Consider the following 72,089-nt stretch of genomic DNA (forward strand, 5'->3'; position numbering starts at 1 on the left):
TGACAAAACCATATGTGCCAGTGCACCTGCTGCACTATTCAAATCGTGGGCCTCTAATGCCTACATGGTAACTGCACTTGTGACTGCTTGCTTAGTGGTAACATATAACAATAGTCAATATTTGGTGGCTTTCCTAGAGCTTTTGGCCCCTGTGCTGCTGCACCATTCAAATTGTGCACCCCGAATGCCTGCAATGTAACTGCGTTTGTGACTGCTTGTTTAGTGGTAACATATAGCTATAATCACGGCTCTGTGGATTTCCTGGAGCTTTTTGACCCTGTGCCCTGCACCTGAGGCACCATCCATATCATGGCCCTAGTGCCTGCAAGATAACTGTGCTTGGGAAAGCTTGTTCAGTGGCAAGATATAGCAAGAATTATTGCTTGGTTGGTTTACTAGAGCTCTTGTCCCCTGTGCCACTGCACGTACTGCACCATCCAGATCATAGCCCTTGTGCCTGCAAGGTAACTGCACTTGGGACTGCTTGTTCAGTGGCAAGATAAAGCAAGAATTGGTACTTGATGGGTTTCCTAGAGCTTTTGGCCCGTGCCACTGCACCTGCTGAACCATCCAAATCATATGCTTAGGAATGCTTAATCAGTGGTAACATTTAGCAATAATTGGGGCTCTCGGTTCCCTGGAGCTTTTGGCCTGTGCCACTGTACCTGCTGCACTATCCAAATCATGGCCCTAGTGCCTGCAAGGTAACTTCGCCTGTGGCAGCTCGCCTAGTGGTAACATATGCAATTATCAGTGCTCGGTGGGTTGCCTAGAGCTTTTTGTCCCTGTGCCACTGTACCTGCTGCACCATCCAGATAACGGCTCTAGTGCCTGCAAGGTAACATGAGGAAATAATTTATATCCAGTAATGTATGTGTTCTGAAAAAGGCACACTTGCAGACGGAATACATAATTATTTTGTAGATAAACAAACACAAAAACTTTCAGAAAAAGTGCCTTTAAACTTATCCAACTCTCCCAAATGAGTTGCCACATATGTCTTAAATAAAGGATTTTCTTTACACATCAAAGTGAAAACCAATCATTGTTAAATTTTGTTACAATGTGGCTGGCTCTTTTCTGTGAAAAGATTGTATCCTGCGCTTGACAGTCAATGGACCATAAACAGTGTCAATTGTCCAAGATAACCATATGTTAGGCTGATGCTCAGACTGAAATGCAGTTTTGTACTTTGTTCCTAAAACAGCAGTTTAACAAATTAAATGGACTCAGAGAAAAATGTTGCAAAATTTTGTTTTGTGCAGATGAAGAACAAGATAGCTTCTGAGATGCTATGCCTAAAATAAAATTTAAAAAAAGGCACAAGCAGGTTCCATGGAGAAAGCCTCCATGCCTCTTTCCTACAAAGGCTGTCACTTTGAAGTCACCAGAAAGCAAAACAATATAACCAGGCTCCCAGGAAAACACAGTTTGACGTTTGACCCCAGTCTGAATACCCAGCAAACGTGACAGATAAGAACAAGGTTTAAAGGCCTGTTGACAGAAAAGGAGTTCATCAGCTTTCTCATCTGTCAAGACAAACTGAACCTGGACAGCCTAACGCAAATAAAGCCAGCAAATGGGAAGCAAGAAAATGTGAATTACAAACTGCAAAGCCAATGGCAAGCGATGGGCAGATTGCATCCCATGTCAACTTTCTGAAACTCCCCACGATGTTGTTAGCATACCTAGACAGCTGCGGTGTCTGGTTGGCTGTGACCTAAAAATGACAGAACCGTACCACCGAAAAACACCAGAGAACACATTATTGACATAGCGCATGAAGGGCATATTGAAAGAAATGTAACCAAAAATAAAATAAGAGCAGAATACTGATTTCCTAAAATGGACAAAATGGTGGAGAACAAAGTAAAAGACTGCTATACATACAGCAGAAGTGACAACAGGTGGCAGGTGAGCAAAAAAACAATGGATTAAATATTCAATATGCAAATGTATGCAAGTGAGGCTGATTGTCCTGTGTTTGGGGTGTGTCTGAGAGAATGCACAAGGGAGCTGTCAACTAAACCTAGCCAGATGTGGATTGGAAGGCACAGAAGTATTTAAGTGTAGAGAAATGCTCCCTTTCTAAAAGTAGCATTTCTAAAATAGTAATATAAAATCCAACTTCACCATTAAGCAGGATTTTGTATCACCATTCTGGCCATACTAAATATGACCTGGCTACTCTTTTCAGATCAGGATCTACCACTCAACAGTATACGAGGGTAGCCCCAATGCTATCCTATAGAGTTTTACACTACCAGGACATATAGAACACACATGTTCATGTCCTGCCTTTTACCTACATAGCACCCTGCCCTATGGGCTACCTAGGGCCTACCTGAGGGGTGACTTATATGTGGACAAAGGGGAGTTTAAGGCTTGGCAAGTACTTTTAAAGGCCAAGTCAAAGTGGCTGTGAAACTGCACACATAGGCACTGCAAAGGCAGGCCTGAGACATGGTTAGGGGGCTACTTATGTGGGTGGCACAACCAGTGCTGCAGCCCACTATTAGCATTTAGTTTACAGGCCCAGGGCAAATGTAGTGCACTTAACTAGGGACTTACAAGTAAATTAAATACGCCAAATGGGTATGAGCCAATGTCACCATGTTTTAAGGAGAGAGCATATGCACTTTAGCACTGGTTAGCAGTGGTAAAGTGTGCAGAGTCCTAAAGCCAGAACAAATGAGGTCAGAAAAAGAGAAGGAGGAAGGCAAATTGTCTGGGGGTGACCCTGCAGAAAGGCCATTTCAACAACATCCAATATCTACTTTTTGTGTCTTTGTATATTTCTCATCTCTTTAGCCATTTCACTGCCTTTATTCTTTACAGGCGTCAGCGTATCACTCCCTAGTCCTCCCTCAGCCCTCACCTTTATGTGCTATAGTTAGCCCCATTAACTCCCAGCATGTGTATATTGTTTAGTCATCACTCATTGTGTCTGGTGGAATATCTGGCACCCTAAGGCCCTGCACCATCTGTGCCCAAGCCATTACATCTGCTAATTTGGCATCTGTGTGAACATGTTTAATCCGAACTTCTTCCGCTACAGCCCATTCGGTGAAGTCTCAATACCAGTCTCCGTATTTCGGGGGGATGGGGTTTAGCCATTTAATCGCTATGCAACGCTTTGCCAACAAGAGTCCCAACACCATAAATTTGCAGCTTGAGTGTTGCCCCCTACGAGTAGGAAGCAGTCCCAGAAGTATCACCCTGGGAGCACGCACCAATTTCCATGCAGCAGCCCCCTCCAAAGCTGTTATTATATACTCCCAGTATGAGTTCAGAGCACTACATTGCCAAATCATGTAGAAGAAGTCTGCCGAAGCTGCAGCTCAGCACGGGCAGCAAGGGGATTGAGCAAGGTATATACGTTGAATAATGTTCAAGGCCAGGTATGTTTGATGATTATAGTTATATTGTATGAGTTTGAACCTGCCATTTGAACTGCTAGTCTTAGCCCTTTCATACACGCGTTTCCATTCTGCGGCTGAAATCTCCTCCTCCAGCACTGCCCCCCATTTATGCTGCACCACTGGATTAATACTTGGAACATCCTCCCTCAGAGCTTTATAAATGTGTGAAATCAGTCTCCGCTCCCCTCCCAGGGACAATAATGCGTCCAGGGTAGCAGAGGACGGGGGTTCGTCAGGAAATCCAGGCCACAAACCACATGCTGTTGCCGCTATCTTTCCATATGGTAGGAAGTGACCTCTCCCTACCTGAAAAGCATCCACTGCATCCTGTTGGGTAATGAATTTCCACCAAGATAGAGATCTCCCACTTCCTCACATCCCTCATCTTTCCATGGCTTTCTAAAGATGTCCAAAGCGACTACCGCAAAAGCCTGCATATCCCAGATGGGTACGTCCCTAGAGTAAGGGTAGCAACACAACACAGAGGACACCACTCGAGTCCACACATTACAGACCTGTTTCACTATGTAGGGGGCTCCTTCCCTCACCACCCAGTTCCCCAGGAGTAGGGCTGACCAGGTATGGTTTTCGCACACATCCTGCAGTAGCCTCTTCTCCCAGTTATTATCAGGGTAAAACCAGTGTACCACAAGTTCCATATAAGGGAGCTCAATGCCCCCGCATTCCCATGTTTGTCGCAGCATAGACATCCCCAATCTGTACCTCCTACTTGCCCACAACAATTCTTGAACTAGCCTCTATCAAAGTGAGATCTAGGCACTTCGTATAGGGTATTCTGCAAGCCATACAGGCAGCGTGGCAGGATAACCATCTTAGTAATGGCCCCCCCTACCCATCAGGGAAAGTGGTAATTCCTTCTAGATTCTGACCAAAGTCCTCAGCCCCTCTAGCACTGTGCCATGGTTGAGGTCATAATATTCATCAGCCGTATGTGTAAATCGTATCCCAAGGTACTGAAGGCCCTCCGCTCCCATTGGTAATCCAACCGTCCGGAGAGCATCAATCCGGTCCCCGGCTAGAGCGGGAACAGGTAGGACTTACGAAGACTTACGCAGAGTCCAGAACACTCCCCAAATTCCTCCAATGCATTCAGAAGAACAGGAATCGATGATTCTGGATGCCGCACGTAGACTAGTACATCATCTGCATATAGGGAAACCACATGTCTAGTCTCCCCAATATGCAGGCCCCAGGGGTTCAGCAGCTTACGCAAGCGCGCTGCCAATGGCGCCATAGTAAACAGGAGAGGGGACTTCGGGCATCCCTGTCCCATCTCTCTCCTCAACTGGACACTCTCTGAGACCACCTACCCAGTCTGCATGTGAGCAATTGGGCTCTGGTCAAGAGTTGGACACAAGCAATATACTTCCGGCCGATACCCAACTTGGCCATAACCTGCCAAAGATACCCCAAATTCAGAGTCAAAGGCCTGTTCTATATCTAGGAGTGCAAACGCTACCGGCTCATGCCACTGTAGATATGTGTGATATATGTGGGTAAGGCGCTGAATATTAAACATAGTGCTGCGGTGGGGTATAAAACCACCCAAATCCTCATGCATAAGGGAGGTCAAGTGCGGGAGCAGGCGTGCTGCCAGAATGCTACTTAGTATTTTAATATGCACATTCAGAAGGGACAGTGGTCTATATGCAGCAGGGTCCATTGGATCTCTATCCGGCTAGGGGATAAAGGCTACCCAGGCCTCCCTCATCGCGTCTGGCAGGCTACTAGGGGCAGACGCCTCCTGGTACACGGCCAGCAGCTTCTCAGGAAGGATATCAACATACCTTTGGTAGAACTCTGCTTGAAGGCCATCAGAACCATGTGTTTTTGATGTTTTTAACTGTTTTATGGCCCCTTGTATTTCTTCCCGATCGAGAGGGGCCTCCAACAGGGCTCTGGCGGTCTGCATCAGTTGAGGGAGTGTGACCCCATCTAGGAAGGACGTCCTGCCGCAGGTGAGTTACCCCCGAGCAGAGCATAAAGTCTGTACAGATGGTCTCGGAAAACTGTATTAATTGATACCTGCGTACATACTCTTCTGCCTGCAACGTCTACCAGTGCAATGACAGGTGTACGGTCAGCATGCTGCTTGAGCAGACGCACCAAAAGCGCGCCCGCTTTGTCGCCCTCCGCATGTAGGCGCTGGCAGTATGCCTTATAGACATATCTTTCCAGTCGTCACCAATCCTCCAGTACCTCCCGTCTAGCCTGCCACCATTCTTCCATTCTCTGAGGCTGCATCAGAAGGCACCTCTCAAAGTCACGGAGCTTGGCTTCATGATTGAGAACGTCTTTTTCGAGCTGGCGCCTAACACCATAGGTAGTCTGCAAACAAAGACCCCTGATCACAACCTCCATCGCTTAGCCCTAGCCGTGGACGTTCCCCAGTTTGCGTCAAAGTATTGCGCCAGTCCGTCCCGGACTGCCTTCTCAAACGGGGCATCCGTCAATGCCTCTGGCCGCAGCCGCCATGTCAGAACCACAGGTCATTTATAACCTTTATTCAAATGTACTAGGAGCAGGGAATGACCCTTTATGCAGCAGGCCAAATATGCAATAGCCTGTATCTACGGGGATAGGGTCTCAAACACTAAGCAATAGTCCAGCCTATTGTGTTTGCTGTGGGGGTGTAATTGGAGAACTCCCTGATAGCAGGGTTCCTATGTCGCCAGAGGTCCTGTAACTGAAGCTCTCACATAGTATCTATCAACTATCCAGTTCGGTGGGGTTTTGTGCGCTGTCGTGGAGGGTCCCAATCCAGCGTACCATCCAAGACACAGTTACAGTCCCCTGCCAATATATTCTCTGCTGTAAAATATGGGGAGGCACTACCCCCTCCCAAGTAGGTTCCACTATCTAAATTTGGGGCACATACATTTATCAAGCATATTTCCCGGCTGTCCAGGGTTCCAAACAACACCACTTATCTTCCATTTGGATCTAGTACATGACTTGTGTGTTGGAATGGGACCCCGGGGGCTATCCAAATCAGCACCCCCCTCGCAAAGCCAGAATAAGAAGTTGCATATAACTGGCCCCTCCAGCGTTTTTTGGAGTCTAGGGATATAGCTCCCCCATGTATGCGTCTCCTGTAGCATTGCTATCGAGACACTATAGCGTTGGAGGTAGGCATGTACCCGGCGCCGCTCAGCTAGCTGAGTCAAACCGTGTACATTCCATGATAATAATGTGTAAGCGTCTGCCATGAGTGCAACCTAGGGCATATTTGAAAAACAACTATTCTGTACATCAGGACCATGAGGTATACTTTTCCAATAACCATCCCAAGCAGTAAAGCCCACCAATGAAGAACTTACCCCCTCCCATAGGCAGTGACCCAACCCCATCCTGCGTGAACCAGAATGGGTTAGAGGCCGTCAGGCCCCGCCTCATGTCCCAATTAGGCAATAGAAACAGCCTAGTAACTTACTGACAAATTACGTATAGCATTATGTTTCGTCAGAGGTTATCACCATCAGAACTTCGCATGCACCCCTGTGGGGTATAGAGCCAACCGGGCCCGCACAATGATATAGGACATCTCACATTTCTTAGTAGTATATAAATCACTGTATAAGGCTAAAATAAGTTCAGCCAGCAGTAATTGTTCTCAGAAGCTGCATTGCTCTCAGTCATCCATGAAATAAGTGCAGTTTCCCCCTTCACTCCCCAGGACCACATTGCCATAGGCAGTTCATTCAGTCAGCAGTGTCAAGGCTGACCATCCCCTGTAGCATCTGTAACTGAGTTGGGATGTCTTTGCTGTTCTTCAAGTGCGCTTTGCCCATACAATTCATCTTCTTCAGCGGCAAGATTGCCATCCGGTTGCATAGTAATTCTGCCCACTGGAGCCAGTGATGAGGCTCCGCTTTGCAATGGTTTCTGGATGCGTCTCCTTGCACATCGGCCTTCACAAGCTTCCCATCTGTCCGTCCCTGTGAGCTGACGGAGTCCTACTCACGGAGACACCATGTCTACCCATTTGCTCACCTCCTGCGGGTCTGTAAAAAAATTTACCTTTTTGTTATGAATGACTCTAAGTTAAGCCAGGAACACCAAGCTCTAGCGTAAATGTAAAGTGCACATCTTTTGCTTGACGTCCATAAAGGGTTTCCTAAGGTTCTGCACCTTCTGGGTGTAGTCCAGGAACACCAACATTTTGTGTCCGTTTTAGAGTGGCTGTCCATTATTCCACACCTGCTGTAGGATCATGTTGCGATCTTTGTAGTAGAAGAAACAAGCAATAATAGCACATGGCGGCGCCCCCGGGCGAGAGGAAAGAATCAAGGCCTTGCGGACATGCTCAACATTGAAGAAGGGGGAACATTCCTCCGGGGGGGCTACTGCTACCAGCCAGTGTTCCAGGAATTGTTCCATGTTGCGCCCTTCTGCCCCCTCCAGGAAACCCATGAAGCGTATATTGTTCCAGCAGGATCTACCCTCCGCGTCCTCAGCCCGCTCCTCCAGTCACACTGTTAGCTTATGGAGGGAGGAGACAGTATCTTTCAGGGCATTCACCTCTCGGTTAAGCACTCCAATGGTGTCCTCCGCTTCTGTCACTCTGTCCACCACTTCAGTGTGTGTGCCCTTGATTTCATTTAGGATATCAGACATGGATGGCTCTTGGGGTTTGCAGCTCTCTGTGGAGCCCCGAATGTCTTGTAGGGTGTTCGTTCCCATCCTGTCTTTGCCATGGGTGACTTGTGCAGTTAACAATCTTATTGACCTGGGACTGTCGTCCTCCTTTGTCTTTGCCGATGTCTCCCAACTGTGCCAATGTCTTTTACTCAGGGTGAGGACTTGTACAATAGAGCTTCACAGGTCTTTCTAATAATTCTAATAAGTCACCAGGTCACCAGGTAGCCTCTGGTAGCCTTGTCCACCCGTCTCACAGCTCAGATACCCCCCTCCCAATTAGCACACCAGTCAGGCAGCCACGGAGATGTGTTGCGCCATGCCCTCACTTGTCCCCAGCCAGCTGCACCACATGTGGGCATTCACTGTTCTCTGTCTACTCCCCAGCTGGCGCCACGGTTTCGGGGCCTCTTTTAATGTCCATACATTTGGTTTAAGCTGCACAGGTTGAAACCAGGGGCCTCCGTCATACTGTATTCCGGGCTCAGCACAATTTATTGGGGGTGTGGTACAGCCAGGACCCAGCTTGCTCCTCACCTGCCCCCATCCACCATGTGTGTTTCCTCCGGGCCAATGATCAGCTTCCCTCCACACCTGGTTCTCTGTCCGCGGGCTGGCTGTTCAATGCAGTTTAGGCACCATCATACGGCATTTCAGCCTTCTCCGCTTCCCGCCTCTCCTCACCAGTGAGGACACATCTCTCGTCAGCACCAAGAATTTCCTCGGCTCGCAGACTCTTCACAGCTGCCTCTTACTGCCACCAGCTCTCTCCTTTTGGCTGACTTCCCACCACTTCTTTTTTCTGCCGCCATGCCTTCACTGGGGGCCCAGGGCGCCGCCATGCATGCCCGTCCGACTTCATCTTTGGGAGCACATCGCCCTGGCCGGGCCACAGGCTCAGCCCAGCTTGGCCTGCCTGACCAGGTAATGCTGCTCCACTGCGCTCGTCCTGGTTGGGGAAAGGCTGCTACTCAAGCCTCCGTCTGGAGTGCCACGGCGAGCCGCACCCCAGGGCTCACTCGTCCTAATACAGGCCTCGTTGCGCTTTGGCAGAGGATCGTCCTGGCACCCTACGTACTACGCTTTGTCCCCAGGTACCGTTTCACCACTGTTGTCAGGATTGTGTTACAGGATAGTTAGGATTATTTACGGGGCCAGCTGGAGCTCATCAAAACACGTCTAGTACGCCATCTTGTTGGCTCCACCCCTGTGCACTTTCAGATTACCCTGCATGGTGAGTCTGGAGACACTTACTGAATTTTTACTTGTTACTTTGACTTAATAAATCAGTTCTTTATCTTCTGGACTTAGGGCCAGATGTAGCAAACAGTTTGCGAGTCGCAAACTGTGAAAATCGCCGTTTGCGAGTCGCAAACGTGTGTTTGCTATGCAGAAATGCATTTTGCGAGTCGGAACCGACTCGCAAAATGCATTTCCGACTCGCAAATAGGAAGGGGTGTTCCCTTCCTATTTGCGACTCGCAGTGGTATGCAATTCCATTTGCGACCGAGTACGCGGTCACAAATGGAGTCGCAGTTACCATCCACTTAAAGTGGATGGTAACCCACTCGCAAACTGGAAGGGGTCCACATGGGACCCCTTTGTGAGTGGACCCAAAAATAATTTTTCAGAGCAGGCAGTGGTCCAAGGGACCACTACCTGCCCTGAAAAAATCCGAAACTAAAGGTTTTTTTTTTTTTTCTAAGTGCAGCTCGTTTTCCTTTAAGGAAAACGGGCTACACTTGGAAAAAAAAATCTGCTTTATTTAAAAGCAGTCACGGACATGGAGGTCTGCTTTTCCCAGCAGGCCTCCATCCCCGTGAGTGCCCATAGTCGCTCTGGGGGCGCAAATTGCGACCCACCTCATTAATATTAATGAGGTGGGTCTTTGCGACCCCATAGCGACTCGCAGACGGTGTCTGAGACACCGTTCTGCATAGCAAATTGCGAGTTGCAATTTGCGAGTCGCTCGGACTCGCAAATTGCAAGTCGCAATTTGCCGTCTTCCTACATCTGGCCCTTAGTTATTTCAAAAAATTGAAATTATAAGGCACATTTTGGAATAGTATTATTTCATTCTTAGGTTGAGCGTAAGCGTATGACCTCTTGTATACTTTTAGTATAACTTTGTGGGCTTAAAGCCATTTCATTTGTTTGGTTCAGTGTCATTTAAAAATCCTTGCTTGCTAGTGATCAGTCATTCCTCATTGTCCCTCCTTTTTCTCTTTGGGAGCAGGTGCTAACTACTGTATAATTACGCTTTGTCGCGTTTATCTGTTCTTTGGGAGACTTTTTTTTCGTGATTTCCTGCTAGAGTTTCGGCGAAGCTTCCCTTTTCATTTGAGGGCATGCTTGCTCTCAGCTAACACAACCATGTTGTTCCTGCTTACATTTCACAGGCTTTACTTAATCTTGCATTCTCTATGAGTGCTTGCGTTTTCCAGGATGTTGTTATTGTTTTTTTCAGCCAGCATATTACTCTTGTCTCTCCTCCCTCATAACCTAAATGCACAGCGTAAAACTTTTCTCAAAACGGGTGTGGTGCTTTATTTTTCAGCGCGGCACCCAAAAGTCATTGTGGATGAGTTGAATTCAAAATTGCAGGATGCAGTACCTTATGTGGCCAAAGAGGTCCCAAGGGACACCTAGGGACAGGGTGTGGTACTGCACCCTTTCCCTGCTTTGTGCACACTAGAACAGTAAATGTTGCAGTTTTTTATCAGCCAGCATATTATAAGTGTAAAAGCGTTAATGTGCACCCATGTTAGTCCTGCACACATTTCACAGCCTTTACTTAAGCTTGCATTCTCTATGAATGTTTGCTTTTTCAAGGACATTATTTTTTTCTCAGCCAGCATACTACTTGTCTCACCTTCTTCATGACCTATTTACAATTTTCTGGTTCTCCGGTACCGCAAGGTCATATGAATGGCAATAGCGCTATGCAAATATCATCACTCCACTGCATACCAAAAATAAGTTTAAAAAATGCAATTTTCAATGCCAAGAGCTCTTTCACAAATGCGAGACTGATTGCATTGCAAATGCTTGTTAAACTTGATAAAACTACCTGGCCATTGGTTGCACCTCATTAGTAGCATTTTAATACCCAAATACAGCAATAGGCAATAAAAGGTTGACAGTCCAGCTTTCCAAATGGCTTTTCACTGTGCCGCAACACGTTGCTGCAGTTTTAGTAACATTTGAACCGTTTAGCTAGAAATAATTTTTTGTGTTAAAATCTGCAAGTTATGCAGCAGATGATGGATTGTCTGGCAAATTATGGAATTATGATATTGTGTGGCAGCAGTGATTTTTGCAATATTAATTTGTTGCATGCTAATCTATAATATTGCGAAAATCGATGTGGTCTCACATTGCTTAATTCCAGAGGCCCAGGTCACTCATGAGCATACATGCCAACCATCCAGATTGGAGACTACGGATTTCAAGGCTAGCTTCCCGATGCCTCCAGGGTGAGGTTAAGGGGGCACTTTAGCTGACAGGGCCTGGTCTTGTGTAACTCGGAGTATGTCATGCAAGTAACCTGCTTATGCAGGCCAGCGCACAGCACTTGCGTCACACGCTCTCTGCCAGCCCTGCCATAGCACTTTCTCTGTGCTCCTGACAGGTAAGGTAATAAAAAGGTACTATTGTATATCTAATATCCGACCTTGCAGCAGCAGACTTTCAAATCCCATAAATAACAGTAACCCGATTCACGCCCAATATAGGTAAATGGGGGAAATACATTCTCTCGATTTTGTTTCTAGAAATATCCCACTTTTCTCTTCTAAAATGTTATCATGTATGCATGAGGGGGTCCCGGGCAAGCGCCCGTGAAAGGTTATGCAGCACTGAGAGGAACACTCAGACGGTACGGGAACAGTGACAATACGCCCTCTACCCTCGGGTCCGTGCGGAGCAGGGGATGCTGCTGCGGCAGCATCAACCCACCACGCCCCCCAGGAACAGTTGTTAATGTTGTGGTTATAGGGCGGCCAACCCACGCTCTGCCGCGTAACAGTGGGTGCGAAGCTAGATGAGGCAGCACTACAGTCACTAAAAATCGTCATGGCGGTGGTGGCACACAGGAAAGGGGACCGTGGTAGGCCACAAAAGCCGTCGCGTTCATAACGCGGGACAGGCCGGGTGGCTCTCGTCTGCAGAGGAATATTCAACAGCGATATCACTGAAAGGAAGAATTGCTGGAAAGAGAAACCGGAAGTGACGAGTTGTGACGCAGAACTACAACGAGCGGTTTCGCCGGCGGAAGTCTGTTTGGCAAAGAGTGCAGGAGAGAGGGACAGGCTAGCCTACTAACCATCAGCGGCGCCTTTCCCTTGTTAAGGTACCAGGAAATCTTAGTAGCTTCTGACCGAGACGCACCTGAGAGCTACGGGCGGACGGAGAGAAGCTTAGCAGGTACTATTGTATGGGCAAGAGATGCGATCTGTACTCTTTGTGATGCGGAGAAGCGTCAGGGGGAGGGACTTGGCGGCCCGAGACCAGTAAGGGAAACTACATCTCCCCTTTCCCAAACACCCTGTGGCATCCTCGCTTAGACAAACTGAAGTGATGTGCCGGATATCTCTGTCCGGACACTTTCGCCTGCTGAGGAAGAGACGCGATGTTCAGTGCCATGTTGGGTCAGAACAGGCTAGGGAACACGACCTGAATAAGTTACAGTGTGCAAACGCGTCATTTCCAGTGATACCCGTCATAAAAAAGGACGCATATATGAGTGCCCGAGTTGATATATAGACTTTTGCACGCGCTCGCTCACTACACCCACACCTACATCATGCTTCAAGTGAGTCTACATTTAGAGCATAGCCATGGATTTATAAACATATCACCATGTGCTTAGTATTGCATGATAACCTATATCTACCTATAATATTGATATACAATTAATATAACATTTATTGATACAGCCTTTGAGAACATTTCTTCTTCTAAACTCTGGACTCCCATTCGTGACTGATAAATGCAGTGTTCTAGAGGTCACTGGTTAGAATCTGGCAAAGAGCAGACTTAGAATTCCTTCCCTCTAATAGGGCTAAATTAATTACCATAAAATAGTAACATCTTTTATTTAATCAGTTTAGAAATGGCATAAGTGTGATATTAACACTAGAGGAAAAATAAGCTATTATTTGGTGCTCGTATTCTGGCTCCAAACTCTGAAGGTTCAAGTATTTTCTTTTCATTCATAGCAATGCTTTGATGTACTTTTGATTTCCACTAATTTTATAGTGTTCATTTTAATCAGTATCAAACCATAGTTAAAAGGTCTTTTATAAGTTTCGTGATGTAATAATTAACAAAGCGCTAATATAAGGGTGGCCTTTTCGTGTTGCGCTTAATACCAGCACTTAGCCCCGGAATGTCAAGTCAGACACATGCCATATTTTCAGTATAGCCACGGGTGAAATAAATAATATTTAAATTCACTCTCTATACACCTATGCTGTCTCACCATCATGAAAATCTGCCATGTATTTGGCTCATGTGGACTAAAGCTGGACACTGCTGAGTTAGCCCATAACAAGCTACTCCATCTTTTGCATGATAATGGAAACCCACGCATGCACCTTTATGAAGTGAATTGTCCAGGATCACACAATCTACTTTCGCAGGGGGCCATGTTTGGAATGTACCTCTGTGGACTTGACACTCAACAGTTAAGCAGATTAGCTACCTATACCCGTAACTGCCAGGGCAGTGTATTTACTTATCATTGTTGTCAATAGAATTAATGAAGCTGGTATCACGGGTGCCAAATGGAGTTAAAACCAACTTGTGATACATTTGGTGCATGGGGTTTGTGGTTTGAAATGTTGTACTGACTGCATGTGCATTTTGCAAAACAACAAATTAATGCAGTCACACAATATGTGAAAAGAAAATGTGTCATCTACATTTTACTTCTTATCAGTCACGTATATCATTTCAATTTGTCAATGTTTAATTGGACTTATAGCTTAAAAGATGACTGTGTAGAATTTAGTCATTACGTTTTAAACAGGCTGTACACAGTAAATGAAATGTTCTGGTTGTGCTCTGCGTTATCGCCTTGTTATGCCTTGAACTAATTAATTGTGTACAGTTTGTCATTAGACCTACTATCTTCTACCGGGCCATTCTCAAAGACAGACGAAACTGCCAGTGGGATGGAGGGTTGAAAATACTTTGAGGTTACATTTCAAGTGCATGGGATGTCATACACTGTTACAATAAGCAAGCAGCCGTAGTTTGGGGTGGGGGTGGGATCAGAAGGTGAGATCGCAAGTTCCTCTTAACCGTCCTTGGCCTCAGACAAGGCCCCCCCTCTAGAATTAGTTGAAGACTGCTTCCATCTTCGACTTGGGCTCTGGAACAGACAAAAGGAGTTCATTGTCCTAGATAGTCGACTTTCTCATAGTGACATCCCAATTAATCAATCAATCAGTATTTGTAAAACACGGCTACTCACCCGTGAGGGTCTCAAGGTGCTTATAGTTATTTGCGGTATTCTCACTCTTGACATCTGCGCTCTTTTTTTAGACATTTGTCAAAAGTGTAATTGTTGTGATATTTTTGAGGTGCGATAAATGCCACCAAATTACGAGTTTTCTGAGAATAACCTGCAGGTTTTCGTGCTTGCTGCACCAAACTCTGCACGTTCTAGTAAATACCGGGCAGCACCCACCTCCCCCAGTAAATATCTACAAGTTTGCTTATATTTATCACCGAAATCCTCATAGTGACATGTGCCTGGTAACAAGATTACAGCACATATTGCAGTTAACTGGGCAATTCGTAATAAGGGCCTAAGGCAGTGTTTCTGTGCAAAATCACGATTCAGTCCCATTGTTACAAAGCACACAGCAAAAAGATTTAAGGGGTTGCATCAACAGTTATTAACTTAAAGTAATCTTAAGTTTATTTTGGTCTGTGGCTGGCTTTCAGTCAAAAACCCTGCCCTTTTAACCAAAACCTCGCATCTTCAATGCTTAAACAGTAGAGTGGTTTTCATGAGTTTAAATATGTGATGTGTACCATATTTTTTTAAATATGAATATCTGAAGAGGAACGTCATCTTGCTGGTAGTTCCAGCTGTGAGGACACGAAATAGAATTAAAATGGGATTTGAACTCGATTTCACCTTCTTGAGTTGCTGTACTGCAGACAGTTTAGAAGGCAGGAATCTACATGCTTTCTCATAATGACTCCTATTCTTTCACTGGGACAGTTACAAAACCACAGCCATGGTTACTCATCTTTGCTGCTGTACCTTAAAGTGGGCATTTCAGAAGTAGGATTACAATACCTGAAAACAAATAGAGATAGTACTTCTCTTCCGAGATGCTAGATGTATAGATCACTAGGATCCATGACTGTCATGTTTCAATTTGTAAAGTAGGGGTACCTCTTAGGAGGGCTGATATATTTTTGATTGCCCCTTCTAAGAAAGGGCACAGTGTAGGCACTTCACATTAGTGCTCCCATCCCTTCAGTGCCCTTCTCTTCCCAGCATAAATTATTCAGAGAAATGTCCTGTTTTATTTGGGACAGTTTCAGAATGCATGAGCAGGACTGCTGTATTTTTAATGGAGGTTACCAACCACCATCACAAGGGTTGCTCTAACTTCAGTACAGTACTACTGGCACTTTCCAAAAGTAGTAAAGGGGCAATAGCAGAACTTGTTTTTTTTTTGTAAACAGAATTTATTGAAAAAAAAAGCTGAATAGAATAAGTCTTTGTCATACATACAGAAATGGGAAGGTTAGCACCAGCAGATCTATGTTACACAGCATGAAGTACAGCAGCCAGTTAGGTCGCAATTCCACATCTATTACCGCTTGCTATGGTTCATACAGTCAATGTTGCTATTCCTACCATTGATGTTTATTCTGAGCCAACCTCTCCCTTCTCCAGTTTGATAGTAGATATGCACATGTAGTACGGGGAAGAGATCTTAATATGGCTAAACATGATCACTGTGCCCTTGTAAATTAAGAGTCGTGAAACTTGATATATGTTTAACTACCACCCCTCTCCCCCTTCAAACTTGCTTCATGTAGGAGTGATATATAGTGTCCGTGTGTATGAGGTCAAGTGAGCCATGTAAGGTATCTTAGTCTTGTGTCTCAGGGTTCCGCTCTGTTTGTTCCGACTCCAATCCTGCAGCTGTGTGGATGTCAGCCATTAGATGTGTCAATCTGTATGACTCCCCTCCTGCTAGGGGCTAGCTGTTCCCCTTGCAGTGCTATAGTGATCTGTTCCCAGGCCTCCTTCAACTCGGGGGATCCCATTCCCCTTTTCAGTTCGGTATGCAGTGCTGATCCATCACTATCAGCCCATTTTTTGAGTTCCCTTCTACAGTCCCGGGGGTTGGGGCCACCAGGGCTTTTCCAATTCCTTGTCATCTCTCTCTTAGCTATAACAAATGCAAGGTCTGGGAAGCTGCTAGTGGTCTTATTTTTGGGGGTGCAGGGAAACCAATGCAGCAAGCATCGAGCAGGTGTGCGTGCAATCTCAATTTCCGTGATGTTCGCCACCTCTGCCACCACCGTGTTCCAATAGGACTCCAGTCGGGGGCAGGACCACAGCATGTGGAGAATGTCCGCGGCCTCTGTACTGCATCGGGGGCCGCTCGCATCTCTTGCCCCGAAATGGTCTAGCATTCTCCATGGGGTAAGGTAGGCCCAATGGGGTACGTAAAATTGGATGAGCTGGAATCTGGCATTCCTGGATATTTTGGGCGTTCTCTCCAGGATACGATCCCAGTCCATTTCCGCTATCTGATTCCCCAGATCCAGTTCCCACTTTCGTTTCACGTCATCTAGGGGGGGGTCATCACTCCAGCTCTAATGTTCTTGTAGAGTCTGGTGACTGCTTTGTGTGTGCTCCCTGTAGATAGCAAGTAGGTGCTGAGACTGTGAGGGGGGCCTTCAATTGACCCGACCCCCAGAAGTTCCCAATGGAGCGGGCGAGTGCTTGGTGTAGTAAGAAGTGGCCCTGTGGAAGATCATATTCCTGTCGATAGTCCTCGAATGGTAATAAGCTGCCCGCCTTATACAGGTCCCCCATCAGTGCGGCCCCAGCATCTATCCATGCAAGCTGCCATCTCCACTCTCCTGCTGTGGGCAACCAGCGGAGCCAGGACATTGGAATATCGGGGAGTATGGCACAGCCAGTCCCGCCTTCTGACGGCAGCAGCATCTCCAGCACCGTTGAATAACATCAGCCTCAGTGGTTAGGGCCGTTCCCACTCCCATAATATTAAAGAAGATTCCAGCCAATACAGTTAAGGGGGGAACTGCCAGGCCCTCATTGTTCTTCCCAGTGCCACCATCCGCCATCCAGCACCCCAGCCATTGCAGCTGTGCGGCAAAGTAATAGGCCTCAAAGTCAGGTACTGCTAGCCCTCCCTCTCCGTCCGAGGCCTCTTCAAGGTAGTCAGCGCCACCCTGCGTCTACCCCCTCCCCATATGAGCGCTGTGATCGCCGTTTCCAGTTCACTGAACAGTGCGTGCGGCACCCAAAGTGGCAGAGCCGCAAAATAGTACAGCAGCCGGGGAAGCACCACCATTTTGAGAAGCACAACCTGTCTAGCCACTGAGAGCAGAAGCGAGCCCCAGAATCCGAAGCTTGACCTCAGAGCCCTTACTGCCCTTCCGATATTAACGTCCAGAATATCTGAATGAGAGTGATACACTTGCACGCCTAGATGCGATATGCAAAAGGGTTCTCATGTCACTCTACCCAGTTCCGTCAGCGGTTCACATCCCGCCGTCAATGGGAACAAGAATTATTTTTGGCAATTGACCTTCAATCCAGACAGTTGACCGAACATCGCCAGCAAGGCCTGTGCCCCCTCCCTCTCCGGACCAGTGTCCCGTAAGAATAAGAGTAGATCATCTGTGTATAGTGCAATCGCATGGTGCTGGTCGCATCAGGTCAAATCCCGATACCAGGTGGCAGCCCTAGCCTGGGCTGCCAAGGGTTCCTTTGCCAGGGCAAACAGCAGTGGTGACAGGGGGCAACCTTGTCTGGTGCCCCTGCCAACCGAGTATTACTCTGAGACGACTGTTCCTGTTCTAACACTTGAATTGGGGGCTGTGTAGAGCAGCATTGTCCATCTGATAAAACCCTCCCCAAGACGCATATGTGCGAGGACCGCATACAGGTAATCCCACTCCAAGCTGTCAAATGCCTTCTCTATGTCTATTGCAAGGACTGCTGACCTGGGTTCCGAAGAAGCTGCGGTATCCTTAAGGTAAAGCAGCCGACGTACATTCTGGGCAGTGCTCCTAGTAGGAATGAATCCCGCCTGATTCGGGTGTATCAAATTTGTCATATAGGGCAGCAATCTCATTGCTAGCACTCGGCTCAGTTTTATAGTCCGAGTTAAGCATAGGGAGGGGCCTGTAAGCCCTGCTATCATCAGGTGGTTTGCACAGTTTGAGCAGTGGCACTATTAGAGCCTCCCCGTCAAGCCTGGGAGGTGCCCTGCCACACGTGCCTTATTATACAATTGCATTAGCTTGAGGGCGAGCACCCGTGCATAAGTTGCATAGAACTCAATGGGTAGACCATCTGTGCCTGGGGTTTCCCACGAGCCAGTCCTGCGATGGCAGAACCAATTTCTGACAACTCAATGTCTCCTCCCAGAGCGCTTCACACTTCATCGGTTAGGGTTTGGGGTGGCAGTGCCGACAGGAGATCCTGTACCTCAGACCTCGTCCCGTAGGATGAGCTGGTGTAGAGGGTAGTGTAATATTCGGAAAGTAAGAGTTTATATCGTTTTGGTGGTAAAGCTTATTTCCCAAAGGCGTGGTGATCTCCATGATGGGAGTTCCTTGTTTAGCAGGATTGGCCAGCCATGCCAGGAGCGCCCCTGATTTATCTTTTTCAGGATGTGAACTCGCCACATATTGCTTATAATCAAAGCACCATAGAGTCTCAGTGTGGTCTGCAACTCTGTCCCTGGCATTCTGCTCCTCTCCCTGCAGCTGCGGGTGATCCAGAGACAGTTTCTCCAGCGACCTAAGTTCCTTCTCGGCTACAACTATGTCCCACAACAAGGACCCTCTGATCCCCATAGAAGTTGCTATGCATCGGCCGCGCACTACTACATAGTGTCTGCGGTGAGGGGCAGTGGGTTGGTTGTCTTTAAAGTAGTGAGTGATGTGCTCCCTAATCTGTTCGCAAAATGCAGGGTCCTCTAGTTAATCCGGTTTGAGTCAGCAAATGGGTATTCGTGTAATGACTCGTGTCCATGATAAGTGCAACAGGATCGGATTGTGATCAGAAATAGTTTCCCCCCCCCAAGTACTCCGCCCCAGCGACTGCGCATGCACCTCCGGGGTGCATAGAAAGGTATCGAGCTGCACATGCAAGTCATGGGCTGCAGAATAGTAAGAGTATTCTCTGGCCATTTGGTTAAGAGTTCTCCAAGTATATATCAGTTGCCACTCTGTCTGCCACTCTGAGAATTTTTTAGCTAGCACGTTCACCAGGGAGTCCTGCAGTGGTGGGTGGGACCTATCTATACCAGGGTTGGCCACGCAGTTGAAATCTCCCCCGATTAATGTTGTATGTAGCATGTGAGGTGCTAAAGTATTCGATAGTTGACTAAGGAACGCGCCTTGCTCTATGTTAGGAGCATATACTTTTATCAGCATTATATTGCGTCCTCCCAAGCGGCCGGAGGCCACGAGAAAGCACCCACTGGGGTCTGTCCGTGTACTAGTAACCTGGAATGGGACTCCCGCCCTAACCCATATCAAGGCGCCTCTTGCATAAGCTGAGTAAGTTGGGTAGAATAATTAGCCCCTCCATCCATGCTGCGCCCTCCGCTGCCGTCAGGTGGGTCTCCTGCAACATTGCTACATGTACCCCTCTTCTACGCAGATAGGAATATACCTTGTACCGTTTGGTCATATTGTGTATTCCTCTTATATTCCAATAAATCATTTTGTACCCCTGCGGCTCACCCATGAGAAATAGCCACCAGCCGCTCCTCTCCGCACAACTGCCATCTAGTTAGATGACCCAGACCGTCACACCCTGCGGACACAGTTCTTCTACAGGAAAGGCATTTAATAGTTCCCTCTTAAAACAACCAGAACTCCCTCAACTCCACTTCCTCAGGACAGGAGACAGAACGATTCCCCATCCAGACTATTACAAACCAAAGTCAATTCTAGGTGGGCGGGCAAACAGAGACGCTCAAGCCAGATAAGGTGCAGAGCTTACGGCCCAGGGTTAACTTCCATATCTTGCTGCAGGCCTCATAATTTGTGTGTCCTAGTCACCTAGAGTCCGGTAAAAGTTCCAATATTGGGACAGCCCATCAGATCTGAGGTCCCCGGCGTCACCACCAGCAGTTCCAAGCTCTTAGTCACCACACTTGCAGATTCCGCCTACGAGCCCTCTGTCTCCCTCATCGTGCCTGCTGAGCGTGGGCTGCTGTTTCTCTGCCTGAAGGAGGCTCTCGCCCCCGCGGCTCGTTTTCTCTCTGCATGTGCCTCCTCCGATGTGGACGTAGATCCCTTCGTGCCTGGCGTCAGCTGTGGTGCCCGGGGCCTCGGGCGTACCCGTCACCGCTGGGCCTCCCCGTTCCTCCAGCCAGTCTCTCGCCTCCCGAGGTATGCAAAAGAATCGTGCTCCCCGACCATCTGCCACTCTGTGTGGAGGGGAATAGCATAGCATATGGGATGTTTAATTGCCGTAGTTGTTTCTTGATTTCTAAGTACGTTGTTCTCTGTCTAAGCACCTCCCGAGAGAAATCGAGGAAGATGCGAATCAAGTTGTTTTCTATCCTTATTTCTGCAGTCTTTCTGGCCTGCGCCAAGATATGGTCCAGATCTCAGTAATGCAGTAGGCGGGCTATCACCTGTCGTGGCGCAGCTCCCGGACAGGGGGGCCCGCGCACGAACTCTATGCACCCTCTCGAGGGCAAAGAAGTGCGAGAGGCCCTCCGGTGCCACGCTCTCCGAGATCCATCGCTCTGGATATTCAGGTAGGTTGTGCTGCTCGATTTGTTCGGGGAGACCTATTATTCGGATATTGTTCCTTCTAGATCTGTTTTCCGCATCTTCAGCATGGGCCATTAAGATCTCTGTTTGCTTCTCCAAGTTGGTAATCCGGTCCTTGGCTGCTGTCAACCCAGGGTTGAGGGCTTCCAACGTTCGCTCCGTCGTCGTCACCCGCTCCGCAAGGTGACGCTGATCCTCTTGGAGCAGCCCCAAGTCCACCGCCAGCGAGTCAATCTTTGCTTCAAGGCTTTCCCTGGAGAACGTAATTGCTTGCATTATATCTCCCAGCGAGGGTCCTTCAGACAAGTAGTCATCCTCCCCGGTTCGTGGCGCATTGGTAGGGGGGACGCAGGGCAGCCCCGCTGTGCACCAACGTCACCCATCGTGTCCTTTTTCTTCCCCGTTTTCCCCATCCTGCGGGAGAGGGGGGTCCACAGCCCCGGCTCAGCACAGCCGATCACCCCAGCCGATATCCACCAGGTATAGCTGCTCAGCTCACCTCCTCGTGCTGTTGTGCAGCATCGCAGTCCGAGGCTCCGAGCCCTGTCAGGTGCCCTCCAGCTGTTATCTCTCCCGTTTCCGCATGGCCCCGAAGTGGCAGGAGGGAGCCCAGAGCAGTCCAAACCACGGGCCGCCCCTCTCCGTTGGCAATGGAGGGGAGGAAAGTCTTGCAGGGATGGATGCCCGTCCGGGCAATGCAGTGCGCTCCTCCCACGTCTGATGTCCCTCAAGCCGCTAGTTGTGGTCAACTGGGGCCTCGGCGCTGCTCAGCCAGCCTCAGAGAGCTTGCCCCAAAACAGTGACCGGCCCTGAGCAATCCTGTTTCCCCTAGGCCGGGCTCCGTTGCAGTCCAAAGGAGCCCGGCGCAGCCGCCATCTTAGGGTCAGGCGGTCCCCGGGCTCCAGCCGCCTATTCTTCCAGCTATCACTGCTCACGGCCCGGGGGTCGTCTGGTCACCATTGGTAGACTCGCCACACCACAGGAGGCCGCCCGATGCCAGCCTGCCAAGGAGCCGGGTCCTCCTGCTGCAGCGCGCGCGCCATCTTAGTCAGGCTGCGCGCTGCCATTTCCGATTCTGCTGATCGAACTTCACTTTTCCGGCAGGCGATCCACTTGTAAACCCGGGTCCCCGCCTCCTCAGCCCCGGGACTCGGGAGATTCAGCCGGTACCTCAAGACAGTGCAGTCAGGATGGGCTGCAATCAGAGGATTCGGGGCGGAGCTGTCCCTCTGGCTGCTCACTCCATGAGTGCCAGACCATGCCCCCGGGGCAATAGCAGACCTTGTCAGCAGAAATGTTGTATTTCTAATGGCACAATTCCAGCACCCAGTAGGCAGCAGTATGCACTTTTCCTGGAAAGAAAAGCACACGTATAGCACACAGCAGTTGAAGCATTAGACACACCCTCAAATACATGTTTAGAACAAGTAACAGCAAAGCTTCATTTAGATGTTTTAGGTTAATTCCAGGAGCCTGGTGAGCTCGTTGACAGGTATGAGTAGTACATCCTGTCCATACGTTTATTCTCCGTTGATTAACATTTCCACTTATAGTTATATTTCTTTAATAGCAGAAATAATCACACTGCTTCAACAGTGAACATATATCTTCAATGCCTGGTTTGAGGCTTCATGAGATTGTTGTAGGTTTGCAATCTGTACTGCAGGCAACAGTTAACATAATGCAACTATACAATGTGCAGTTTACATGCACAATACAAAATCCTGTCTTGGCATGTCTAAACACACAAGTATTGCCAAAGCTTGATTGTATCCCTTCAGGTGTGTATGTGTAAATCGTGTTGGTAGATATGTAAAGATTAAGTAGAAACAAAGGGGAAAAAACAGTGTTAACTGTTTAGTTTTTATCTCAGGGGCACACATCAGTTGACTTCTTACAAATGTGGTGCTGTTAAGTTTGATAGTCTATTCACATTTCTGTGTTAATAACTGCTAGAACGGAAATGTTGCCCTGCGTAGGGAGTGCCCAAAGGCATTTGAAACTGACGTATTTCCCTGGCATCACACCAAACCTGTGTGCATAGAGGGCTAGGCCAGTCCCTTGCCACTGCAAGATCCAGAACCCTTTCTGTGACGTGGACAGGTGCCCAGTGGGTGCCCTCATAGCAGGCATTGGTGTACTGCCCATACCCTGGGTATATCATCTCTGTCAGGGAGAAGCAAGCCTACTGGCTCCTCCCATGTAAAGCTCAGTCCTTATGTGAAGCTCAGATTCCTGCACTAATATACTAGGTGCATTTTGAACATGTGTACATACAATGAGGTTATAGCATGTTCAGTATTAGGACTTTTAGGGGATGTGGGTGGATCCCTAGATTCGTCGTGCAAGACTCCGCCAGGAACTCTCTGCAAAGACATCTTCTGCTCCTGGCCTCTGGAACTGCTGATGGGCTATACAGGAACCGGACAAGACTGCACCGCCTGAGAAGACTTCTTGCAACATTGTTTCTGCGGCATTCTGCAACATCTCCAAGGCCGTGCATCCTCTAGTTTCGGGAAGTCTTCGACTGCACCAAGAAGCAAGAAGGAATCTCCCTTGGAGTGAAGAAGTCTCTCCCCTAAATTCACAGGCACCTAAAACAATGCCCGCCGGCTGGTATGATCTTCTGTCCGTCGGATCTGCAAAGATTCTTCAACACAGGTTGTGGTTCTGAGGGATGCCCTGGGTCCTATCTGCTTTCTATCCAATGTGAGCCCTTGTCTCTGCCACTAGAACAGAACCCCTGTGCACCATGACTGTTGCACCAACCAAGGCTTGTTGAGTCCTGCTCAGAGGGATCTTCAGGCTTCAGCACTTCATTTCCGCAAGGACAGTCCCCTCTCTGCAGCTCGAGTGACGTGGGACTGCTTTTCAGGTGTGCAGACTGGGCCTAACTGCAGCTTACTGTGCCTGCTGCCAGTGGGTTGCTTGTGGGGGAGCCGACTGCTTCTCCTGGCTTAGACTCCCCTCCAAGGGTTGAGTCCCCAGGACCTTGCTGATCCTCCCAGCTCTGTAAAACTTCCAACAGCTCCTTTAGCATTTTCCTGTGCTTGTTGGTGGTCCTCTTGACCACTGACCCATCAGCAATCCGGCGACCGTCAACGGACAGCTTAGTGGCAACATCAGGGACTCCTCTGCAGCTCCTGGACCCCGCAGCTGGACTTCATCCATCACCTTTGACCCAGATCTTCATCTAGAGGAAGGTGGGCATTGGCTCTTGCCCCTCCTGGACACTCCTGCGTGGACTGAACTCTGTCCCCTTCTTTCACAGTCCCCCCCCCCTCATCCGGAATCCACCCTTGGCTTCCACCGGTCTTGTTTCTGCATTTCTCCAACCACGATGTCCCCATGTTAGCCTATGGCAAGACCAGGTAACTTATCTCTCTGCACTGTGTGATACATTACTGTGTGACTACTGTGGTATTGCAAATGCTTCACATGCTTCTGTAACCCTATCTAATAAGGGCTGCCTGGCCCCAAAATAGGATGTAAACACCATAGATGTCCACCAAGCAGTGAGCCAGCTTCCTACAGGGTTTGTTTGGATGTTAGCTGAAAGGGTACTCTCTCTCAATGCCAACAGAGTGCCCTTACTGGCAACCTGAAGCTCCGCTCGCCTTACTCAGAGTTGGGCAGACCTTCAAAGTGTAAGCAGGGGAGCCCACTTAGTCTCCACTGCCTACATACACCTCCAGCAACCCAACTGAATAAGGGGTGTCAGTGGTTTGGCGATGTGTCCTCCCACTCTGTTTAGAGTGGACAGACATATGGCCAGTTTTCACTGCCTGTTTGCCATGAAAAACGTGGTGTTAACCCACCGCTGCTGAGCCCTTTTTTGGCTATTTGGGGTAGTTTGTGCTTAAGCCTTCATAACCTTTTGTCCTCATAAGCTATCCATGGCAAATTTGCGTCAATTTCTTTCCAGCATCCTAGGGATTCTAAAGGTACCCAGAGTTTGTGGGTTCTCCTGGAGGAGACCAAGAAATTAGCCAAAATACAGCTAAAATGTGTTTTTTTTCCAGAAAAATGGGGAAAAGGGGATGCAGAAGAAAGCATGTGGTTTTCCCTGAAAATGGCAGCAACAGAGGGTTTTCAGCGCTAAAATCACCATCTTCCCAGCTTTCAGGAATAGGCAGACTTGAGTCAGAAAACCACATTTTTCACCACCGTTTTGGCATTTTACTGGGACATACCCCATTTTTATTATTTTTTTGTGTGCTTTCAGCCTCCTTCCAGTTAGCGACAGAACTGGGTGTGAAACCAATGATGGATCCCGGACAGCTAAACAGTTCTGAAAAGTAGACAACATTCTGAATTCAGCATGTGGTCATTTGTCTAGATCCTTCAATTTTTCCTACAAAAATTAACAGCTAAAATAGATTTTTTTAAAAATTGAGGTGAAAAAAGAGCCATTTGTGTCCACGTTTCTTCTATAACTTTGTCCAGCTATGGCAGATTTTTTAAAGCAATATATTGTTACATCTGCTGGACTCTTCTGGTTGCGGGGATATGTAGGGCTTGCAGGTTCTTCAAAAACCCTAGGTACCCAGAGCCAATAAATGAGCTGCACCCTTTAATGGGTTTTTATTGTATATCGAGTATACAGCAATTCATTTGTTGAAATATAAAGAGTCAAAAATAGGTATCAAGGAAAACTTTGTATTTCCAAAATGGGCACAAGATAAGGGGCCATATGTACGAAAGCTTTTTCCCATAGACACAGAATGGGTAAAATCCTTTCGTACATCTGGCCCTAGGTGTTGAGAAGCAGTGGTTAATTTGCACATCTCTGAATTCTGGGGTCCCCATACTAGCATGTGAATTAAAGGGCATTTCTCAAATAGATGTCTTTTTTACACACTGTCTTACATTTGGAAGGAAAAAAATGTAGAGAGAGACCAGGGACAATAACACTTGTTCTTCTAGTCTGTGTTCCTTCATGTCTCCCGATAAGTGGTACCTCGCTTGTGTGGGTAGGCCTACTGCCCGCAACAGGAAACGCAACATAGACACAGCATATTTTTAGGAAAATGCCTAGCTGTGGAATTTGGGCTCTAGCTCAGCTGGCACCTTGGGAAACCTACCAAACCTGTGCATTTTGTAAAACTAGACACCTAGGATTGGGTGACTTGTGGGGCCCTCACAGGGTTCTGTTACCCAGAATCCTTTTGCAAACCTCAAAATTTGGCAAAAAAACACGTTCCCCCTCAGATTTCGGTGCTGCAAAGTTCTGGAATCTGAGAGAAGCCACAAATTTCCTTCCAGTCGGCATTCCCCCAAGCCAGATAAAATGGTCCCTCACTTGTGTGGGTAGGCCTAGTGCCCGTGTCAGGAGTGGATCACACAACGGTCAATGTTAGTCCTTACATGAGGGCAACTGTTGACCCTGGGGTGATCCATTCCTGACGCAGGCACTAGGTACAGGCACTCAAGTGGGGTAGCATTTTTATCAGGAGAGATAAGGAAACACTGGGTGGTAGGAATTTTGTGGATCCCAGCACATTCCTGTAGTTTGTGTGAGAGAAATGCAAGAAGAAATAGTTTTTATTCAACATTTCACCTTTGCAGGGTATTCTTGGTACGAAAACTTTTGGGAATCCACACAAGTCACACCTCAGTGGACTCCCCCGGGTGTCTAGTTTACAGAAATGTCTGGGTTTGGTAAGTTTCCCTATATGGCCGCCAAGCCCAGGACGAAAAACGCAGGTGCCTGTCTTATAAAACCAGGTTGGTTTGTGAAAGATAATTTTTATGTCTCCACAGTACTATTTTGGGCGGTGGAATTTGGGGCTGAACTAAATTGGGGAGCTCCCAAGAGAGCACTCTCTGTGCTTGCTGCCTCATGCACCTGCTCTCTGGGTTAGGCTAACCTGCTATTGTCCCGCTGCACAGACTGTGCTCTGCGAAGGGACAGCAGGACTGTCCTCATCACCTCCCTCCGAATCACTGGAAGAGGAGTTATCGAATGGGACTTCTCCGACTGAAAAATCGCTCAGAGTCTGCGCCATTGTCCTATCCCTCAGATGTTGTCTACGTCAGAGCTGTCCTCTAAAACCCGAGTTAGGTCTTGAGCAGCAGTCATCCAACGAGACGCCATCTCTGCTACTGGCTAAACTCTCGCTCTAACACACAAGCCTACATAGAAAGTCACAAAATGGCTGGTGGGTGTGATGCGTGCAAAAGTAAAGGTCAGTCACCTTACCTTTTACTTCTTCCCTCAATCAGCACGTTCTCTAAAGACACTCAAAAAAAGCAAAAAAGAGACACTATTACTTCACCTTGTCACATACCAATCGCCACAGTCTTTAGTGCCTCTGGTGCCCAGTCCAACTCCCAGTCCCATGACCTTCTCCTCTGATTCCCTCACTACCACCCAGCAAAAGTGCCCTTCATCTCTCCATAGCCCCCTTCGCACATACATTTCATTTGTATTATACCACAGCTAATAGCTGGTTTTACTAATCCACTCAGCTATTTACATAAAGTTCTGATTTGATCTTTGCAGTAGGCATATAAACCTTCTGCATTACTTTATGGCATCAAAACTGCCACTAGACAAAAGTTCTATCCTTTTGTAGCAGAAACATAATCGCAAGAGTTACTTGACTTTTTTTATATTGCTGCCTAAAAGCTACAGTTGAAGTTTGTTCATTGCTTTGAAGACGCAAGCTGCAACTGCAAGAAAACTGGTGTGTGTGTGTGTGTGTGTGTGTGTGTGTGTAGAGATCACTTTTATATGTGGGTGTGGAAACCATACACGCATTGGCAAAAGTGATCTCTCTCGCTCTCTCTCTCTCTCGTATATGTATATATTTAGCTGTATGGTTTCCCTGGGGGTCATAGTTTCCTCCAGGGAAACCATCCAACTATTAAAAATAATAATTGCTCACAGGCGACCCCTTGGCAATTTCATTAAACAAAAAAAAAATATATATATATATATTTTTTTTACACCCCTGGGGGGGTGGGGGGGATCACCTGGTGTCTAATGGTGTTTCCTAGCCCTCGAGGGCCAGGAAACCATTTCAGGAAGGCCTTGTTTGAAAGGCGAGAATCTCCAGTTTTCCACACTGGAGCAGGAAGCAGCCATACTGCCGCTTCCCAGTGGGGAAAACAGATTGTGAGGTCAGTGCGCCTCTCGCTGTCACAAAGGGGGGGTGAGGGGAGGCGGGGGAGACACGGAAGCTCTTCTGTGTCTCTCGATGGGTAATTAACCCCCTCCCTGGTGTCGGCCACTGGTCGTGACCCGCACCAGGGAGGTAGTGTGGGCGTCAGCCAGTGGCCGACGTCCGCAGTGAAAAGATTAAAGGACAGTGCAAACTTTTAAATGACCATCACACTACGGAGTGTGAAAGTTTGATGTATGGCTCTGTCATGTCGATGCAACTGCCGATCAAACTTACTGAGTATTTCCACGAACCCCCATGATGACGATTCCTGGAAACCCATGATGCAGTGGCAGGAGCAGCATACGTCTTTAAATATGGTGGGCGAAGTAGCTTTGCCATGGCGGGAGTGAAGTACTCCATGGTGATGATATTTACTCCATCTGCCAAGATTTAAATCAGCCCCATAGTCTCTATCCTAGGAGGGGAGAAAGGACACCAGCAGTGGTTGTTTCAAGGTGTGGTGGGGGAAGTACCCCCTTATTGTTAAAAGCAATTTTTATTGTAACCCTTTTCTTACATTCTCATGGAAGTTCTGATGTGAGATTAAAAGTACTTTTTACATCAAGGATGGGCTCTGGGATGCACGTTAAATTAATGTGCCTGTTGAAATTTAAACTATTGTACCTGCTCTCTCTCCCTGAACAGCCTTTAACTGCTTGCCCATGGAACTCCGAGAGGCAAGTGCAGAAAGGGTTGTATTTGGTCTAGTTATCAGAGTTGCAGTGGGATCCAAGGACACCAGTGGCAAACAACCTCAACCACATTGGTTGGAGCCCAGTAGCCCCTGTCTGCCCTGTGTGCCGAACCACAAATTGGTCTTAAAGTCACCCAAACAATGACTTAAGTTACTGTTAACTCCTGCCCTAACCCTTCATCCCAAACAATGCTCCCACATTAACTACTCGAAACAAAACAGTAAAATTAAAATGATGGAAGGGGAAACAAAAGTAGAAATCGCTGAGGGTTGACATCAGAGTGTGGCCACTGTCTTTGAAGCCCTAGATGCCACTGTGTTCCTGGTGTCCTAGATGACTATCTACTATGCCCGTGCTTCAGGAGGCTCTGATGTGAACATTGATATTGGCTAAGAGTTAGTTGTTTTAGGTGGAGTCTCATACACAAGTGAGACCTTGGTTTTCTAGACTAGATAATATAGGAACATGCATGCCTTTTAAGCAAGGAGCCTGTATTCGTAATGCTTATCGTTTTTCTGATTAGCTGTAAAGCAATGTTTCATTGTTAAATTAGAAGTTTTTTAATCCAAGGATAACTGTAGCTACAATTTTGTGCAGTCTACAGGACCACATTTCACTTTTATTTGTGCCCTTTTCTGTTTCTGGTATGATTGTAGAATTGAAGATTATGTGACTTAATTTTTATGGTTTCTGTTTTTATTTTTATGTTAATGAGATGGAATTGAACTAAAACTGTTTTGGTTATTTTCCTGTAGGGATCAAGGACGTGGCTGACTGGAACGCAGAAGGCAGCTTGATAGTGACAGTCCAGCACAGAATTCAGCTACAAAGTGACATTTTCTCCCTTCTCTGTGTGCTTAAAAATCAAAATTTTTTCAATAATGAAGCAGTTAAGAAAAAAGCGAAAGGGTAATTTTAGTGTTCAGGAAACTCAAACTTTACTAAAAGAAATAAGAAACAGAAAAGATGTTCTTTTCTCAAAGCAGCTTAATTCAAGAATCAATGAACTGAAACGGAGGGCGTGGGAGGAGATAGCTGAGTGTGTGAATGCAATAGGAGAAGGAGAGCAAAGAACTGGTCAAGAGGTTAAAAGGAGGTACTTGGACTGGAGAGCACTTATGAAAAGGAAGCAGCTAAATGCAACAAATTTTAGACTGATGACAGGTGGGTTTAGCAGCATGCCCTTATCAGATTTGTATGACTCCTTAAATGAAGACGTAGATGAAAAGCCATCCTTTTCAAAAGAATCTGGATTTGAATGGCAGTCTTCAGTAGATTACAAAGAATCAACTGGGTCCTCAGGAGAAATTAAAGCGGAACATGATGATGATGAGCAGGATCACAACGTCTTTGAGGTAAGAGCTTCAAGACTTTTGTTACTATTGATATGTTTGAAAAGATTAATTCCTTTACCATTCCCAAATTCCAGAGAGCTTACTTGTCACATGAGAGCAGCTGTCCAAGATTTAAGCTCAGTATGGTCCCATTGTTCAAAGATTGCTCTTTTTTGTATGGGCAGCATGCAAGCAATGAGGCCTATCATAGAAAGCACTGCAAGCTGATCGCTCCATTTTACCCAGTGGTAACAGGTTGATCCATTATGCCTTGGTATGAAATTTCAACGTCCGCAAACAGTGCATGCTTGAAGCCCAGTAAGAGTTTCATTATAAAGCATAGGCAATGGCTATGCATTATTCAGGACCTTTATCTAGCACCTCTTTCTCTTAGCAATTTATTGCCTTCACTTTTCCCACTTCAGCACCCAGTGTCTTTTATACCATTATGTAATCAGGGTATAGAAGAGATTGTGTAAGGAACCAGAAAGGTAGATTTTCTCCGTCTTATAATGGGTTCACCATTGCTGTTTCAGTTGTTAGTCCATCAAGTATCTCATTGTGACTAGTGGAAGGAAGATGTTATAGCGTTTGCTAACTCTTAAATGAAGAAATAATGTGCATAAAGGAGCAAGGGAAAGAATGAGTGTATGTAAACGCAGTAGATGAGGATTCAGCAAGAGTGCTTCGCTTCAGTTTGCCTTTGCCAATGTCCCTCATTGACTCTGTAAGTAACTAGTAAAATCTGTATCCTAAACTCTAAAGAAAACGTTAGTATGCCAGATTCCTTCCTAGTTATCACAGCTATATCCACCAAGATTTTGCCGCATTTCTTGATTCTGCCTCAAGCTACTCTTTCCTTGTTCTACCCTCTAATTTGCCTAATACTTCCCCTCTAGTACCTTAAAGTCAGCTATTGTCATACCCTGTCCTGGGCCACCCACCATTCATTTCTAAAAAAAAATAGCAATGGAGATTGAATGAACAGAAACCACTCCTCTTCATGACTTAGCAGAACCATAATACACCCCCTTGCATTCTTCATTCTTTAAAATCAATGTATTTCCAAAGACCTCATTAGTTCTCTGGAATCATTTATCAAGAGCTATCCTACACAATCAAATCTTTAATCCCTGCTAACCCACTGCAGCCTGTACACTAATAACTCTGCTTCCTAGTTCTCTTAGAAATTGTGATGGTAAACATAATTGGAACTGCCCCCTTCACCTACAATCATAGACCATCCTTCCTCCTTCTCATCCTATCCAACTTGCCAGCATATCCCCATCCAACCGTCATAAAGCTTATGGTTATTTTTAAGACAGCCTCTGGGCTCCCCATGAATCTTTTAGTTCCTAAACCATCAAACCCCTTTCTCTCACTGCCAGACTAGTATCCTACTTCACCACTTTTCACTATTCAGTTTATTACTGTTCCTCAAGATTTCAAATAAAATAGTCATATTGTTACTTAAGATGTCTAAATCTGACTCCTCCTACTGCCTTCTGTCTTGTCTCAGAACTACCATGCTATTATGCAAATATTAGTATTTAATTGCATTTTTTAGATATATCTTACGAAATTCCATCCAAAAGAAACTGTTTCTGGCTCTGAGGAGTTGAGCCTGGCACCTGTATCATGCTTCACCACTTAAGCTCTGCATAACTATGGTTTTGTAGTTTAAATCCGTTGCTTTGCACGTTCTTGCTATCTAGATGTTGGGTGCAGGAATTGCAAATTGTGTTTCTTCTAAGTAAAACGTTTTGATTTCAAGGTGACTTAAGTGCCCTCCCTCAATAGTTTGCATTGACTGCATCTGCCACTGACCCCATTACCACTCTTCCTTTAAAACCATCTTCAACACCAGAGTACCTTGGGCACCAGGTAGCTGAGCCCTGACACCAATAAATTATTCTGCACCGTGATCCAGAAACCCCTGTCTCCGAAGTGAAATTGACGCTGAAGTCTGCTACAAAACATACTTCAACACCAGGTTTGACGTCTAGTGAGCCAACACAATCACATGAATAGACCCATATTAAACAGAAAAGGATCCGCATCCACCTTGAAACTGGTTATATACTTGCGTGCCCACAGCAGATGCCAGAGGAACACTAAACCAAAAGTAAGTAAATTTACTTTCAAAGAGGTCCTATCTGTAGAGATTAGAGCGCTTCTCACACAAGAAGGACATAGGCATATGGATCCTCGTGTACCGCCATTACCTCAGTCACTGGTGCAATTACCAACACATTCAGCAATGGTGATTCAGGCACTAAGTATGTAAAATATCCCTGCCTATGATAAAGGTCTGTGACCTGAAGGATGATGGGGATTACCATCTTTCATGGATGAGATCATGGCATACCTTGTGGTCATCCAGAGGGCGGCTTAGCAAGTTCGGAGATTTTAGAAGTTGATCACGGTGCAACTGCCAATTAAAGCATTTTATCCAGTAATTCACAACTAACCAGTGCTCCTTCCTGCAGACATGTAGTGGACAATAAAGGTAACATCTTTGTGAAGATGCTTTCCAATACAGAATGTTTACTCCAGTTCCTTCTCATGCGCAAAAGCATGACTGTTTGCTGCTGAGAATTTCAAGGGCCAAGTTAAGACGAGGGTAATGACTAACTGTGGAGAGGAGGAAGACTGATGCACCTAGCACGAGGGTAGCGGTCATTGAAGCTACTCAATGGTGCACTGCTAGTTCATTGTCTCTGAAGCCACCAGTGAGCCTGTTTTCCAAGTATGCATGTTGTTCAAGTATGACGGATACCACTGGAAAGAGATGTAGTAGCTGATGAAATACCTGCCAGAGGCATACTGGAAAAGAAGCAACACTAGTAGTTTATTCCGAAGACATGCCTGCCTCACAGTCTCTGCAATAGTATTTACTAAATAAAAGAGAACGTCAATTTGGTTCAGACATGCTCAAAAAGATTAAAAATGACACTGAAACAGCCAGGCCTGCGGGGCACTGCAAAACCATATGTGCAGGCAATGTCTTTGGGCCCCAGCTGGCATGATGAGCCAAAGCTGCAGCCATGGTGCAGCAGTCTTTTTTTAAGCATCGGCAGCCCTTTCAGGAGGGAAAAAGTTCACTGCCTTACCAAAGAAGAGGATTCCAGGGCACCAGCCTCTGAAAAAGGCTGAGGAGCCCAAGGCAAGGGCTCCTCTTCAAAGGAATGACTTACCCTCTTGACCACCTGATCATAGGTCACCTGTTGTAGGAAGTATGAGGTTTTCTTCCCCAGTGGGAAAAGATCTACTCGGACATCTGGATCTTATCTAACATTGCCCACAAATGCTGTTTAAATTACATATCACTTCTTCAAATATACCACCCTATCAGCCAGGAACATCAAAGGCTACTGCAGGAGGTGGTGAAGTTATTGCTTCTAAAAAGGGAAACAGAATTAGTTGAAACAACAGAGATAACCAGGAGTATGTCCCTCGATTTCCTAATCCCCAAAAATAATGGGACACCAGTATTAGACCTTTGGCCACTTACTTGTTACATGGTATTAGAATTCTTCAAGATAATAACTTTGCAATGTGTCATTTTGTTGCTCTCCATATAACGTTACCTGGCATCCTTCAATGTCAAGGACACCTTTTTCCATATCCCCATCGACCCAGCGCATCATTGCTACTTCAGGTTTGTGGTAATTGGACAACTTTGCCGTTTCAAAATACGAGCCTTTCTGGTCACAAAAGTCTCATAAGTATTTACCATATGTCTAGCCCTGCCATTCATGTCTTTCCACATTTGGGTGGCTGGCTGCTTAAGAGCAGCAGTCCACAGCAATGCCTAGCACACACTTAACAAGTTGTGTGACTTCTGCTCAAATTGGGTTCACAGTAAATGCTCAAGAAAATACATCTCTATCCCCAACTAAGACAACCCTTCCTGGGAGCTGTAGTGAACACAAAAATTGGCCATGCCCTTCACAACAATAAGTGAACCATGATATTTCAAAGGTTGCTTCACCTTTTCTGGACATTGCGTCCCCTGGAAGTGAGCATGATCATGAAAATGCTAGGTATGATGGCATCCTGTATCGAGCTAGTTCAAAATGCTTGCCTTTAGATACACTACAGCAGTGTCTTTCTAGAGAGTGGTCACAAATGACGGATTGAGGGGGGGAAGATCTATTGTTGATGGAGCCTACAGTTCATCAACGCAAGCTAAAACGGGGAAAGAACAACAATTTGTGACAGGGTAGGTCATTTATCGGCCATCAGCAGCAGTTGACCAACCTGTTCACTCCTGGCACCTGGACTTAACAGAAGCAACTTCACATTGATCTTGACACTTGCACTGTTTTATCTATGATTTTGCAACTAAACAGTGCTCCCCTGGACCAACTACAGTGTACTATATCCAGAGTGAATTGCAAGCCCTAACTGTGGTGGAGTTTGTAATTCAGGTTCACTAAGACCAGGTTGTTCTAATGGCAAGCCCGCGTTTTCTACCTGAGGTTACCTCACCTTCCTATGATAATCGGACTATTGACTTTCCAAGGTTCTTACCACTGCTGCAGTCTGCTTCAGAAAGAGAATTACACACATTAGATGTCAAAAGAACTCCTACAAAATTAATTCGAAAGATAAAGCACATTTTTGTTGCTTTTGCCAAGCCCCACCTTAAGATATCGTATTTCTAAGTTGAGCCTTGCACCATTGGATAGTAAAGTGCCTTCACGTGTGTTATGCCAAGGCTAAACACACACTATATGCTGTACTTGGATCACATTGTGCTTGCAAAAGATGAGTTTTCTAAGAAAACCTACCACTTAAAGACATATGTAAAACGGCAACATGATCAATATCACACACTTTTACAAAGCATCACTGTGTAGACCTACATGCCTCCAAGAATGGGTGTCACTTTCCTAGCTGAATTCTGATCACCTGAAACCTTGGACATACTGTTTTGGTCTAGGATTACCAGTTTGACCTCCACCTTGCAGTATAGATTTGTGAAAGCTGAGTGTCCGCCACTGAGACCAGATTTGCACCCATATGTAGAAATTGTCTTACTTTGTATATATTATTCAATAATGTAAACCCCTTTATAATTATGGTGCGCGATCTAAGAAAATGCAGTGAGCTCCGCCTACTCCCACTGTAAAAAAAAAAACATGTATGTGTTTGCAAAGTTTTATGTTCTAAGGCTACTTGTAATGCTCCCAGAAAGCTCCTTAATTATGGGCAAATACATGAAGATGCTTGCCAGATTGGTGTTTTTCTTTTAAAATATAATGTGCACAAAAAAAATGTACTTTGAAAAAATGTGGTAAAATATTGTGTACTTATGAAATACAATTTCTCTGAGTCATTATGCACTAAAATGTAAGTGATGCAAGTCATTACTTAAAAAGAATTACTAATGGAGAATGAGTGTAAGGACCTTAATTCTTCAAGAAAGTCACAAAAGAGAAACCCACAGGTGTATGTTGTTGCATTGATGTCAGTTTACGACTTTAATTCAGAAACATTTACAGATGTAAGCTTGAAAACTACTCCTTGCAAATTTTTGTGATTTGAATTTTCATATGAGCAAGTACCCAAGCACATATTTGCTTGTGAGAAATTGGCTAAGCAATTGCAGTATTTTTCCCATGCACGCTCTCCCTTCCCTACCCAGGAAACAGTTTCACTCGTGCCATTGTCAGGAGTAAATTTCTAACCTTTTCAAGTGGAGGAAGGGATTATTGGAGACAAGTTGGTGAATAACTTTAAACTTGTACGTTGGTGGGTGTACACAGACCTAGTGCCTTCCTGCTCTAGAAGTGCAGCTTAGGGCCAGATGTACATAGGGACTGGCTTGCGATTACCAACTAGTGAATTTAGCAATTCGCTATTTGGTAATCGCAAACATCCATGGAGTAATGTGTGTTTCACACATTGTGTGAGTCCCAGTGGGTCGCAAATAGATCTACCTCATTAATATTAATGAGATAGGTCTTGCTATGCGAAATGGGAATCACTAAAATTACAGGGGATTTGGCCTGCTGGGATCAGCAGTCTACCATGCCTGGGATTGCTTTTAAATAAATCTTTTTTTATTTTTTTGTTTTTAGGCAGCCCGTTTCAGTTTAAGGAAAACAGGATGTTTCAAAATGCAACGTTTTCTTTTCATTTTTTTAAGAGTAGGGAGTGGTCCGTGGGACCCCAACTTTTTGCCTGCCTGCCTCCATTTTTCTGTCCTTATTTTTGCTGGTTTTTGGACTCTGTACACTTTACCACAGATAACTAGTGCTAAAATGCTCATGCCCTCTCCCCTAAACATGGTAACATTGGCTCCTACCAAATTGGCATGTTTACTTTACCTATATGTCTCTAGTAATATACACTATATGTGCCCAGTGCCTGTAAATTAAATAATACTAGTGGGATGGCAGCACTGAATGCACCACCCACATAAGGAAGCCCCTTACCCATGTCTCAAGCCTGCCATTCCAAGGACTGTGTGTGCAGTTTCACTGCAACTTCGACTCTGCATTTAAAACCACTTGGCAAGTCTTAAATCCCCTTTTATTACATGTAAGTCACCCCTAAGTTGGGCCACAGGGCAGAGTGCTATGTAAGTAAAAGACAGGAGATGTAATTTTTGCATGTCCTGGGGGTGAAAAACTCCCAAAGTAGTTTTTCACTACTGTGAAGCCTGCTCCTCTCTTAGGCCAGCATTGGAAATTCCCTTATATACCTTTTTAAGTGGTCATTTCTGATCTGAAAGGAGTGGCAAGATCATGTTTGGTACGGTAGGAATGGTAGTACTTACTGGTGAAGTTGGATTTAACATTACCATTTCATAAATCCCACTTTTAGAAAGTAGGAATGTCTCTGCACTTACTGCTCTCTGTGCCTTACAGGCTGTCTCCAATCCACATCTGGTCTTTGCTGGTTGACAGCTCCCCTTGTGCAGTCCACCCAGACAGCCATAAACACACAACACTCAGCTGCATCTCCATTCATCTGCATTCTGATAGGCCTTCCTGGGCAGGATGGGTGGAGGGGCTCTCACTTACTCTTCAAAGGCTAGTGGCCTGACCTCGCACAAAGGACTGATAATTCTCCCCCCCCCCCGATCTCCTGGTAGACAGGACTGAGTCGAAATGGGATCTGGTGCACTTCGACACTGCTCTTTGAAGTCTCCACTTCAAAGGCAGATTTGGGTATATATACTAACTTTGTTTGTGACCTCCTCAAATCAGGCACTTTTGGACCTGCAACTGGACTCTTTAAGAAGGAATGCAATACTGCTAAAGGACTCAACTAAACTTCTGTTCTGGAAGTACTGTTCTTCTGCATGTTGCCTTGCTGCCTGCTGCTCCCCGACTCTGCTGGAAGGACTTTGCCTTCCCCCACAAGTGATCTCCAATGGCTTGCACTGAGCTTGCTTCCTGTTGAAGTCACAAGGACACCAAAGACTTCATCTGCCAGCACCTAGGCTCTCTTTCTGAGAATTCTGACTTGCAAGGCACTGTACCTGAGGTCCGTGTGACTCCGTAACCCGCCTGCCCTCCCCGCGAGTGGCGTCAGACTGTTCGAAGCGACTCTGTCACGATGTTGTGGTAGCTTTAGTTGGAACCACTGTGTTTCTAAACACTATACTACATTTGATCTTTAAAAATGTGCATATTCTCTTGTGATCGTCGGATTTTACTGTTTTGGTCTTATTTTATTCAAATAAATATTATTTGTTTTTCTAAACTTGTGTGAAGTACTTTGTGGTGTTTTCACTGTTTCTGTACGAATAATTGCACTTTACACATTTCCTTTTAAGTTAAGCCTGTCTGCTCTGTGCCAAGCTACCGGAGGTTGAGCTCAGGATAATTTAGGTTGTGATGTGACTTACCCTGATTAGGATTGTGGTTCCCCTCTTGGGGAGGGTGCATACAACTTCTGACTAGAGAGACAATTTCTAACAGCTACGAATAAATAAACTTGGAAACCTATACCTAAATGATAATTTTACTCCTTTAGAGGCAGTATGGGAAAACGTCACAGCCCTAGACATCTTTCTGTATTACAGAATCCGCAAGACCTGCTGCGCCACAAACACCTTGTTCCCAGTTCCCCAACCACATTTGGCCCACCAGAGAAAATACTGACATCATCTTTTAGAACATTAATATCTAAAATATACAAAAATTAATGCAGCAGCAGGAAGCCCTGTCATGCTTCCGCTCTGCAAAACAGAAACGAGTAGTTGAAATTAACCCGGCCCTCACTGATGAACAATGGGTGTTCTTCTATACAGACGGGCGTCCTAAAACTCAGCTTTGAACTCTGATTAGTACATTTTAAGTTTCTTCACAGTGTGTCCTACACTCCCGAATCATTGTACAGGATTGGTCTTAGAACAGATGTTAAATGTTCTAGATGCAGTTTGTTAAATGAAAACCGCATTTGTGTGGCATAGCATTGTTTTGTAATATTTTATTATTGGGTACGAACTTTAAATGTAATTTCTAAAATATCCAACTGTTATTCTCTGAAGCCACTGGTATCGTTAGTGAGTTATGTGAGATACTTTCCACCATCACACAAGAAGATTCCCCTCTCACCCCCCAAATACGCCAGATTTACTGCTTTGTCTATTGTGAACAACTAGGTGCACACAGGGCCCAGATTCCCCCTCATTTGAGACCGAAAGATTTTTGGGTCCAACTGCAAACTTGGCCACTTGAAATTTTGGGCGAAAGGCTTGCAGACACCATAGATACTGATACAGGGCAGTAAGAAAATAGGTTACTTACCTGTAACTGCAGTTCTCCAGTTTTGGTATCTTTGATAGATTCACATGCTTGAATCATTTCCCGTCGTCGAGGTGAGAGTCCCCGGTAACTTAATAAAGCAGTATATATATCACTATCATAGGCTATAATGGCAATGAAAAGGTCAGTTTAGTAGCCTATCAATTACCTTTTTAAATAAATAAAAAAAAGGACCAAACTTGAACTATAACCAATCAGGCGATAGCCCCCTCTAGAACACTTCCAACAGAGTCCCTCAGATTGTCAAGCTTAAAAGGAATTAGATAATCCCAAGCTATAAGGGGAGCCTCTCTGGGGAGGAGGGTGGGTCACATGTGAATCTATGAAAGATACCAATACTGGAGAACTGCAGTTAAAGGTAAGTGACTTATTTTCTTCTCCAGTATTGGATCTTTCATAGATTCACATGCTTGAAGCAGAATAGCAAGCAGTTACTGTATTTGTATATTCTGTAGTATTAGCGCAAATAGTGGATGGTGGGTAGAAAATACATATGACATTCATATTCAATATAAGAAATGTATGCATGTATTCACATCCTACATTAAACTCTGCATGAATACATAAACACATGGAACCAAAGAGGCTCCCCTTAATGAAATAAGTGGTATAGTAAAACCAATCCAACCGCTGTATGATTGCGCTGTGCCGATTCCAGGTAATAATGCTGCATGAATAATATGCACTCTTTTCCAAGTCGCATCACAACACATCTTCTCAAGAGGTACTTAAGCAAACAAAGTAGTTGAAGTGAACTGCCCCAGTTGAATGCACCCTACTTTTCTCTGTGAGGGGATTGCTAGCCTGAGTGGCAGAACTGGATTGCAGCTGAAATAAATTCACTGATGGTTGCCATTGTGACTGGAGCACCCTTACAAGTGTGACTACCCTGTCCAACAATTGGTCAGCTCACATGTGCTGTTTAGTGCAATGTAAGTAGAAATGTTAGATATCACTTGATACCTAGAGTATGAATAGACTTCTCAGCTGGTGATGTTGAATTCAGGAGAAAAGTCTGAAATATTATAGGCTTATTGAGGCAAAATCTGAAGAACCATGGGAATAAATCTGTGGATTGGTTCATAGAAGAACTAAATTACCTGTGAGACGCAAAAAAGCTCTTGTGTTGAGAAAGCCTTCATCTTCTCCCTACTTTTCGAGGTTAGCGCCCGTAACCAGACGACCTTCTATGCAAGAAATATGAAGCGTGGTCTGAGAATTCTTAAATGTTGTGGCCTTGATCGGTGATATCCAAGGACCACTGACCCTGCCAGTTGTGGGAATACTACTGAATCTTTATAGCCCAGTCTATGCTGACATCTCACTCCACTACAGCAGCATTTTTTTTCCACCATTTTCCGGCAAACATTTTATTTATCTGCCCATGTCTGACCACATCTGGTGGCTATACCTGCCCTGTATTACCGGTGAATTGGTAGCCCGTACAATAGTCTGGACATAGATGAGAACTTCTCCTTGCTGGTTAGGCGGAATTATGAATGATAGGGTTTTCCATGATTGTAATTCCTTCTGGATATATGAGCAAATGGAATAGGTTCTACAGCTTTCCTACTTAAATTAATGAAGAAAAAACAAACTCATTTCTTGTTCGCTATAGGAAACTGGAAGTGTTAGGTTGCTCGCTCTGAAGAGTATGGAAACCCCCAAAATAATCCACCAGGCTATAATATGTTCTGAAGCTCTAGTATGAGATACAAGGACCTGACCCATGCTCTGCAGTTGGAGGTGGAGTGGTTTAATTTGCTCCATATGTTGCCACTCAATATATTGACTGTTAAAGACCTGCTCCTATTAGTACCTCAGTGTTTGACACTAAATTATTCTCGATTATGTGTGTTTTACTCTTCTTGACAATTACATGTTTTCGTCTTAATTTGTATTGTGATCAAGTTCGAGGCGGATGTAAACGACTAGGCTCATGTAGTCAATGTTTGTTGTTGACTAGGCCTTCGAAGAGGATGCATTCATATAGACGGCCATCGTCGAAAAAGCATACAGAGACAAGGCCATCCTAGATGTTGTTCAGTAGACTAGGTCATTGTAGGCAAGGCCGTCTTAGTAGACAACCATCAGAAGTGGCTGTCGCAGGTGAACATCGTAGATGAGACTGTCACAGATGACTATCAAGAGGCTGTCATATTTGACAGTCGTAGACGATCATAGTAGATGAGGCTGTTGTAGACAACCATTGTAGATGAGGTTGTCAAAGACTAGCATCATAGATGAGGTTGTTGTAGACAACCATCGTAGATGATACTGCCATCATATGAGGCTGTCATAGACGGCCATCGTAGATGAGATGTCATAGACGGCCATCGTAGATGAGATGTCGTAGACGGCCATCGTAGATGAGATGTCGTAGACGGCCATCGTAGATGAGGCTGTTGTAGACGGCCATCGTAGATGAGGCTGTTGTAGACGGCCATCGTAGATGAGGTCGTCGTAGACGAGCGTCGTAGATGAGGTCGTCGTAGGCGAGCGTCGTAGATGAGGTCGTCGTAGGCGACCGTCGTAGATGAGGTCGTCGTAGGCGACCGTCGTAGATGAGGTCGTCGTAGGCGACCGTCGTAGATGAGGTCGTCGTAGGCGACCGCCGTAGATGAGGCCGTCGTAGGCGACCGCCGTAGATGAGGCCGTCGTAGGCGACCGCCGTAGATGAGGCCGTCGTAGGCGACCGCCGTAGATGAGGCCGTCGTAGGCGACCGCCGTAGATGAGGCCGTCGTAGGCGACCGCCGTAGATGAGGTCTTTGTCGACGTCCACCATCATAGACCGTTGACGACTACGACCACTGTAGACAACAGTCGTAGATGACCGTCGACGACCACCACTGTTGAAGACCATCGTAGATGACGCCACCGTAGATGAGGCCATCATAGACCATTGTAGATGAGGCTGTAGATGACCTTCGTAGATGAGGCCCTTCATAGATGAGGCCCTTCGTATACGAGGTAATAATAGTCAACATTGTCATCAACCACCTCAAATTAATTCCTGTGACTGATGATTTTACAGGCGGTTCTCAGATGCCCCATTGTAAGGTTATGAGGGTCTCTCTGATGTATTGTCAGTTGAAGAGGGAGTTCAGGGTCGGTTTCCTTTTTTTTTTTTTTTCCTCTTTTCTCTCTATGAGAAGTGCCTTATGAAGACTCATGGTAAGTCTTTTTTTGGCTTTTCTGCATGCCTTCTGGAGAGCCTGGCGCAACGTCTCCCTCTGACCTCTCCTGTGAGGTGAAGGAATCCTCAATGTCCTCATTATCAGTGACCGATTTTAAGATTTTGTAATCCCAGCCAGCAATAACCTCATTTCCCAGAACGTGAGTTTTTTGAGGAAAAGGTTAGACATATTTAGGTAGTCTTTTACCTTGTTTACTGCTACTCTGACATATTAGTGCCAGGGTTAGAGAAATGAAACAAGAAATATAATCTTAGATGATCCAAAAAGAAGTAAACGCTGAAGAACTGGGCAGAGCTCAGGGCGACTCCATTCACGCGACTTGCGGTAGAAAATCTGAGGGACTCAGCCGCAGTTGGAAGTGTTCTAGAGGGTGCTGTTGCCTGATTGGTTATAGTTCGTTTGGTCCTTTAAAAAAAAAAAAAAAAGGACATGGATAGGCTATTAAACTGACCTTGGGGACTCCCATCTCGACGACGGGGAATGATTCAAGCATGTGACTCTATGAAGGATCCAATCATGGAGAACTGATCAGTGTGCATTGACTGGGAATGTATTAATTTTATTGATGTGTAAGTGGAGCAGTCTGTGGCAAGAAACACAGTAGATAAGTGATTAATTCTGACTTGAGCTAGAATGGTAGCTGAGGAGTTGTGTTAATGTTCAGGTCATTATAGTACGGGGACAGGATAGCACAAAGAAGTTTGTGTTTGTAATGCAATTTTAATCTATGTGTACTCAACTAGTCAGTTGGTGTATTTTTTTGATGTACTGTTGTATCTTAAAAATCCCGTTTACAGATTGTACAAAAAAAAGTGATGAACATCCTTCATCGCAATTATATGTCAGTGTCCATAGTGAAGCGCGAACACTGAAACTATTGCATGTCACCCAACACCCCTTATTGGTACAGAATGTTTACTGCTGGAGGACCTTGTAAACTGTCACTGAACCACAAGCAAATGTTTTCTTTCAAAACTCCTTTGCTAATTATAGCCAAAGTGTTCTGTAAGGAAGGCTTAATGTTCCACCTCTGTAGAGGTCACCCTTGCCTTTATGTGGGTTAGTTTAAATGCAGGTATTCTAACCCCCATGCTCAGAGGAAATCGTCTCCATTTTCGTTTAACTTCTCCGGATTTCGTTGCCATCCTGCAAAACCAAACAAAATAGTAGGATCTGAACAGCCAGTCATTTTTCATGACCATTTGTTTGCTTTCTCATTCAAAAACAGTTTTCAGTTATGAGTCTTATGGAACTTAAATTGGGAATGGGTTCTTTTGGATTACCTTCAATAATGTTACTCCCTTTCGCCAACCTGTGTGCAATTTTTAAAGCCATTTTAGGCCGTGAATCCCAGTTGCTGCCAAATTTGATGCAGGTTCATCAAATGGTAAAAAAGCTATTGGCAAAGCAAAACCAATTTTTGCGAAATCACTTTCAATTAACACTACTTGGTTGTGTATGCCAATAGTGTAAGATGTTTGTGTATATAGGTTCACTAAAAAAATAACTTTGTTAAAGGAAAGTTTCAGGTCTTTACCTAAAAGAAATAAATACAATGTATCATTGATGGCTGCACAAGTAGTTGCTGGAGCCAGGTCCTGCACTCAGTGCTTTTACTCCTATAAGTGACTGGGCACCCTTACTCAAATCATCACAACTTTACTTGGGGTGGGGGAGTGGCATCTTTTCAATGCCTAGATAATTATACTTGGGTTTACAAATTTGCCAACAAACCTGTTCTTGTCATTGGCTGCTGCTTCAAAAGTACCATGTCTTCCCAGCCAATTACTACAAATTGACAAGGCACTCGGAGGAGTACAGTCCAGTAAGATCAATGGGAAAATGTATCCCTGGTAATGTAGGTCCAGAAGCGGAGAAGAAAGCACTGATTCCAAGTTGTTGTTCGAAAATGTCTGTCAGACACGTTCTTTTCGAACAGACGAACCGAGCACTGACAACAAGGAACTCGGCTGGAGGCTTATCAGGGCTTCCTCGCCTCCTTCTTCGGCTACTGGATGAACATACTTTCAACTTGCCAGATCCAGCACATTCCTTCAACCTACCTACATACCATTTTACGGTCGTACTTTCCTTGGCCGGACTGGCCCAGCCTTGATAAAGTCACTTGTGTGACGAAACACGTGTTGGCTGTTTTTCTGCAAAAACGAAAACTCACCTATGACAAACGCTGTCTAAGAATTAAAGACTTTGATCAACACCAACTTGGAATCCGTGCTTTCTTCTCCGCTTCTGGACCTACATTACCAGGGATACATTTTCCCATTGATCTTACTGGACTGTACTCCTCTGAGTGCCTGGTCAATTTGTAGCAATTATCATTGTGTATCTGGGTACACAACTTTCAGTGCCCATTGGGTAGTTGGGCACTCGACCAACATGGCACCAGTTTCTCGTATCTTTGACTTTGATGTCCAATACAAACTGTAACGTTACGGAGGTGCGGCACCTTGACCGCCACTACCCTTTTTCATTCCCAGCCAATTAGATCAATCTGGTGGAATTTTAGTTTGTGAAACATGCTTATTTTTCTTTTCTTTTTGAACTTCTCAAAAGCTACTAATTACGTAAATATGCATCAAGCCTATTGGAAATCTGTCCTGCACTTTTTGCTGTAGTGTTGTAAAGAGTGTGGCATGATGGTGGGAGAGGCAATGGTTACAAGCACATGGGTGAGCGGTGGGGTGGTTGACAGGAATGCGGTAGTAGAGAAGTACATGTGGGAGCTGAATCAAACACATGTACTCTAATAGAGTGCTCAACACGAAAGAAAAAAGTAGTGCTTGAAAACGAAGCAGTGAAAACAGAGATACCAGTCAGTCAAATCAGTGGTAAAGCAGCAGTGATGCATGAAAGGGACAAATGCAAGGTTGACAAACTGAGGCACAAATAAGAATCAGACAAATGAGTGAAAAAGAAAGCCAACCACTGGGAAACGATGGGTAGGCTACAAGCCCCTCTATGTCCTTGGTAAGTCCCAAAATGTCTTGACATGGACTGTGCTTTCTAGTAGGCTTGTCTTGAAACATATAAAATAAGAACATACTCGCACCTACAAATTGGGTCATAAACTAAATGGAGACCAGTGCCAAAACAAGTGTAAGATCAGATGATACAGTCAAATCTTGATTGGAGTACTTTTACTAACCATGTGCTTCTGTGGCTTTGTAAATGTTTGATTGTTATCCAAAAGTCAATATAACAGATCCCTATTCACTTTTCTTTTTGCAGCCCTGGAACAACCACCTGGGGGGACCAGTCAAATATCAAGAGCAGGTTAGTTGTAAACGTTATTAGCAAGTTGACAAGTCAGCAAATGTATAAATCACAAGCCTGGTGTAAAACGTTTTTGTAAGATGATAATATGATTAAGTTGCAAAATGTACCCCTGTTTTGTTTTTATCTAATTTAGAGAGCTAGGCCTCAGTGGAAGTATAAAGGTTAAGCAGCAATATAAATCTATTATTCACAGTTACATAAACTCTTTGCAGCAAATCTTTCATTCAACACCACTCTTGTAAATGAAAACCAGAAAAGCCTCTATGGAAGAGGTTCTGCTGAGTACCACATTGTTTAAGAACAGACTATATCATCCTAAAAGAAGTGTTTGTACCACTGTAAATGCACAGGATGCTGAGAAGGGAAGGTCTGCAGTGACCTCGCACAGACCGGCTGGAATGGATATCATACTGCACTCCCCACTGTTTACCTATGCTTTGTATATTCTATTTGCCAAAGTAGTAGCCTGTGAGATCACCAGAAATATACCCCCTTCTCCATCCCTGACATTGCTTCCAATAGTCATTTTATCAGGAAAAGCAACAACGGAAGCCTTGGACCTTCCCACAGCAACAGAATATGAATGAATTGGATAAAGGTTGCTACTCTGTATATTATCTGCTACTTACATTTGGATGTTACAATTCCAGTATGGCGACAATTTACACTTCCCGTTTTGATATCTATCACAAGTATATGTCACAGCGAATATGGTGCACAGCTCATGTGATCAAGGCTGCATAGTTGGCCGAAACGTGTCAGTTTGAAGTAAAACCTCTATCACTTTTCACGTTAGTGAGCGTTTTCTCTCTGGGCATTTTGGATATTATTTGCCGGTGTGCTCTGCCGGCACACGCTCCACCCCCTTTGGGTAGTGGGCTATAGTCCTCTAGTCCTCTAGTTCTGTTAAGCTTAGTTCACCAATCTACATACCTTCTTTCCCTCAGATGTTCCTCACACTCTACAGAACATTAAGGTAATGCCACGGGATCATTGTTAGTTAAGCCCCTGCTACCGGACCCACCTCTATAAAGTAGGTAACAGGTACTAAAAAAAGGGAGTTTAACATCCTGATGAAGGCCCAGTGACCTGAGATAGGGCACCAACGGGGCCAAAACTGCTGATGAGCAAAGTGGGGGATAGGGCAATAGCGATCTTGAGTCCACCCCAGTTTGGGGCTTTTAATCCTGCTAGGGGGAGGCTATAAAAGTGTAGATTGACATCCCCTTAACCGGTTTTAGGTGAGCTGTACATAGGATCTCTTAAAAAACCAGGGCATTTACCCTCACTACCTACCCTTTTGCTCCATTCTGAAGTGTTGGTTTGCACCAGAGTATTGTAGCAGCCGTATGATGAAGCATGCCACTATTTAGTGGGTGAGGGAACTTTTAATATTCCGTTAGGGTCCTGAATCCATTGGCAACCAAGAGGTTTTGAATGCCAAGTCGAGGAGGCAGTGAGACTGCACACACCGGCTCTACAGTGGCAGGCCTGAGACACGTTTACAGGGCTACTTAGGTGCGTGGCACAATCAGTGCTGCAGGCTCACTAGTAGAATTTAATTGACAGGCCCTGGGTATCTGGTATACCACTTTACAAAGGACGTACATGTAAATTAAATATGCCAATTTTGGGTAAACCAAGGTTACCATGTTTAGGGGAGAAGCACATGCAAGTTGGCACTGGTGAGCATTGGTAAAGTGCTCAGAGTTCCAAAGCCAACCAAAAGTTAAAGCAACAAAATAGGAGGTGAAAGCAAAACCTCTGGGGTAAGTCCACTCTACGGATGCTAGGTCTAACACCCAGGAAGTTCATGGCAGTGAGAGACACCAAAAAGCCACATCTGACTACCCAATGTAAATAAGGCAGACAGTCATATGGCTTACTGCTGACGGCCTGTACTCTCTTGGGCTGTTAGAGTAAGGTTTATGCCGATGGAGGAAATGTGGTTGGCATAAACCGGGCAATTTGACTGATTCAAAATTGAACGGGTGGAACGAGAGTTTTGGCAGACCGGTTACTTAGTCAACACTGCAATGGAAAAACTTGTCTGCTGAAATTGTGTCTTAAGATCAGTTGGCTATGCTGTCATGTGCAAAGCAGAAATAAAAAGCTCATGCCTGTGCGAGTCTGGCTGCACATGAACAATACCAAATCCTTTTGAAGTTTTTCAGAGACAGAGAGAATCTTCTTTGGTCGTATGTGCAACATGTCAATTAATGATGGGCACATTTTAAAATTCACTTCAGGGATTCTCAAAGCGTGCGTACAGTTAGCATGCCGCTAAAACCCGTAAACGTGTATGGGGGAAAAAAACCTTTCTGAAAAAAATATGCGTGTGATTTCTCCCACTAAAAGTGGCTTTTTGCTGATCTTCTCTTTTTTCATCCAAAATATGCTTTCTCACACAGACAGCCTTTCGTACAAGAGCACAGTTTGTAATGACATTTACACACATAATCTATAGAATTCAGAATAATTATTTGATTCACCTTACACGATATCAGAAGAGCCTCATTTACAATTAATAGATAATTGCCAACATTTTGCTTCATCATTGATTTGAAGTAAATTAATAATCTCAAAATAGGAGAATCATCAAGAAGAAAATATAAAAAGTTGTAATTAATGGAAAAACATTTTAAAAGTGTTAATTTTTTAGTCCTGCAGTACTTCATAAAATGTAATATTTGCAGCAGTTGTCTACATTCTTCTGATGAATATTTACAACCACAAACTCCTCACCTTTAGAATATTCCCAGGTGAAAGACTGGATCTGGAACATTTTCCAGCGTAGTACCCTCTGCACTGGTGGTGGCATATGTGGCTTTGCGCTGAATTCACTGCTCCGGAAGCCACGGCTGGGAGTGCATGTAGGCTCCACCCACGCACACTGATGTCTGTCCTTTCTTTCCTCTTCTTTGGACAGAGGTCCAGAAATAGCTAATACTTTTTTCTCTTCTGTTGAGAAGCCTGTTTCCAGAGTTTTTCCAGTGTGCAAGGTAACATGTTCCCTTCTGCATCTACAGGGTTTAGGAGTTATAGGGATTGTCACAAACAGATGTCTGACCGATCGCCATGAGGTGTTCGTCTGGTCTGTGGCCATGACTTCAAGTCTTGCTGGGAATGAGCCCTGATGAACGTGATCTACGACCGCAAAACCAAGTTGTACGTCCCCAAACAATGGAAGAAGTCATGTAAGGCTTTTTCCCAGTTAGCCTAGAAAATTCTCTGGGATCGCGATTTATGACAAGTCATCATCTCCAACCAAGTCTTCGGGTACATCAAAGTCCAAGAAGAAGCACAAGAAGTCCAAGCAGGCTTCCTAGCTGCTTCACTCTCTCTCTGAGATGTTGCAAGGCCATCAGGATGCTCCCATCCTCAAACCTCACTCCCAACCCCTTACTGAGGAGCCATTTCCACACATGGGCCCGATGTACTCCAAATCTTTGGGCCCGTTGGCGCAACAGATTGAGGCGTCCCTAGAGGCCATGCTCATCATGTTGGGCACCCTACCAGCTCCCTCTGGTGCACCTTCAGGCCTCACAGATCTGAAGATGCCTTCAGTTGAGTTACTGGTGACAGGTCCACCTTCTGCATAGTTTGTGCCTCTTGAACCTACTTAAGGGTCAGTGTTTACTTTGGAGTTGACCCTGCGGTTGGCACAACAGTCTTCGAAGGTTCTTAGTGCATCGACACTGGAGGAGGATGTTGATCCTATTCTTTCTGACTCTGAACTGAATCTGTGTCCAACTCGGCTGAAGCAGTGTTCCAGCTCAGCTCCAATGCGCCCGGTCACAGTACTGTCTGACAGACAAAACTGTACCCTTGCCACAGAGCTGTACTCCAGTGCTCCACCAGCTTTTCGGATCGGAGTTTGAACAGAGCCAACAGCTTTGTACCTTGAAAGTGATGATGAATTTGTTCCTCAATACGATATTAGTAACTTCAAATATATATAGCCATCGTCTCAAGAAATATAAGGATTGAAAGGATACCTTGTTGTTGAAAAGAGAGACATGATAAACCGTAGCTGTCAATGATTTAATTCTAGTACAAATAGTATTCAAAATGGCCATTCCTTATTTAGCCAAAAATATAAAATGTCCAACAGCATGTGGAAATTGTTTATATCACTCAAGTCATGCAAACTAGGATTCTTGACTTTAAGGAATAGATTATAGTGGGCGATAATAATTTTCGTTAGTGTTTAAAAAAAAAAAAAAATGTCCTAAATATCCACGGCAAGAATATATTTGTTGATTATATTTGGTGTTCTTTATCTAATTAATGGCAATGTAGTTGAGTACCGAATAAAAAGGGGGATCCACACAAGTTTGTCTTCTCTGGAACGCCATCTATTCACAACCTAAAGTTGTGAAGTTTCTCCTACACCGTTATTTATACCTGGTGTCCACCACCTGTACTAACACATGGGGTGATAATAAGGATATGGGAACTTCATCTGCACGTTAGAAAGAAATGTTAACAAGCATTTTCAGTGGAACAAGGCTCGCATTTGCTCAAGTTGGAGCTATTTGCGTTGTAAACTCCTAACTTTTCTTGCCAAACAAATAAAAAAAAAAAAAAAAACACAGCGCGATCACGCTATTTAAAATGCAGCGCGATCGTGCTGAAATTGAAAAAGAAAAAACGGAGCGCGATCGTTCTATGCAAACCCCAGCGCGATCGTGCTGTGGGGAAAATTAACAGATAAAGTTGTCCAGAAACCAGGCTCAAAACATCGAGCCTCGTATGTTTCTAGTAGTTTACTGGTGCTGTGTACGCGGGCTAAACACCAAAAAGGCATGACGTATGCATGCCTTTCACAAATGAAAGCAGGCAGATTTTAAAGAGCAAGCCCAGGAACCAATGAAAGAGACTGACGTGACCTGGGCGTGGTTTGAAACCCAAAGAGAGATTACTTTATGGAGGGAGTGCTTTGCGCTCGCCCATAAAAAGGGAGATAGGGGCACGCTGCTGAAATATTGTGGCTATTAGTAAATGACTCTTTGAGTCCTTGTTTTTCAGCCACACAAGGCATCTTAGAAAGGTGTGTGTGTGTACTGCCTGATAAAAGCTAGGACACAGAAGTCAAAACATTAGGGAAATGAAACGAGCGCGTACACACACCAATAAAGAATAATTGGAATGAATAATATTGTAATGACAGGAAGATAATAGTGTGACTGTGAGAGACAAAAACTCTTCTGAGCTGATCCAAGATGTAATTGACTATGTCGCAACCTAATGGCTCTGATGAAAGAAAACTAGTGGCTGGACAGAGGCTGAACCACTCAGTGTACTATTTTACATAATAGGTTGGCATCACCAGACTTAAAAAAGGAGCATTGCTACATTTATTGCAAATACCTCCCTTAATGACATTTCTGCTGCTGCAATATGATTTACTAGCCAGACTTTCACCAAATACAACTGTGTAGAGGGTGAGAGTGGTGGCAGTAAGATGGGTATGGGGGAAGTGTAGCATGTACATTTATTGGCTGAAGTGCAAAATGTGAAACAAGAAAACCTGGGATTAATCCCGGCTTCTTCACTTTACCAAATTGTGTGACCCTAGACAATTGTTTCATTTCACTTTCCCTCCTTTTTCTTCATTATCACATGTAAAACATTGAAATACACGACTTCAGGATGTGCATTGTAGAAAACCTTCACCTGTCTTTGGCCACCCAAAGAGTGCACACAACTGACTTGCCTCTTAGTTCACTATTGTCATTGTTGTCCGGGTGATGGGGAAGAACGAATGTTTGTAAATTCGTGTTTGAAAACTGTCACTTAAAAAATACTTCTCAGTACACTTATATAATCTGATGTATTAAACTGAAACGGTATTGCATGTTAAGTGTATTTTATTATCATAGTTTTATACTTTGGCTGCAAGATGTCTTTAAAAATAAATGTCTTCCTAAAGTTAAGTGGTGCAGGATAACTTATTTGCTTCCTTTCTTTAACGTCAATTAACTTTTAAGTAAAGGCTTGCTTTTTTATTTGACATCTTCGTGCAAAGTCAGGTAAACAGCTCAGAGCTGGTGTTGACCAGGGAGCCGCATGTAAAGGTCAGGAGGCCCGAATGGGGCCCCAGGTGGTACTCTGAGTATCAATGGTGTAGACGTTCAGTTACGAAGAAAGGCTCTGACCTACACTCTGGTAGGTCAGACAGTATCAAACATTTGTTGGCTGATCTCACTCTTCTAGCAAGGAACAACTGTTGTACAAGCAATGCCCAGCTTGGGTTTTCCAGAATAGTTGCTCACTGTTTAACACTGCTAAAAGAAACTAACAGTCCTTTTGCAGCGTTTCTATATGCATGTGTAACCCTCCCATCTCCTCAGTAGAGGAGGTCAATTGATACAGAAGAAAATATTCCAAGATGTCAATCAAGTGGCTTGAGGTCAATATCTCATGGAGTCATAACTGCTCATCCTGCTGTCGATGCTCAGCCACTAATGGGCAGAATTATGCATTGCATGTAAATCTAGGAAATAATAGCTAAATATGTACATCTGCACAAAATCTTTCTGCAGAAAAAACACCATAGTATTGAAAATAATTTTGCCTCTTTGCACATCTCTGTAGTATAGAATACTTGAAATTATTTAGTTTTTGTAGTAGGCAACAACCACTTCCAGTACAAAGTCCTAACATTTGTGTGTAAATATGTTCCTCGGACATCTGCAGCATGTATGTCTGCAGTTGCAGCAGGTCAAAGGGAACAGAAAATCCTTTCAATTTACACGACTGACTGATAAAGGCAGTGTAATCAGAAGAAACTTTAAAACGTTTTTGAAAATGTCTGAACACTGTGTTCCGATTAGGCCTTCAATTCAGCCAACAGTTACCCTAGTACAATGAATACATTTAGCTGGGTGCGATCCTGAACACTCTGGTCACAAAAGTGTAAGGAGGAGAGACTATCCTCTATCCGTGTGAATTGTCAGCCTGTTACTGTCAACTCATCGGATAGCACAACATTTATCATTCCTTCTAGAATCATTTGCTTTCTGCATTGGTCTGGGGGCGCCTGCCAGACTTCATATGCAAATCCTACAGCAATATATGGCGGACCAGTTGAATCCGTTCTCAGACATCTGGGAGAATAGATTGATGCTGTTGCAATCTGCAAGCCAGTCATTTCCAAGGCGGTGCCAGTCAAAACATTCACTGAAGGGAATCTCATCCCATTCCATCAGCACCAATTCTCCGTGTCAACCAGACAGTTTCTCACCAAACATTCTATGTGAAAGGGATTTTTAATTACACAAAATGGATAAGAAAATCAGAGCATGTATTCGTAAATTATAGTCTAGCAAGTTCAGGTTTACACTCAACAAAATAATCCATTTATATATGGATAGTATGGTGCATCTCACTATCTTAACCAACAGGCATGCCTAAAGCACATTCCACAAGTCGAAAATCCGCAGCCTTAGCTCTTTAAGGGAATGCGCCTATTTCAGAGTTGTGTAAGGCTGGCACCTGGACATCCTTGCATACATTCACAAGACATTGTCTGGATTTGGACACCAAGGTGGATGGCTAAGTAGAGCAAATATCCCTGGGAAAGTTCTCGTCTGCCTATTTTCGGGATGGTCTTGTTCTTCTATTCATTGCGTATGACTATTGATGAGGATCCCTTAAAAAAGAAGGAAAAGTTGCATATTTATAATCCTAGTTCTTTTCCAGGGGAATCCTTCTCAAGGTTGAGCTACCCTCTCCAGGCAAGAAAACATACAGCATTTTCTTCCATTCAGGACCCTCTTCTTTACATAAAAATATAATTGACCTATCACATGTGGGGCATGTTGGGATACAAGGGTGAGGGTTACAGTGACGCCTTAAAAGGTCAGTTTCTCTATGCATTTGCATTGCAGCCTATCGTCTAACACTGCCCTTCATTCCCTTTAGTTTTTCCTTTTAAAAAAAAACTTTTGAATGACTTTATGCGATCGACCCATTTATTTTGTGACAATTTTATTAAACTGGATCCTTCATTAAAATGAACATTAAATGAAATGTGGTCATTTTAGCCTTTTTAACGGTTTCAAACATTATTGTGCCCCTCCCTTGTAAAGAAATATATTGCTCAGGTGTACATAATTAGTTACGTTTGTGGAAGCGCTCCGGAATCTTGGGTGTGGGTGAGATAATTCAGTGCTTATATCTTTCATAAGGATCCCCTTGGAAGATATTGCATGTAGGCAGTTTTCCTTCCCGTTAGCAGCTAAGAGGCCATCCACTACGTTGATTAATTTACTCCTGTAGATGTCTGTTCAGGCAAAGGGTTGACTATTAGAACAGTTTGAGGTTACCACACTGCTTTTTCGGAATGTATGTATTTACTCAATAAAAGTTTGTTTTAGATTTCTGGTGGTTTCACTATTCCTAAAAAGACAGCAGAACAATTTCCTCGAGTTCCTTGTTTTTCCATGGAACTTGAAACAGATCCTTAAAAATGTAATTTGACCCCCTTTTAGCCTATGCTCTAACAATCCTTGGAAGTACTTTTTGTCTGGCTGCATTTCTAGCGGCCAGAACTTCAATCTGGTACATTGGCCTATACCAGGCCCCTTTGGTGTAGATCGCTGTTGCTACTCTGGAAATTGCCAACTGGGTTTTCAAGTAAAAACGTAATACTGTTCTTTCTGTGAACATGTTAGCCTTGAAGATTCCCTACCACACTATCATCTCCTCTCTAGAAGATAAAGGAATTGCCTTTTATTATTTCTCATTGTTTTGTTTTCCTCCATCTTTTACACCCTTAGGCTATGGTGGGGGGGTGGAAAAATTGAGGGGAGAGAACGCCAGCTGTGGTTCTAACGCCATATCTAGAAATGTCACTTGATGTAAATCCATGCACCTCCAGTCCTGATTTCAGATATCACAACAAGGTGCGGATGACTCCACATTGCTTAATTAAAATGTATGCGTTCAGTCTGGCACTTCGGAAGGACTGATTCGAAGAACCTTAATGACCTAGAATATCCATCAGAAACAATGTTACTGATAACAAACATTCTTTTTAAACTGTAACTAATACAAAAACAACCCCATTCTGTAATATATGAGCCAGCAATAGATAACAGTATGTCGGTACGGAACCTCTTGCATGGTATGTCTGGTCACCTAAAAAATTGGCTGTATACATTTGTATTGTTGATTTAAGTAATTTACAATAATTTCTCTTTGTCCTGTAGTACGAGTTTGAAGATCAAGAAGAGGTTATTTCAGTTTTGCCTGATTCAAAAATGGAAAATGAGATGTCAGAAGTTTTTTCCCACAATGAAGAATTTGCTACCCTGAGCTCTACGCAAACAAGGCTTGGATACAGAGACCCACATGTTCACATAGCAATAGAAAAGCAGAAAATAGAGCTTGAAAGACAGCGATTGAACATTGAGGCTGAACGTCTTCAATTGGAGAAAGACCGGTTGCAAATCGAAAAAGAAAGATTACGGCATCTGGATATGGAGTATGAAAGGCTTCAACTAGAGAAGGAGAGGCTTCAGATTGAACGGGAGAAGCTCCGAATGAATGTAGTACATGCAGAAAAATCTACAGTGGAGAATGAACATATGCAAGCTGAAAAAACAGTTGTGCAGCCCTTCGATATTGAAACAGAAAAATTAAAACTTGAAAAGGAAAGATTGCAGCTGGAAAAGGAGAGGCTGCAGTTTTTAAAATTTGAATCAGAGAAGCTTCAGATTGACAGGGAGCGTTTGCAAGTTGAAAAAGAACGTCTGCGAATTCAAAGAGAAGGACATAATCAATAACGCTGCTGGTATATCATTAGTTTTAATATTTGTGAAAGTACCCACAGTATCGATTTGATAAAAAAATAATTGTGTGTGCCCCTGTAGCCGTTTGGCCATCAATTAACACTAAGATTATTCATACTGTAATTTGTAGTTCACTCATAGTGGATGTAGACTCAAACTGAAGCAATTGGTGTTAAATACCTGTATAATTGAAAGGTATATTATGAACCATATTTTTCAGTGCAATAGTATTCTGCATCCAAAGACCTATCTTTTGATACTTTGAGTAGTGTAGCAATAATTCATTCAGTATGTGCATGGACATTATGGGCAGTATTTATTAGGTCATGAATTTAGTATTAGTGTTTCTTCATCTCCGGGTGGGAAACAAAGTAGGCAAGGCTTGATAATTTAAAAAGCTGATCTTTCATGTTTGAACAATTTACAATTCCACGACACATTGCAGTGCTTTTCCTCCAACGCCCTTCAATTGCCAAATTCACGGAGTACTGAGGAAGTGTGTACCTATGCTAATTGTATACTTTAGAGTGGGAATCTAACGGAACGATAGCTTTGTTGCACGATCAAGCCTTCTGACTAGGTTTTCATCCTAGGCTGCAAAAAAAGAATGTGTTATCAAGAAGACACCTATTCTTAAATATTATTTTTGTAACTTAATATGACCAGTTTTACCAAGTGTTTTTCTTTGAAAAGCTGGTTCCTGATCTCGGTCCATTTTCATAAAAAAAAAAATATATATATATATATATATATATATATATATATATATATATATATATATATATATATATATATATATTATTATAATTAAAAAAAAATTAAAGGCTCAAACAACGCATGTTCTGTTTTCCAGTGTTCTGGACTGAAAATGCAGAATGCTCTTGTCTTGCTTTCAGCCACATTCAGTTACTGTCTCAGCTCCAATTGTAGTTTCTCAAAGAGGATAACGTATCTTCTTATTAGAAATACAATAGTTTCAATGGTAATTTTAGGAGAACAATTGTTTATGCTTCAATTTTCCCAGGGTATAAACTAGTAGAGTTTTTGTTTAAATAAAATATTAAACGCCCTGTGAGATTGCAACACCCATATAAGCACAGTAGGTTGGTGGCCACTGTGCATCACCTACACTAGAAAGTTTTAGTTTAACAATTTCAGCCATGTAGGAACCTGAAATAGCAATAGGCATTAGGACATTAGTATGAAAGATTATATGGTATCCAACGTTTGTGTAGATATTTGGATGGTGACCAATGTTTTGCCTGAGTAAAGCTGTGGATAGAATCTCTTATAGTAGGGCATTGTCAGCCCTTAGCTATTTAGGGGGAGATGAAGGTCTCCTTACATTTGTATGGCAGACTCTATACATGGTAAGGAATAGCAAATAAAACATTTAGACCATTCTTTGCTGTGAGTCCTACTTCCAGTTTCCAACCACCAATTTCACTGTTTCTGCAGTATTCTCGTGTGTATTTTGCATTACATGCCTCTACCATATAAGATATGGTCATCCCTGCAGTGTGCCACATTTGTTAGATCCACTAATCACATCTCAAAATGCGAGCTTCCTTCCTTTGTGGCTAATAGACATTCATTTACATCTAGGCAAGGCTGTGTGGGAGAACTTTGCTCAGTAGTAGAAGAATAGCTGCGAAGCTTCACACTTTTCCCATCCACCCACCCTTAACTCTCTCCCTGTATCCATCTTTTACACTCCTCACCGTTTTTCTGCCGCTCTCCCCATCTATCTCTCTTCCTGCACTGCACTTTCCTGTTTTTTATTTTTGTTTTTTTTTTGAGCCACTGCTCTTTGCAGTTCTTGACTTCTTTCACAGCCCTCTGTGCAAGTTAATAACATTTCAAATCCTTTTTATGTGTAAAACTCGCTTTGCTCCGGCAGTGAGAGTATCCTGTGCTTGCTTCCTTTGTCCGCCACCAGTACTTCACCCAGTTGCAGTCATTTTAAACCAGAAGGATTTGGAGATTCTATTCATATTTGATAAGCAAAATGCATTTTTGTGAGGAAGCCAGAAAAAGTATCATTCAAAATAACCAATTGCAGCAATGGTTTGTAGCTAAAGTAAGCAGTACAGGGCTTTAAAGAAAAAACATAAGGTACAGTCATTTTCTCTGTTGCAATTTTTCAATGGCACCTTAACTTCCAGGAGCCACCTTAATGAATTGTTGCCATGGATTATTCTATCCCTAAAGCTAGTTGATTATACTAAATGTCCTGCATCAATTTCAAATTACAATAAAGTACCATATTAACCAGTGTGTAAATTAGGATATACCATACAAACACATTGATTGTTATCCATGGTGGAACGTGTAATCAGCAATTTGCTGCATTGAATTTTGAAAGCGATTTAGTGCGTGTTTTCATTGGGAGGAAGTCATTACCAAAAAAATGTGGTGCTACCTGTTATTTATGTTCGTTTGCATTTGTATCAGTGAAATGATAGTCTGAAAAAAAAAAATCGCAAGGTAAGATTTCCCCTCCCCTAGCTGAAACATTGAATTTCTCTCTACATCCCGTCTTGCACTACACACACATCTGACCCTTACAAATCTGTCCTGGGCTTGATTCGTGGGTAGCATTAAGGACTAGCATGAGCATATTCGTCAGCACAGTTGTTTGCGAGGGGGAGGGCTCTGCCCCACTTCTGTTAAATGCCAGTAAAAAGTGGTGGAATGGAAATGCATGCTTTCCCATTGTTAATAGACACTGCCACAGACTTTTCACTTCCCGAAGCAACTGTACAAGTCTCCCCGCTTTTTACACCAAAATGAATTACCCACTTGAATACGTGTCTGATTCTGTGCACTTTACCAAAGCTTGCACTGTACAAAATGCATTTTCCTTTTATGAATACTCCCACTTTAATTCAGCGGTAAGGGTTCGGTTTTACAATGGAGTGGCAAAAAAGATAAATCTACTTTGTTCAGTTTATCCTTGTGTCAGAAGTAGATTTACACTTTTCTGCAGATTGCTAATGTATTTTAGGAGTGCACTTCATCCTTTTGTCTGTGGAAACCCTTTCCACTACACCCTTTCATTTTCCATCCTGGAATGACACTTACCACGGCCTTTAACTGTGTTGTTTCTATGCTTTTTTTTGGGTAGTCAACAACCTACAAAGTGTTTGTGAATATCTGAACTTATGAGTTTGAGTTTTCACCGTTTTTTTTTTTTTTTTTTTTACTGGCCCACCCTCTGACAATGGACCTGTTTTCCTGCACACCCAACGCTAAAGTTACGACTGTAGAAATTCTTTGCGTTGAAAGATTTCTCAATATTGTCACCCAATCCCACTGCTCGTGATTCTTTGAATTCCTTTCGTTTTGGATACCTACACGGTTATAATTAAACTAATTACTTTCATTTTTTTTCAGTAAAATATTGCAGCCTTTGTTGCGTCTCTGCACTTAAATGCGAGTTTTCATGAAGATTTGTACTGCTTAGGTGCATTTTCATAAGTGTTTGCTTTCATAGTGGAGACGTTTGTTTCCAGTTTATTTTTGGGGAACCAGTCTTGTAGCATATCTTTCCTGAATAAATTTGACTTATTTTTTTCTTTTGTGTACTGGTATCTTATCAGTAGAGATTGGTAGTTTGTTTTTCCAATCTTGATGGCCCCACCTCTAGTGTGCATTATAGTAGCATGCCTCAAAATGTAAAATTGGATCTATGAATAGTGCACACAGTGAGTCTAGAGTTACACAGCTCAAGTTGTTTGTTTGAAGACACCTTTCTTGTAAAATCATTCCAAGATTCTGTTTGTTCAGTAATTCTATTCGATGTCTTGAGTCCTCATCAGTCCTCTAAAACATTGCATAAAATAATAAAAGCTACACATTTTGGGCAAATATCTTTACGTTGTCAACTGATAATGGGCTGCCAGTCGACCAAATATTGGCACAAATCTAGATCCTTTTTGATAAGACATCTGTTTTCATGTGGATACTGTTCTTTATTGAACAAGAGCACAAATGCATCTTTATAAACCATTCACTGTGTGATGTGATATCCAACGGCTATGTAGTAGCTTTTGCTGTTCTAAATGTATCAAAAACTGTTGTTGCTCTATCAGTAGCTAATTGAGCAAAGGTTTGTTTTAATAGATTGTTTCACTTCCAAAGTAAGCATAATTTTAGGACATTTGTCCTCAATGTTTTAAAGCAAGCAGAAGCACTCGGTGATCGGCAAACTGTATAACGTCTGCTTTGATAAACAGATGCTACCCTACCACAGAGAAGCTTAAGTGTGCTTACTTGCTTACTTTTAAGCTGTTTAAATAGTAGATCGAATTATTTTGTGAGCATTGTTAGTCTAATGCTCTTTTTTTCTGTTAACACGCTACAGAAAATATGAAAACGTTAAATGTGTATGTTACAACTAAATATGTGTTATTCAGTTTTGGTTTGCTGTAAAAACTAAAAGGCTGACTACTAATACTGCTAACGTTCATATTTTACTGGCATCCTAGGGATTGCCCCGTAAAATGTATATTCAGTTAAATGGAACCCTCAACGTTTTGCAAAGCAAATTTATAGGGGTGGAGGGTTATGAGTAGCCTTTCAGTTAGAGGTTTTGTAGAACATATTGTTTTTTTTTTTTTTTTTTTTTTTTTTTTTTTTTTTAAATGTAAACTTCGGTTTAAGATGCCAAAGTAAAACTGCTTTTACAAGCATTCCACGAAGGTTACCAATTTTAAAGTGATTATGCTAATTTAATGTTTCTTAACAAAAACATATATTGTTACGCAGTGGGCAAGGAACTCCTTACATGTCATCAAATGTGTATTCTGTGCATGGTAATAATTTACCAAGTGATTTTGTTATTCCCCTTTATAACAGTGTTAAGATCGTTGACCAACAGTCACACCTGTTTTTGTACCAGTGTGGTTTAATATTCGCAAATTAACACATAGATAATTGTTTTGTTGTAATAATGGCCAACACCATGTTTGAAGTGGCAATGCTTTTGTATGTGTCTTGACAATTAAAACCCATTTTTCAGTTTCTTATCTTTTTTCCTGTCTTGTTGGAATGTTATTGTGGTGCCAGTCATTTGACAACTGGAACAGACAAATCTCTAAATTGGATTACTTAATTTTAGTGAGTATAGTTTTATGAATAGTAAGTAAATAAAAAAACAAATTGTGTGGACTGGTCCATAATTTTTGTTTTGTATGTTTGAGTTAAGCTAGACTTAAAAGTGACTTAATCCCCTATTTCAGATAATTAACTGTAGTTCTAGCAAAACTCTTTGCTAATTTGAAATATACAAACTCCATGACAGTTTGAGTATTGAACCTATACAACCCTAAAACAAAATTAGCTTTAAGGTGGTTGACAATGTCAGTAAGACCTAATCAAAACACGGATCCTAAGTCTAGCTATATACAGTTACATCAATTGCCTGTTAACTTCATTTTCATTTTACAGTATGGTATGCTTCATTGTCAAATAATATTCTACTCTCCTTTTAATAATTAATTCAAATGTATATTCATTTTCCATATTTTGCTTTAGGTTATATACTCTGCCATGCAACACCATTTGGAGCATTAACAAGCCACTGAATCTGTGAATGTATTTATGTACATGGATTTTCTTTAGCGTAAGCCTCGCTAAAAGGCAGTGGAGAGCCGTACATGGTCTCTGACCAGCATAAAGACAACGTGTAATTGAAGAAGAAGCTGGGTTATGGATGGTTAATGCTTTGTGATGCAGAGATTTTTTGAAGAGGTGAGTCTTCAACTCTCCTAAATTGAAGCAGTTTTGCAGCGGTCCCTATGGATACAGGGATGTTGTTCCAAATATTTGCAGAGATAGAAAAGGCTTGCTGTCTTGTTTTTCTTTTTTACACTGCTTCGTCTGCAGTGTTAAGGGGTCCTGTTTGCAGGTGTGCTGAGTACCACCAAAGATGGTGAGATAGTGTTCTGCTTCTGTTGGTGGTTTCATTTACCTATCTTTGTTGCATTTGGTAAAGCCCTATGAATTCTAGAATATCAAGGAATGCACTTCATTCATGAAGTTTAAACCATTTGCTTGTAATTTCATGTGTGTTGCATGTCTGTCTCCTTTTAGTGTGGTTACCAGCTTTTAGTTTTAACATGATGCAAGATCCAACTGTAATTTCCTTCTTTTGGGGCATTAGGTGAGAAGGGTATTTAAGACAGACTTCTGAATAAAAATTGAAAGGCTCTTTAAAAAAGGCTTTTAGAGTCTTGATTTACATTTTTTTAGATATACATAGTCCCAAACAAGCATAAGATGTCTAGCTACATAAGCATTACTGCTTGACTACATGCATGCTAAGCCCACACATATAACAGTGTGTTCGATGGCATCTGTCGCTGTAGATACGCATGTTCTGCAATAGCTCGCCATCTGGTGTTGGGCCGGAGTGTTACAAGTTGTTTTTCTTCGAAGAAGTCTTTCGAGTCACGGGACCGAGTGACTCCTCCTTTTGTCTCCATTGCGCATGGGCGTCGACTCCATCTTCGATTGTTTTTTTTCCGCCATCGGGTTCGGACGTGTTCCTGTCGCTCCGAGTTTCGGAACAGAAAAAATAGTTAATTTCGGAAGATTTTCGTCGGTATTGTTGCGTTCGGGATCGGCGTACTTACATTCAACACCGCATCGAAGATCGAAGAGCTCCGGTGCCCTTCGGGGCAGTTTTTCAATCCTCCGTCGGGGCCTGGTCGGCCCGACCGCGTGCTGAGGAACGCCGATGGAACGGACCCCTTTCCGTTTCTGCCCCAAATGCCACAATAAATACCCCTACACAGACCAACACTTGGTCTGCAACCTGTGCCTGTCACCTGAGCACAGCGAAGACACCTGCGAGGCCTGTCGTGCGTTCCGGTCCCGAAAAACACTCCGAGACCGTCGAGCCAGAAGACTTCAAATGGCGTCCGCACCGACAGCCCGACGGGAGTTCGAGGAACAGGAAGAGGAAGGTACCTTCTCGATCCAAGACTCAGACTCCGAAGGATTCGACGATACACAAACCGTGAGTAAGACGTCGAAAACCACACAAAGAAACATTTACAAGGCCCAGGGGACGCCACTGCCACCAGGCCATGGCTCAACCCATAAAATCGGTGACCGACCGTCGGCACCGAAAAAGGCCCAAACGATGCCGAGATCGTCCGACTCCGTTCGAGACACCGGCACGCAGCCTTCTCGGGACCGAGAAAGTGCTGGAGACAAGCCTCGACACCGAGATGCCGGTGTGGACGCGGCTCGACGCCGAGACAGCGGCACCGAAACAGATCGACGCCGAGAGGTTTCGGCCCCGAAAAGAAAAAAAGTCACCTCGGAGCCGAAAAAACACGCAGACAAAGTTTCCACGCCGAAACAAACTGCAAGCGACCCAGCTTCAGGCTCTTATACAGAAGAGCACTCGCTAACCTCCCAAATGCAGAAGCATAGGTTTGAGGAAGAGCTACAAGCAACTGATGCGGACCATACGCAAAAGCGTATCTTCATTCAGCAGGGGACAGGAAAAATAAGCACCCTTCCCCCCATTAGGAGAAAGAGAAGGTTGGAGTTCCAAACGGAACAAGCACCACAACCAAAAGTGGTGAAAAGAGTTACACCACCACCCTCTCCTCCGCCCGTGATTAACGTTTCACCAGCACAAACGCCATCACACTCCCCAGCTCACACCACCATGAGCCAGGGTGACCAAGACCAGGACGCATGGGACCTATACGACGCCCCAGTGTCAGATAACAGCCCAGAGGCATACCCTACAAAACCATCTCCACCAGAAGACAGCACCGCGTACTCTCAGGTGGTGGCTAGAGCAGCACAATTTCACAACGTAAGCCTCCACTCAGAACAGGTCGAGGATGATTTCTTGTTCAACACACTCTCCTCCACCCACAGCTCCTACCAAAGCCTGCCTATGCTCCCTGGTATGCTCCGGCACGCAAAAGACATATTTAAGGACCCGGTCAAAAGTAGGGCAATCACACCAAGGGTGGAAAAAAAGTATAAGCCGCCTCCTACGGACCCGGCTTTCATCACAACACAGCTGCCACCAGACTCTGTTGTTGTAGGAGCAGCTAGGAAAAGGGCCAACTCTCACACATCTGGAGATGCACCACCCCCAGATAAAGAAAGCCGCAAGTTTGATGCAGCTGGTAAACGAGTCGCAGCACAAGCTGCAAACCAGTGGCGCATCGCGAACTCCCAGGCACTACTTGCGCGCTATGACAGAGCCCACTGGGACGAGATGCAACATCTCATTGAACATCTGCCCAAAGACTTCCAAAATAGGGCAAAACAAGTGGTTGAGGAGGGACAGGCCATCTCCAACAACCAGATCCGCTCCTCCATGGACGCTGCAGATACAGCTGCACGGACAATTAATACATCTGTAACTATCAGAAGGCATGCATGGCTCCGAACGTCTGGATTTAAACCAGAGATTCAACAAGCAGTTCTCAATATGCCTTTTAATCAAAAAGAACTGTTCGGTCCAGAAGTGGACACAGCGATTGAGAAACTCAAAAAAGATACGGACACTGCCAAAGCCATGGGCGCACTCTACTCCCCGCAGAGCAGAGGGAATTACAGCTCATTCCATAAAACGCCCTTTCGAGGGGGGTTTCGGGGTCAAAGCACACAAGCCAGCACCTCACAAGCCACACCGTCCAGTTACCAAGGACAGTATAGAGGAGGTTTTCGGGGTCAATATAGAGGAGGGCAATTCCCTAGAAATAGAGGAAGATTCCAAAGCCCCAAAACCCCTACTACTAAACAGTGACTCACATGTCACTCACCCCCTCCACACAACACCAGTGGGGGGACGAATAGGTCATTATTACACAGCATGGGAGAAAATCACTACAGACACTTGGGTTCTAGCAATTATCCAACATGGTTACTGCATAGAATTTCTACAGTTCCCTCCAAACATACCACCAAAAGCACAAAATTTAACAACACACCATTCCAATCTCCTAGAGATAGAAGTGCAGGCACTATTGCAAAAGAATGCAATCGAATTAGTGCCAAACACACAAATAAACACAGGAGTTTACTCACTGTACTTTCTGATACCAAAGAAGGACAAAACACTGAGACCAATCCTAGACCTCAGAGTAGTCAACACTTTCATCAAATCAGACCACTTCCACATGGTCACACTACAAGAAGTATTGCCATTGCTAAAGCTGCACGACTACATGGCAACTTTAGACCTCAAGGATGCTTATTTCCATATACCAATACACCCATCGCACAGGAAATACCTAAGGTTTGTATTCAAAGGAATACATTACCAATTCAAGGTACTGCCTTTCGGATTAACAACCGCACCAAGAGTCTTTACCAAATGTCTAGCGGTAGTCGCTGCACACATCAGAAGGCAGCAAATACATGTGTTCCCATATCTAGACGACTGGCTAATCAAGGCCCATTCGTTAATAGAGTGCTCAAATCACACAAATCATATCATACAAACCCTCTTCAAACTAGGGTTCACCGTCAATTTCACAAAATCAAAAATTCTGCCACGCAAGGTACAACAATACCTGGGAGCCATAATAGACACATCAAAAGGAGTAGCCACTCCAAGTCCACAAAGAATTCAAAATTTCAACACCATCATACAACGCATGTATCCAACACAAAAAATACAAGCAAAGATGGTATTACAACTCCTAGGCATGATGTCATCATGCATAGCCATTGTCCCAAACGCAAGACTGCACATGAGGCCCTTACAACAATGCCTAGCATCACAGTGGTCTCAAGCACAGGGTCACCTTCTAGATCTGGTGTTAATAGACCGCCAAACTTACCTCTCGCTTCTGTGGTGGAACAACATAAATTTAAACAAGGGGCGGACTTTCCAAGACCCAGTGCCACAATACGTAATAACAACAGATGCTTCCATGACAGGGTGGGGAGCACACCTCGATCAACACAGCATACAAGGACAATGGAACGTACATCAAACAAAACTGCATATCAATCACCTAGAACTTCTTGCAGTTTTTCAAGCACTAAAAGCTTTCCAACCAATAATAGTTCACAAATACATTCTCGTCAAAACAGACAACATGACAACAATGTATTATCTAAACAAGCAGGGAGGGACGCACTCCACGCAGTTAAGCCTGTTAGCACAAAAAATTTGGCATTGGGCAATTCACAACCAAATTCGCCTAATTGCACAGTTTATACCAGGGATACAAAATCAACTCGCAGACAATCTCTCTCGAGATCACCAACAGGTCCACGAATGGGAAATTCACCCCCAAATACTGAACACTTATTTCAAACTCTGGGGAACACCTCAGATAGACTTGTTTGCGACAAGGGAGAACGCAAAATGCCAAAACTTCGCATCCAGATACCCACACAAACAATCCCAAGGCAATGCCCTATGGATGAACTGGTCAGGGATATTTGCTTACGCTTTTCCTCCTCTCCCTCTCCTTCCTTACCTGGTAAACAAACTCAGTCAAAGCAAACTCAAACTCATATTGATAGCACCAACTTGGGCAAGGCAACCCTGGTACACAACGCTGCTAGACCTATCAGTGGTACCCTGCATCAAATTGCCCAACAGGCCAGATCTGTTGACACAGCACAACCAAAAGATCAGACACCCGGATCCAGCATCGCTGAATCTAGCAATCTGGCTCCTGAAATCCTAGAATTCGGGCACTTACAACTTACCCAAGAATGTATGGAAGTCATAAAACAAGCAAGAAGGCCATCCACCAGGCACTGCTATGCAAGTAAATGGAAGAGGTTTGTTTGCTACTGCCATATTAATCAAATACAACCATTACACACAACTCCAGAACATGTAGTGGGTTACTTGCTTCACTTACAAAAATCTAACCTAGCTTTCTCTTCCATTAAGATTCACCTTGCAGCAATATCTGCATACCTGCAGACTACCTATTCAACTTCCCTATATAAAATACCAGTCATTAAAGCTTTCATGGAGGGCCTTAGGAGAATTTTACCACCAAGAACACTACCTGTTCCTTCATGGAACCTAAATGTTGTCCTAACTAGACTTATGGGTCCACCTTTTGAACCCATGCACTCCTGCGACATACAGTTCCTAACCTGGAAGGTGGCATTTCTCATCGCCATTACTTCCCTGAGAAGAGTAAGCGAGATTCAGGCGTTTACTATACAGGAACCTTTTATACAACTACACAAAAATAAAGTCGTCCTAAGGACCAATCCTAAATTTTTGCCAAAGGTTATTTCACCGTTCCATCTAAAACAGTGGAACTTCCGGTGTTCTTTCCACAGCCAGATACCGTAGCCGAAAGGGCACTACATACATTAGATGTCAAAAGAGCATTAATGTATTACATTGACAGAACAAAGAACATCAGAAAGACTAAACAACTCTTTATTGCATTTCAAAAACCTCATGCAGGAAACCCAATTTCAAAACAAGGTATAGCCAGATGGATAGTTAAATGCATCCAAATCTGCTACCTTAAAGCTAAACGACAGCTGCCCATTACACCAAAGGCACACTCAACCAGAAAGAAAGGTGCTACCATGGCCTTTCTAGGAAACATCCCAATGCAAGAAATATGTAAGGCAGCCACATGGTCTACGCCTCACACATTCACCAAGCACTACTGTGTAGACGTGTTATCCGCACAACAAGCCACAGTAGGTCAAGCTGTATTAAGGACATTATTTCAGACTACTTCCACTCCTACAGGCTGATCCACCGCTTTTGGGGAAATAACTGCTTACTAGTCTATTGCAGAACATGCGTATCTACAGCGACAGATGCCATCGAACTGAAAATGTCACTTACCCAGTGTACATCTGTTCGTGGCATCAGTCGCAGTAGATTCGCATGTGCCCACCCGCCTCCCCGGGAGCCTGTAGCAGTTTGGAAGTTACCTTCAATTATTTATATATGTATCATCTCAACCTTAAATAAGTGCATACTTAATCACTCCATTGCATGGGCACTATTACTACAATTCAACTCCTACCTCACCCTCTGCGGGGAAAAACAATCGAAGATGGAGTCGACGCCCATGCGCAATGGAGACAAAAGGAGGAGTCACTCGGTCCCGTGACTCGAAAGACTTCTTCGAAGAAAAACAACTTGTAACACTCCGGCCCAACACCAGATGGCGAGCTATTGCAGAACATGCGAATCTACTGCGACTGATGCCACGAACAGATGTACACTGGGTAAGTGACATTTTCATTCCTGCTCTTTCTTATAATTGTGTTCTGAAACATGTTGAGATATTTGCCATGCAAGTGACACTGAATAAATTCATCTAAAATAATTTGATAATTATTTAGAACAAGGTTTTGCAGAAGATGCATTAAAGAGGAAATGTATTCAGTCCACAAAAGAATTTGAGGTACATTTGTACAAAAAAGTATTGCTGTATTGTGGCTGGGTTGTTGCAGACTCTACTTCCTTGCTTAAGGCCGGATCACCTTTCTCCATAAGATGGGAGAGTTCTACATCACAATTTTTAAAGTCCCGTCTTCAGGGTTTGGTAGGATGGTCCATATCAGAAACAGGAATAAATAAACATACTGCTCCTCGTTACGCTTCCTCAGGGAAGGCATAGGATTTCCCAGGTCTACAATTCATGGTAAATCTGGAAATGTGCCAAAATCCATGGTTGGATGGGTGGGAATACCCACACTCCACCCTGGTAATGTGTTCCCAGAGCAGAGTAACGCAAGGCAGTGACTTCCCCTGCCTTGCGTTACCTCAGATTTACCACACACTGCAGGACCACACGGTAGCCTTGCGTTACTAGGTAATTCTTACATTTAGTGTTGCATTACGCTTGCTGTGTCATATTGGAAGACACAAGGGCAACACAACCCTATGATAAATCTGTCACACAGTATTTAAGAACCATAATGCGCGCCCCTCATTGGCTGCTGTGGCATGAATGGGCGGCATACTGGAAATCCACGCTACTAGACACCCAGATCCATTAAGTCTGTGGCTGCTGGCAGCAACATGAACCATAAAGAATATAATGGTTGCAGCAATCACTGGTGGTGATGTCAAGAAGAGAACTGACATTTCAAAGGGAAACTAAAAATACACATTTACTTTTCTCCCTCCAAATGAAAAGTAGACAAGGTATTTTACAGGGATTAGTCAGCTTTACCAGTTTCAGATTAATACAGAACGTTTGCTGATTGCAACGTATGCATGACTGCTTCACAGATTAAGGGCCTGATTACATGTTTGGTGGACAGTTTAGGCCGTCCTCCGAAGTTCCGACTCGGAGGTTGCTGCCATAGTGGCTACCTCCCTGCCAGGCCCATGAAGAGTTTCCCGCTAGGTCGGTGGGCGGAAACCTGAGTTTCCACCCACTGGCCTAGCGGGAAACACCCTACAGCATTGTCTCAGGCTCGTAATCGAGCCGGAGGCAATGCTGTAGGATGCAGGGTGCACCAGCACCCCCGCAATGTGCACTGTCTGCAAAGCAGAAAGTGCACATTGCGAGGGTGCTGATGAGGGGGACCCCTGCACTGCCCGTGCCTGGGGCCCCCTGCTTCCATTCTCCACCAGCCTTTTCATGGCGGTGTTACCGCCATGAAATCGCTGGCAGAGAACAAGGTTGTTATCCCCCGGGGCAGCTCTGCCCCAGTCAGATTAGGACCGCTGCAACCACAAGACTGGCAGGATCTCTGATCCTGTAAGTGCTGGAGGTCCAACCGTGGCACGAGCGCCATGGTCATAATGAGCGCTCAGAACGCCACCATGAGTCTGGCGGTCAAGTGGCCGGCAGACTTGTAACTACCCCTTCAGTCCCTTGCTTATATTCTATTTACTAAGTAACAAGCTAAAACAAATCATACATATTCCATTGAAAATGCAGAATGTCTGCATTTCCTAGATTAAGTTCTGAGCATTCTGCTGCAGAATTTTACACCATTCCTTGCATAAATGTAGCAAAATAGTACAAAAGAATATCTTCATCGGTTGTTTGTGCTTTTAGTTTTAAAGTTACTCCCACATTTGTTTTAAAGTTTGAGTAATTTGAGTGGAAGAATACTGCTTTTTGACATTGCATAGTCTGTCAGAACTGCAGCAGGGCAGTAAATCCTAATCTGTCCCAGTCAAGTGACATACATATATAACAACAAAGGCAGCCCTACTGAACCAGCCCAGGGTTGCTAAAGTATTCAGCAAAAAGACAATGGTTCTATTGGGAAAAATAATTAGGAATACTGGATCAAAAGAAAGCTCAATCACACACATAAAATTTGTAATAGGATGTGACAGAGAACAATCAAAGCCCATCATAAATGACCATTCCACAGACAAAATTATTTTTGAAAAACCAATCAAGATATATTTGTGGCAATAAACAGTGTCCCATATTAGCTGAAACTAACAACTACTACAAAAACAATAGTGCAAAAAAAATAGCTAATATAACCAAAAAGGAGTAGGATTCCCATTTTTCAACAAAATACCTTTGAAAAATGTTTATTGGATCATCTTCACATTCAGAACATCTAGTCTAATGATTTATTTGTCACGAGGTGATGGTGTTTTCGACCCTCTGTAGAGTATGAAGTTTCATCAGGACCATTCAATTATTGAAACACCCAAAATGCAAACATTAAAAATTAAGAGAAAGTTTAGGAGACGAAAAGCTGAAATGGTAGAGTAGGCCAAGTAAGGCAATTCTAGATAGAGCCATACCTGAGGGAAACCATGAAGAGCCCAGAAGTGCACCCCACCAATTGTGCATATAAAGTTCTCAATTTAAAAATAAGTGTTCTCACATAGAGGGCTCAAAGAATGAACTGCATTAATAGAGAACAAAACCAACAAAATAAGGGGTAAATCAATTATGTATAGCATGTATATGTTGCTCCCAAATCAAAAAATGGAGGGAAACACTCACCTCTCCATTGTGCACCTGTGAAGGCCGAAAAAGTCAGAAATGGCCTATCTGACTTAAATACAGTGCATTCCTGCCCTTTCTCAGCGATGCAGTGGAGTGCAGGAAGGTGCCCTGCTGCACTGCGCAGCACAATTTTCTCAAAAATATGCCCTAAGTATCTAAGGAGTGTAAAAAAAAAAAAAAAATCTTATTCTCCCTCCTTTTTATTGTAAACTAGAAAAATAGAGCAGAAAACAGAAAAGCAACCTTCCTTTTTACGCTGCTTTCAAAAGCTGCTTAAATTATCCTCCATGATCTAACCTGTCTTTCACCTGTCTACTGGCTCTGGAACTCGACTGCAATCTGACATCTTTTTGTTGTAATCGGTGACTGGGTGCTTCAAAAGTAACGGATTAGAAACTGACATTTATACAGGGATTGCAGAATCCCTTGTATTATTATAATAATCTACTGGAGCAACAAAATGTGTCAGAGTTACAATATATACAATGATTGCATTTGCACTGAATTAAATGTTTCTGTTTAAGATGCTTTTCAGCAACCATTTCTGTTTTAAGCAATGCACAACTGAAAAAGTGGTGCTATTTTTTTATGACCTTATAGTCCCTTTGGGAGCCTGCAGTAAGAGCCTTTGGTTTGTTGTTGGGGTATTTGCAGGTAACTCCATGGAGCAATGATGGTGTAGGGGTTGGCCTTAGGGTGTGCTTGGTTCCCTCAGCCTGATGGAACATCTGTACCCCATCCCTGATATTTTTTCTATTCTGGCACATCTGGCTGACCTCCCTAGTCAGGCCAGGTATCTGGTAGCCAGTGACGCATGCTTTCTGCCATGTCCTTTCACGAAAGAACTACCTGAAAATTCCCGTTTGCTGAAGATGGGAGTTCAAAGGATGTTGGTCAAAGCTGGAGACTGGTGGGTTGTGGCAACGTGGCTGGATGGAAGGCTGTGGTGAGCTGGCTGATGGAGAACCTGTCTTTGCTCATTAGATTCTGAATGATCTGATGAGGAGGATGACAGAAGAAGAGACGGCCCAGGATTCAGGTCCAATGTATTAGTGTCCCTTGGGAATGGTGTCAAATGATGAAATGATTGGGAGGGGCCCAGTATCTCACCCTTGTTATAATTTTCCTCTCATCCAGTTGGCTTGGCCTTCTGTACCTTCGATGGACTTGTATGAATAGTCATCATCAACTCTCAGCCAAGAGTAGAATTCTGCTGACTTGACCTGAGACCTCGTAAGGGCCAAACACATGACCTTTGGGAATGACTTCACACATCACAATCACCACTAGGTTTCTTGACTACCTGTAGCCCAGCTGGCATCATCATGGCTGCTTGATTTGGCATTCCGAAATGCAGTCATGTTTACAACACCATGGGAGCACCATGATTCGGGCACTCATCCACAAAATATTCCTGGAATGACTTGCAGGACCAGAAATCCACTTGCAATGATTTCTTGGTCGTGACTGGGTCTGGCTTTCCCTTCAAAGATTTGTTGTCAGCACCATGGAACTGCTGCTTCAGAGTGCTGCTTGTCATCCCTCTGCTTTTGCTTGGTGAGCACTCCTCGGTCTTGATGGTCACACTGTCCTCCATCGAAGGTGGAGTCTGAGAAGAGTGGGGTTCCTTGGCATCTTCATTCATGGTGCTCTTACTCTGGGCAGAGCGCGGGTTGGGGAGGGCTGTACCCCAATCTTCCCGCTCCCCTCCTACAGGCCAGGGCACAAACCCTCAGTTCCACTGACCTGAGCTCTGCTAGTTGC

At 44.1% G+C, this 72,089-nt stretch overlaps 1 protein-coding gene across 1 annotated transcript; it reads left to right on the top strand.

Moving 5' to 3' along the window:
- Window positions 1-12,360: 12,360 nt before the first annotated feature.
- LOC138248625 (myb/SANT-like DNA-binding domain-containing protein 4) lies at window positions 12,361-56,116 on the top strand. The gene is made up of 4 exons (XM_069202348.1): window positions 12,361-12,506; window positions 29,733-30,332; window positions 45,548-45,592; window positions 54,814-56,116. Exons 2-4 carry the CDS (start codon window positions 29,859-29,861, stop codon window positions 55,387-55,389), a joined length of 1,095 nt encoding a protein of 364 aa, XP_069058449.1. The 5' UTR covers window positions 12,361-12,506; window positions 29,733-29,858; the 3' UTR covers window positions 55,390-56,116.
- The last annotated feature ends 15,973 nt before the right edge of the window (window positions 56,117-72,089 follow it).

The sequence above is a fragment of the Pleurodeles waltl genome, chromosome 8, assembly GCF_031143425.1.
Source record: "Pleurodeles waltl isolate 20211129_DDA chromosome 8, aPleWal1.hap1.20221129, whole genome shotgun sequence".
NCBI classification, from domain to species: Eukaryota; Metazoa; Chordata; class Amphibia; order Caudata; family Salamandridae; genus Pleurodeles; species Pleurodeles waltl.

Coding starts and splice junctions, on each gene's coding strand:
- LOC138248625 (XM_069202348.1), top strand. CDS start 29,859: ATGAAGCAGTTAAGAAAAAAGCGAAAGGGTAATTTTAGTGTTCAGGAA. Junction 30,333..45,547: donor AGGATCACAACGTCTTTGAG/GTAAGAGCTTCA, acceptor TTCTTTTTGCAG/CCCTGGAACAACCACCTGGG. Junction 45,593..54,813: donor CAGTCAAATATCAAGAGCAG/GTTAGTTGTAAA, acceptor TTTGTCCTGTAG/TACGAGTTTGAAGATCAAGA.